Source organism: Haliotis rufescens, unplaced genomic scaffold (genome assembly GCF_023055435.1).
Source record: "Haliotis rufescens isolate VD_foot unplaced genomic scaffold, xgHalRufe1.0.p SCAF_2, whole genome shotgun sequence".
In the NCBI taxonomy this organism is placed as follows: Eukaryota; Metazoa; Mollusca; class Gastropoda; order Lepetellida; family Haliotidae; genus Haliotis; species Haliotis rufescens.
In genome coordinates, this window is record NW_025963890.1 from 38,731,022 (window position 1) to 38,788,891 (window position 57,870).

Here is a 57,870-nt window from a genome sequence, read left to right on the forward strand (position 1 = left end):
AACATAAATGTCACACAAATAACACTCGTTTAAGTACAAGCGAGTTAATTGTGTTTTCTTTCTTGGGCAGGCATTACGTCAATTTAAAAAAAAACCGTCAAGGTCGCCTAGAAAACCAGAAACGCATTTATAGATGGAGTAGCAGAGACTGAAACTCAAATACCAGTTGTTATTTAATTTCCTGTCTAAAAAATAGATCTAAGAAAATTGAGAATGTTGTAACCCTCCCACTCCAGCTCCCCTTCCACTGTAGTGATTCCGGTTCCAAGTCCCCCCTTCCCCCCGCCCCCTCCCCCTACCCTCCCGAACAGCTGTGTATGACTAAGCCCACTCCGTCCAGCTTACATAAATCTCCAAACAATAACACGACGACTGCTGCAGGAATCTGCTGCCGGTACCTCCCCGAGCTGGACGACTGTAAGCATCCCTGTGTCAGAAGTCGTCATGAGGTTGTGTGTAGTTGCTGTAGTCGTTCTGGTCCTGCTGGCTGGCGTCTGTGACGGCAGGCGGAGACGTGGGAAACGACAACGACGTGTGCAGGGGGACAGGTCGTCAAGGGAGTGGCCATCAACTCAGAACTGGAAATCTTTTCTGGACAGACTGATGGGAAGGTGAGCTTCTCTTTCCAAAATTGGGGGACAAGTACGTCATTACTTTCTTTACCTGTGGTCATTGGGTCGAGTTTTGTGTTAGGGGTGAGTTACTTTAAAATTTCAAAAACTTTAATTTCGTTGTACCCGGAATTCACTTGAACTTAAACGTTGTTGGGATTGGATTCTTTGTTTAAGTGTTATCTATTTGCTATATCCAAAGGTGAATGAAACGGTTTCAGAGAACTTCACTATTCAAATACTCCCAGTTGCATATTGCGGAGGTTTGTCTCTGCACAATAGTAAAACTAACATGATAATGTATCACTTATTCTTTAATATTATGTTTAATAAATACCCTAAATATTTCATAACATATCCTCAAATTTGCAAATAGATATCAATTGCATGCAGTGCATTTCTCGCTATAGTTAAATTTCACTTTCAATTTGACTTTCTTGTGGCAGAGAGGAACTGCTCTTTGTCACTGTGGTTGAAAGATGATATATCAGAATAAGGCTACATAACATGTGATGACATTTTGGGATACGTTGAAGACGACTACCTTACATCAGGCTTCATGAGTAAATGACCAACTATTCTATATTTCAGCCCGGCAAAAGTATTGTGATAGCTTTAACACAACATTGTACAATAGTTATTTAAAAACCCATTCAAAAGCATAAATGAATTACTGATAGAGTGGATATTCGGACATGGTAATTTTTCACGTTGCTTGTTCCTGCGAGTTAAGATTACACAAGGACATTTGCGACATGTTTACAAGAATTCTAAACGGTTTCCGGCAAGTTGTCTTCTATGACGTCCGTGCTTAGAAAAAAGGAAAGAAAATGGCCTCCAGTTTTTGCCGAGTCATATTTCCAAACTAACATGCCCGAAGTCAGTTCCGAGAGCCACTCTTCGGCTCCAGTCCTCTCTTCAGTTCTGTAACTAAATCCTTAGCAAATAAACAACTTTGTGTCGGGGCGAAATGTTAATTAACATATGTGCCATTTTAGAAGCAGGATGTTAGGGATAATTTCACGGTGGCAAATATTCTTTCATAAACAGTTCAGTGAGTGCGAACGCGTAAAATGCAATAACATCGAAAGCCAAAATGTTTTGAATCCTGGTTTTAAACTCCCTCCACTTCAGTGTCGGGAACTGAAGTAGTCAGACTAGTCATGTCGTTCAAGCAGCGTTATCTGTTTACAATGACGTCATTTCCGGTGATTAGATATAAAGCCAGCTGCTTGAAGTGAACCCCCTATAAAAACACCATAACAGGCAACTTAACTAATTTAACTGAACTTCTAATGCTTCTGTATGGATGTAACGTATTAGTTACAAGTGTGTGTAAAGTTATCTTATTCAGAATAATTCTACTGGCCATTCAAAATAAGATATTTATTACCGAATTCTAATTTCTTCGCAAAACTCATGCACGTTAACGCTATTACAGAGGTTGGGGAAGAACATGGAGCTTAGTGCAAATATTTTGACATGGCTATGATTCACGCTCCTTGCTAAAAAATCTCTGTTTCTTATACATTAATGAGGCGATTGGGTAACCAAGTTGTTAATGTGTTCACTCGTCAAGCTTGAACACCTGGGTTCGATTTCCAAAATGGTTTGAATATTTCACGCTCAATCATGATGTTCTCCCATTGCTGGAACTTTTGTAAAAGTGGCGTAAAAAATATAATCCTGGATTTAGATTATTATTGTAATAGATTAAATATTATGGGTCCTTATTTAACTACAAGTGTAGAATCCGAAATAATGCATCAATGAGTTCGAGTACTGGCTCTTGTAGTATAATTGGATGCGTAGTTCATGATAAAGCACTTCCGTGTTGCTGGTGAACTCTGACCCCTTATTACTACACATCCTGGGAGTGTTTACAAACACGTCGTGGGGTTCAGTTCCACTCTAATGTAGTTCTCTCAACTGCGCTCCATAGGACACAGATATGAAGCCACAAAGGGGGCGGTCGTGTAGCCTAGCGGTTAAAGCGTTCGCTCGTCACGCCGAAGACCCGGGTTCGATTCAAATAGGTACAATTTTGTGAAGCCCATTTCTGGTGTCCCCCGCCGTGATATTGCTGGAATATTGCTAAAAGCGGCGTAAGACCTTACTCACTCACTCCAGCTACAAACAGTCCTTTGTCAATTTCAACAAAGCCCAGATAGGTTGTATCCGAGTATTTTTCGAATTAATGTTATTTGCCCACACACAGAGCAAGACTCCATTAGTCAACGCTCCATTTTGAACTTTCTGTTCTAAACATGTAGCAATGAACTGCCGTGTGCAAAAGAAAGTATACAACCATGTTTGATGGTAGCTAAAATGAAACAAACAATTGTTATTCGATTGTGATTTATACTTGATACGAGAATCATATCTGTGTCTTCAACCTTAAGGGGGCGGTTAGGTAGCCTTGTGGTTAAAGCGTTCGCTCGTCACACCGAAGACCCGGGTTCGATTCCCGACATGGGTACAATGTGTGAAGCCTATTTCTAGTGTCCCACGTCGTGGTATTGCTGGAATATTGCTGAAAGCGGCGTAAAGCTCAACAGCACAAGTCCAGGATCGATTAATCAGAATCAAGTCTTTTAGTTCCCGCGACTGTTTTAGCCTAATAACGTTTTGATAACGTTTGTAATTTTTTGGTCAAATGTCAATTTTCAAGTGTATACTTTCTCTTGCCGGCAGTTTATTTCCAAGTGTCAAGAGGGCTTAGGTTTCAAACTTTAACACATGAAACAAATATACCTCCCGATTTGTATCGCCTTATCAGCGCGATAACCCTGATGCTTGTTGTCTGTTGGGATGTATTTCTCCGTCGCCAATGTTTCATGAATGTTATCTTTAACGTGATAACCCCCTTGTTAACTAAATATTGCGTAAATAACGCTCGTTACGAGTGGTTCGTTTTTTCCTGGTGATAAATAGTTGAGGTATCAGTCATGACCGTGGAGCGGAGTATACAGCTCGAAATATGTTAGGGATCGAAATACTCGATACCAAAGTCTCATCAGTGCGTAAAAACCTCTGGTGCAGAGTTTGCATATGTGTGTAAATTTACCTTCATTATACTACCGCACATTTAGCTCAACTTAACTTAACTTATTTAACTTTCATGATTTCAACATCTCCTCGGAAACCACAAGGTCAATGTGGCAAAAACTGAATGTATGAATGATCTAATCCATTGTCTCTAAACGGACTTTGTTCCGATTTTTAAACATGCGAGCAATATTTTTCACGCGAGCAATATTTCCAATTGCATTAATGGCATTCTATTTTTTCAAAAGGTGGGATAGGTGTAGTTAGTGTTAGGATTGGATTTGTTATAACTAGTGATTAGACTGATACAGCGACCGAAATCATAACTGTGATAAATCGCCCCACCCCCGAGCCCCACACTCACACACATATATCCCCTCAGATACACACTCATACTTATCTTCTCGCCACCCACTAAACCTCCCTCCCCATGACAACAGTGCGGGAATAGGCCCAGATCATGTGCAGGTTGTCATTCACAGTGATATCAGGGCAAGCAGGAGGAGGGGCCCAGTCATCCGAGGCACCCGATTCCCTCTGCAGAGTTCCCTCCCAAAGACAGTGTCCCAGTTTCATCAATGACACTGATCACATTGTCTCCACCTGAACTAAACATGTTCAACACACTGTGAAGCATACCCCTTTGTGCCTATAAGCATATTGCTAATATCAAATATTGCATATTGCACTTCATATGGAATTTAATCATGGGGTCTGTTCATACTTGCAAGCTTACATGAGTTCCTGTACAATGAGGTACCTACAATTCTGACTTGTGTCCCAAATCAGTGGAACACTCTCTCCACTCTCTCTCTCTCTCTCTCTCTCTCTCTCTCTCTCTCTCTCTCTCTCTCTCTCTCTCTCTCTCTCTCATAGCGGTCGTCATGAAGGCAGATAAAGGTGTTGATACCGTGTCATGTTGCAGACTGGGCACCCGGAAGTATGGTTTCGGCCTTGGCCAGGACGAGGACAGTGTCTTTAACTTCGACTTCGGCTGGAACCAACCGTCCAGAGACTGGTGGAAGGGGTGAGTGACCAACACACCCTTGGCCGGATTCAAACCCGGAATAGTTTCCGTATATACGTGTGAACAACACACGTTATTTTCGAATTGTTTCAAACATGAACATTTCGAAAATATAATGTACAGTAATACATTTTTCATTAATTTATTTTAATTTTCATTATTATGCAAAAACTAAAAATTGATAGTGTCAGTGACTGACAGGAATATACCCGCTGCGCTAGCGGTTTTAATCACCGACGTATATACACGTAACGATCCTTCCGGTTATAATCACCGACATATATAGATGTAACGTTGAGCCTGACGGTTATAACCCTCGGCATATACATGCAACGTCGAGCTTGACGGTTATAATCACCGACATATATACACGTAATGTCCAGTCTGACGGTAATAATCACCGACGTATGGACACGTAACGTCGAACCTGACGGTACTACTGACCGATATATATATTATACCCATAAGTCGAACTTTGCGGACACTCAAGACCAGCAGGTATAACCGCTATGTCGAACCACACGATACCACTGATCGACATTGATGTACCTATTAATCGAACCCAACACGTAGACTAGATGTTCGAGAATAAGATTTTATAGTTATAATTCCTTTCCATAATTCCAGCAGTTCAGAACTAATTCTTTACCACATATGCATGTGTCAAAGAATCACGTGACCCTGTTCTCTTTCAGCCCAAACGTGTGCCTCACCAAGACGGATGAGGAGACGAACACGACGGTGACAGGGGTTGGGACCATCGCCCGTCACTTTAGCTTCCACAGTCACGTATGTGACGAGACCGAGTCTGCCTATAAATGCACCATCACGTGAGTATATGACGTCACCATCACGTGGTGATAAGGCGTAATTGAATTATTGGTTTTCCAAGAGGAAGAAGAGCGTTGAAGATGACATTGATAACAATGGGCTCTTCGCGTTCAGCGTTTATTGAGTGCGATGTTGTCATTTAGTTCTGACCCCATCTTCTTCAGGTCAAAGGTCATGGACAAGCAGAGGTTGGTGACGGAAGTGTACGAGTGTTGCCGTGGATACGCGAGAAAGCAAGCTGAATTTGGCTGTCCGAGAAGTAAAGGGTTTCAGAATAAGACTAAAATAAATAATGATTTTCTTACCTCAAATCTCTTCATTATAAAGGTGGAATATGTTCTGCGAACTTTTATCATTCGAAATTTACCCCTTTCGGGCCATTCCGAGACTTTCCGAAAATGACTGGATAAACTTTCTGTAGGTCAAGGAACGATGCGAATGGACAGTGGAAGTAATTCCTTCTTTAAGGTGTTACAATGTTTCTATTTTATTAGTAATGATGATGATGATGATGATAATAATAATAATAAGAGTAATCATAACTGCCAGAATGAGACATGACATGACATCAAGGTGTTTGGGCGACTCCAAACAACCTAAGACTTCCAGTTGGCCTGAGAGGCGGTCGGGTAGTCTAGTGGTTAAAGCGTTCGCTCGTCACGCCGAAGACCCTGGTTCGATTCCCGACATGGGTACAGTGTGTGAAGCCCATTTCTGGTGTCCTCCGCCGTGATATTGCTGGAATATTGCTAAAAGCAAGCACACACTCACTCACTTACTCCAGTTGGCCTGGGGCCTGGCAATGTTGGTCTGCCACAGTAACTCGAATCACGACCATGTTGTAGAGGTGCAGCTGAGGGACCTGGTGGGCACGATCCGGAATCTGGGGCTCACTGAGTTCCTGCGTGCTGCTGACAGCGTGTCCCTCACTGAGGAGTTGAGACAGGGGAACTTCACCCTCTTCGTCCCAGAAAACAAGGCCTTCAAGGACCTGACCAGCGCTCTGCCGGAACTGAAGAAAATTATGCCGAAGGTATCTGACATGACCGTTACTCTTAATCCCAAATACGGACAGAAAGTGTTTTCATTTTTTTATTGACATACGATTTGTTTGTTTGTTGTTTAACGCCGTACTCAGCAACATTACAGCTATATGACGGCGCTCTGTAAGTAATCGAGTCTGGACCAGACAATCCAATGATTGACATCATGAACATCGATCCACGCAATTGGGAAACGATGACATGCATCAACCAAGCCGGCCATCCGATCCCGTTAGTCGCCTCTTACAAGCATAATCGCCTTTTACGGCAATCATAGGTTGCCGAAGACTTATTCTACCCCGGATCGGGTTGCATATTGACTGACACATATTGAGTGTGATGCATGTCGGGTGTGGTGCACGTGGAGATTGATGCATATTTCGTGGTGCATACCGAGAGTGCACCAACCATGCCCTCCCCCAGTGTCTCAGTTGAGGCAGGAGTTGTTTGTTTGACATCAGAATCTGTTTCAGAAATATGCCAAGGCCACCTACAGCTGGCTGCTTATTTTTGAGTTTGGCTTTCTCGTTGAGTACGAGTAAACTGCCAGACTCGTTCCCACACACAATAGGGGGTATTTAGTAGAAAGCCATAGCCCAATCAAACAAGGACAGTGCCCAGTACAGCATACACCACACAGCATTCAGCATACGACATTCATCATTCATCATTCAGCATACAGCATACATCATTCAGCACAAGGCATACATCATGCAGCATACATCATTCAGCATACAGCATACATCATTCAGCATGTATCATACAGCATACATCATTCAGCATGTATCATACAGCATACATCATTCAGCATGAAGCATACATCATTCAGCAAACAGCATACACCATTCACCATACAGCATTCAGCATACAACATACATCATTCGGTTTACAGCATACAGCATAAGGCATAAGGCATACACCACACAGCATACAACATACATCATTCAGCATTCAGCATACAGCATTCAGCATAAGGCATACACCATACAATATGCATCATTCAGGATACAGCATACACCATTCGGCATAAGGCATACATCATTCAGCATACAGCATACAGCATACAGCATTCAGCATAAGGCATACATCATTCAGCATACACCATTCAGCATACACCATTCGGCATAAGGCATACAGCATACAGCATGCATTATTCAGCATACACTATTCAGCATACATCATTCAGCACACAGCATAAAAAGCATACAGCATAAAAAAATACAGCATAAAGCAAACAACATTCAACATACAGCATTCAGCATACAGCATACAGCATTTAGCATTCAGCATAAAGCATTCAAACCTTGGTAAATTTTATTTTTTATAATCGAATGATGTCATGTCGCAGCCTCAAAATAAGGGGTAATCGGTAAGATTTCTAACGCCGCTTTAAACGATATCACAGATTGCAACGGAAGGACGCCCGAAGTGATGCAGTCGCTCACCATTCTGGTGTAACCCACGAGCACGGGTGTGGTGGTGACAAATCCGGGACTCTGGGACACACACACACACACACACACACACACACACACACACGTCATAGGATTCTTGAACACGCCAAGTCTATGCGACACTACACAGTGAATTGCAGTGCCCTAGATGACAAGGCCACACGTCCCTCCAGTGCTATCAGTGACAGTATTGATGCAATTGTGTCTCTTTTAACTTTGAAACAAAGATTCCATTTGTGACGATTCAAAAAGAAACTGTATTTTTTTAACTTAACTCGGGGAAGTGACAGTTACTTCTAACATCTCATTTTCAGTTTGAAAACAAACTTGACACGATTTATGGATAATTCTCTCACAAACCCTTAATCCAACCCCAACATCCATCTCTTGCAAGGTCGGTCCTTTGGTCTAATATGTTTAGAGTTGCGTCCCTTGGATTTGCCAGGATCCCCTTGTTGTGGGTTCAAACCCAAGATTGATTCTTGGTTTGGCAGCACCTTGGACGTGATCATGTGTTTCAAACGTCGACTTGCAGTACTGAAGTATCGTTTAAAGCAGCATTAAACCATTTCATTCGTCACGTTTCTAGGACATGCCAAATGTGGTGATGGTGTCCAAGCCAGTGTCCAACCTGGTGTTGACGGACACTCAGAACCTCCTCCTGGGCCACATGGCTTCCGGTCAATACAAGATCAGCAACCTCCAGGACGAGCAGCTCGTGGAGACCGGAAGTCCATACAAGTCCAAGGTCAGGGTCAACTTCTACGAGGGTCCACAGAGGGTAAGTGTAGCGACATGGATATGAATGTTCATGTCATACTTTGTTTACGACACGAGTGTCTAAATTCCGGTATTTCCCGAGCAAGAGCGAGAGTGTCGTAAACATGGTATGGCATGAACACGAACATAATGTATGATGTTTTGTTTATTACTGAAGAAGAATTTTAGTGTTTACCTATTAGGACAATCGCAACAGCAGCGGAACCACAATTTGTTGAATGACGTCAACAATCTTCAGCTATGAAGTGTGACGTCATTCCAACCTAAGATTTGAATGACGTCAACAATGCCGTCCGGATGACGGAAACAATACGCTGTTGTCTCGTGATGTGGTATGATCCTAGGGCACGTATAATTTTATGAACCCCGAACCCCGAACTCGACAATATGAAGCAAAGAATTACTCTCAGTGAGATTTGTTTACAATCAGTGCCAAATGGTTAATACAGTCTTGGAAGGGCCGTGTTAGGCCATGTAACCGGCAATTGCATTCAAATGGTCTCATTCAACCTGGCTGGCTGATCGTGGCAACTGTTTCACCATGCACTCAATTTTTTTACCGTTTTAATGAGGGGCACAAGTTTCCCAGTCCTAGATGGCGGCGCAGTTCACTGTAGAGTTGCGCCCCTTGGACATGCCAGGATCCGCTGGCCATTGGTCCGAATTCCAGAAAAACGAACTTTGTTTAATCAGCACTATAACCATGCTCGGTGTCTTCACCGTTAACTTGGCACTATGTTTCTCCCACAATGAACTGTTGTATGAAATTATCTCACTTGACACGAATCTACTCATGCGAAGAGTAGTGTCGGTGGATCTGTAAGCACGAGTGGACAAACCGTCTGTGGTCTGTGAAACTTATAATTTAGGATTCGAATCCCGGTTCGCCCCGATTATGTTTCTAGGTTTGTCAGCACCATGCCCTTGTCGTGGGTTTCACCGAAGTGGTAAACGTCTAAGACCTGCATCACTTCGGGCTTTCCTCCCACAATGTTATATTTTATGTACTCCACACAGCTGATGACGGCTAACTGTGTCCGAGTCAAGACTGCCGACATCGTGGCCACCAACGGCGTCGTTCACAAGATAGAGTCGCTACTGCAGCCTGTCACTGGTACCATCGTCGACATCATTAGCAAGTCGCCACAGTTCGGCATCCTTAAGACCGGTCAGTGTATGGTTGTGGTGGCCAAGCTTTCATGTCAAGTCATATGTATAGGATAAAACACGCCTCCGAGGTTTAGGTTGAAAATGTTTAACTGCGAGCGAGGGAAAAAAAACCAGGGAGGCGTGTTATAACCAACTTATGAACCGTCTAAATCCAAGAAATACCTGCAAAAATAAGAAAACATCAACATACCTTATAGTGAAACAATACAGTGTATCGCGGCATTAAAGCGTGCGAGAGAGAGAGAAAAAACACGTGCAGCATGGACTAGCTGGAGTCATGGCATGATAAATTTAAAAACTGCTTATGACCTGCCTCGGCATTCGTGACCAACTCGTGTTAGCGACTCGTGCCCCTCTCATGGCCATTTTTGCGACCGGGTTCCGTCTTAGCGCAAACGGGCATACCTAAAACAATTGTCAACTCGTTGCGTAATGGTTCACATATCTTTCCCCATATATCATATATATTTCAGATGTAATTTAAAGCACATCGGGACGTGCGTAATTTTAAAGTATGAATGAACACATTTAACTGTGTCTTGGGTATATTTTTAGAAGCAAGACATATGTAAAATGAAAAATTATTTCTGAGGGATTCTTTGACGAAGAACTTGAAATCATACACGCATTCTGATTGGTTTGTCGTATTTTCGCACATTACATTCATCGACGGGGGGGACGAGTCTTCTTGCAGGTTACGGAAAGGGGCGAGTAGTGACGAATGCTGCCTCGGTAGCTCAGTAGGAAAACAGTTGGTAACAAAACTTACGATATGTGAGGTTGCAGATTCTATTCACGTCATGGAATTTTCTTGTAGATTAAATTTGTGATTTTTAACCAATCATCAAAAAGTGATCACATAAAGAGACAAGTTCATAAAACGTTAATTGTAAAACCTAGATGTTACAATTGAAATGTAAAACCTTAAAGCAGGTTTAGAAGTGATCTATTTCAAAACCAAGGCTTGGAAGACAATCGCTTCAAAGCCGGGATTGGAAGATAAGCGGGTTACTAGGCGTACCCGAGGATGTCAAGAACCTAATGAAATATAGGGTAATACGGTGATAGATTTGTAAAACTAATTCAACACCACTACTACAGTAAACTACGGTTATAACGAACTCAAAGGGGCCACTAATTTTAGTTCGTTTTAACCGTAGTTCGGTATAAGCACATATACAGCATATATACATCAAATGGCCGGGACTAAAAATAAGTTCGATATATCGGTCAGTTCGTTATAAGCGTGTTCGTTATAACCGTAGTTTACTGTACTTTGATGAAATAATTACAGTAACCGTGCCTTAAGGGTGAATAGTTATGAGAATTGTAGAACAAAAAGTTGTGACACGTTTATTCCGTAACCACGGACACTGGTTGCCAGGACGTCTAAAGGCGCCTCCATTATCTCAGCAGAGTTGCGTCCCTTAGGCATGACATCATCTTGTAAGTCCAGAAATGATCCACTGTTCATTTCAGCTCTAGCCCGTGCAAACCTGGTCCATATGTTCCGAGACGAGGGCCAGTTCACACTGTTCGCCCCTACAGACGCCGCCTTCAAGAAGATGTCTCCTCAGCTCCTGGAGAAGCTGTTGGCTGGAGAACAAGAGTGTCTGCAGAGTGAGTGGCCATCTGTACTAGTGAGTCTCCTGGAAGAAGGAGACTATGTGTTTTAGATCACTGCTTCAAGGCATACAATGATTTCTCTGAAAGGAGAAGAGAAACAGTTTTTTTGGACCCGCAACACATGTACAGGTCAGCCAGTAAACACTTACTATTTTTGTAAAAGCTGAAGGAAAAAATGGGTTTTTTTTGGAACAAATTGTTTTTGTGAAAACGCTCTCAGGCTCCCCTTTCCAGAATAACAAATGGTCAGCTACCTATCCTTGAACCCATTATATACATGATGAGGAGGGGGTATGGGTGGCCCAGTCGTCTGTGGCTGTGCAGAGTTGCGTCCCTTGGGCACGCCAGAAACCTATGATTGTGGGTTCGAATCCCGGTTCTCCCTCATTATGATTCTAGGTTTGTCAGCACCATACCCGTGCTCGTGGGTATCACCGAAGTGATAAACGTCTGAGACCTGCTTCACTTTCCTCCCACATTAAGCTGACACGCCGTGATAAAACTGGAATACTATTAAAAACGGCGTTAAACCCAGATCACTCACTCACTCATAAAGAGGAAGTACCATTATGTGACCTTGCTGAGATGTATGTCATGTACGCGACGGCGTGGATCCCTCGTACTCATGCTATCAGCGGGTTTGCCTGGTCCAGATTCGACCGTTGTGATATAGATCTGAGCTCAGTATCGTCTGTGAAGTCTTCCTGTACACGTAGCTCTGATCCAGTTCACTGACATGACGTTTTCCATGAATACATCACATCCAAGACCATTTCCTGTAACACTTTGTTTGAGATTTTTTGACATGCTATATTGTCAGGCCCTTTCTTTATACAATCTCATTAAAATCAGATCTAAGTTCTCGCTGCCGCTCAACAAAGATCTAAGGACATCCCATTACGAAGATCTGATTTTAATGAGATTGTTCCTTCATATCACATAGAATAGGGCACGGGGGTCCCAGTCGTCTTAAACGCCGCAATTCTTGTATCCTTGTACACAATGAGACCCGTGTTTCAGCTGCTTGTAAATAATGAGACTTGTCTTTCATATCCTTGTAAATAATGAGACTTGTCTTTCATATCATTGTAAATAATGAGACTTGTCTTTCATATCATTGTACACAATGAGACCCGTGTTTCAGCTGCTTGTAAATAATGAGACTTGTCACGTACGCGACGGCAAAGAAGCTCAACAAAGATCTAAGGACATCCCATTACGAAGATCTGATTTTAATGAGATTGTTCCTTCATATCACATAGAATAGGGCACGGGGGTCCCAGTCGTCTGTAACGCCGCCATTCACCATGCAGAGTTGTGTACCGTAGGCTCGCCAGGATCTTGGGACAAGGTTTGTCAGAATCATCCCTGTGTGTGTTGGTTTCACCAAAGTGATAAAGGTGAAATACCTGCATCAGTTCGGGTGTTTCTCCCACATCAAGCTGACACGCCCTGATCTGAGTGAAATTGTGTTCATAGCAGCGCTAAACCGACCCCACTCCCTCACTCCTCACATAGCTTGCTGTTATTGCCGATTTTCTGCTTTGCAGAGGTGCTGAAGAACCATGTTTTACCCAATGTCATCTGCTCTGCGGTCATCCAAGGGCACGCCAAGTCTTACAACCTCCTCAACGCCTACATCAACCTCACCCGCGACGACAACGACAAGGTGTTTGTCGACAAGGCGCAGATTGTTCAGAAGGACCTGATGGCAACGAACGGCGTCATCCACCTGATTGATGATGTCCTCGTACCCGACGAAGGTAGCCACAACACAAACCGTCGATTCAAACAGCCATTTCCATTAAGTCTCTATGGCCCATTTGGATCGGGTTTGACAGTTCAAAATCAAGAGTAACTGTGTGACATTAATCAAATTTTATCCCCAAAAACTAATGTCCCCGAAATCTTTTGAAAAACAATTATTTCAAATTAAATTATTGTAAGGTATTTTTCTTGGGGAAGGAATCAGGCTCAGAGTTTTAAATGAAAAATTATTTGGTTTTGTAACTGTCGCTGAAAATATCTAATTTCGATACAAAATCCCATCCAAGGCGTAGTAGAATATGACCGCCGTTGGTATTCCAACTACATGGAGAAGTTATTTCCACGGCCCATGAAGATCCGGGGTAGAATAGGTCTTCAGCAGCCCATGCTCGCCGTAAAAGGCGACTATGCTTGTCGTAAGAGGCGACTATGCTTGTCGTAAGAGGCGACTAACGGGATCGGGTGATCAGACTCGCTGACTTGGTTGATGCATGTCATCGATCCCAATTGCGTGGATCGATGCTCATAATGTCAATCACTGGGTTGTCTGTTCGAGACTCGATTACTTACAGACCGCTGTCATATATTTTGAATATTGCTGAGCGTGCCGTTAAACAACAAACAACCAAAACACTGTCACACACATTAGTGATGGTATTCACACTGTATGACTGGCTTCGTCGTCTGTTGCACCAGAACCTCGATCCTCATTATATATTGTGTTAGGATCAGAACCGTAAACCTTGATATCAAGCACATGTTACATTCTGCAGGTTAAGGTATTCTGAAATCTTTATATCTAACCACACACCGTCCTTTTCAGCCCTGCGGATAACGGACATTGTTGAGAAGCACGGAGCAACCCTCATCCTTGGCCTTCTGAAAGAGGCTAAAATGATGAATGACCTTCAGAAGGCCAGCAATGTCACCTTCTTTGTCCCCTCCAACAAGGCTATCCAGGTAACCTGTGTTTCAGCTGCTTGTACACAATGAGACCTGTGTTTCAGCTGCTTGTAAATAATGAGACCTGTCTTTCATATCCTTGTAAATAATGAGACCTGTGTTTCAGCTGCTTGTAAATAATGAGACCTGTCTTTCAGCTGCTTGTACACAATGAGACCTGTCTTTCAGCTGCTTGTACACAATGAGACCTGTCTTTCAGCTGCTTGTACACAATGAGACCTGTCTTTCAGCTGCTTGTACACAATGAGACCTGTCTTTCAGCTGCTTGTACACAATGAGACCTGTGTTTCAGCTGCTTGTAAATAATGATACCTGTCTTTCATATCCTTGTAAATAATGAGACCTGTGTTTCAGCTGCTTGTAAATAATGAGACCTGTGTTTCAGCTGCTTGTACACAATGAGACCAGTCTTTCAGTTGCCTGTACACAATGAGACCTGTGTTTCAGCTGCTTGTACACAATGAGACATGTGTTTCAGCTGCTTGTACACAATGAGACCTGTCTTTCAGCTGCTTGTACACAATGAGACCTGTCTTTCAGCTGCTTGTACACAATGAGACCTGTCTTTCAGCTGCTTGTACACAATGAGACATGTGTTTCAGCTGCTTGTACACAATGAGACCTGTCTTTCAGCTGCTTGTAAATAATTAGACCTGTGTTTCAGCTGCTGGTAGATAATGAAACTTGTCTTTCATATCCTTGTCAATAATGAGACTTGTGTTTCAGCTGCTGGTAGATAATGAAAGTTGTCTTTCATATCCTTGTAAATAATGAGACTTGTGTTTCAGCTGCTGGTAGATAATGAAACTTGTCTTTCATATCCTTGTAAATACAGTAAACTACGTTTATAACAAACACGCTTATAACGAACTGACGGATATAACAAACTTACTTTGTCCGACTATTTGCTGTAGTTATGCTGTATATATGCTTATAACGAATTACGGTTATAACGAACTAGAATAAGAGGTCCCTTAGAGTTCGTTATAACCGTAGTTTACTGTAATGAGACCTATCTTTCAGCTGCTTGCATACAATGAAACTTGTTTATATATTTCAGGCCCTCCCGGAGGAGACTGTCAGCGCCCTCAGGGCCGACCCCGCCCACATGAGACAGCTTCTTCAGTACCACATCGTCCCTGAACGCGTCTCCTTCAACGCCCTCTACAACAACTTCCTCCTCGACACCTCCAACTCCGACAAGAAGATCAGGATCAACGAATACTCCTCGGTATGCCATGGTGCACGTTAGATATATTCACATTCAGACTGACTTACATGTAAGAGGGTGTAAGAACCTTTGTGTTTGAAGTACCCATCTTCCCGAGGCAATGGAGGTAACTGACTATAAAAGTTTCCACCCTTGCCGAACTAGGCTGGAATTTTCAGGCTCGATCGTAGCGCCACCAGTGGCTATTACGAGTTATGTCCCTTCTACTGACCAATCAGATTCCACCTCTCACATCACATGTAATTGCTTCAAACAAAATGGTGGCGCCCAGTCCAGACGACGTGATCGACAATCAACATCTATGTTGTAATAAAACGGACCTTACCTCACGAAGAGCATCAAATCACTTGAGCACCTTGATGAAAAACATAAAAAGATTTGCAAAACATCTATCCAACCCCCAGTTGGCGGTACACCTGTTTTGTAAATCCTTCAGTCGACCGAAATCATGTTGAAATCCATGTTGTTTACGAACCGGCTGTCTAGTTCTTTACGCAATTGGGATGCGCTAGACTCGTTAGTTCAGCCAAAATGTAACTCAGGGATTCCAGTCAGGTTCTGCAGGGGTTGAAACTGTTTTTTATAGTCAGTTAACTCCCTTGCCTAGGGAAGATGGAAGTACCCTGCAAAGAAACTTCACGCAAACGTGGTCCTTATCATTGAGTGTGCATGAAGTTGGCTTTACTGGTACATGTATGTATTATTGAGACAGCTAAATGATGTCCATAGTAGGTCACGAAGAGTTGCGTCCCTTGGGTACGCCATTAACCTATGATTGTGTGTTCGAATCTCGGTTCGCTCCGATTATTTTTCTAGGTTCGTCAGCACCATGGATTTCGTGGGTTTCACCAAAGTGGTAAACGTCTGAGACCTGCATCACTTCGGACTCTCCTCCAACATCAAGGGGGCCCAGTCGTCTAAGGCGCCGCGATTTGCTGTGCAGAGTTGCGTCCCTTGGGCACGCCAGAAACCTATGATTGTGGGTTCGAATCCCGGTTCGCCCCAATTATGTTTCTAGGTTTGTCAGCACCATACCCGTGCTCGTGGGTTTCACCGAAGTTGTAAACGTCTTAGACCTGCATGACTTCGGGCTTTCCTCCCACATTAAGCTGACACGCCGTGATATAACTGGAATAATGTTAAAAGCGGCGTTAAACCCAACTCAGTCAGTCAGTCAGTCCAACACAAGCTGACACGCAGTGAAATAACTGAGCTACTGGATAACGTCTCAATGGTCTGCAAAGCAAAAACTATTTCATTCTAGCGATAGCACTTAGCAAATATTGCTTGATGTCACCAAGCGATATCTCCTGTGGGTGCAAGTTTTGCATGATAAATAGACTGTGCAGACAAATTAAAACATTGAAAACCTTTTCATATTTCAGTTCCCGTTCGGAACCGACTGGCAGCAGACTGCCCAATGTTCTCCTGTGTCAACAAAGAACGTGGAGTCGTGTAATGGCGTCATCAACATTATCGACAAGGTGGGCCGTCAAGTGTGCGTTTGGAGATGCTGCTGGCACTGTCTACCCACAATGCATTTGGGGATGTCATACACAGCGGGTTACTCATCTTCCCGAGGCAAGAGAGTTAACTGACTTTAAAAGTCCAGTTCCCACCCTTGCCGAACTAGGCTGGAATTCCTGGGCTCGATCGTAGCGCCACCAGTTGTTATTACGAGTTATGACCCTTCTAAGCCTCTCCTATGGACCATTCAAAGTCCACCTCTCGTTTTACTTGCATTTGCTTCAAACAAAATGGCGGCGCCCAGTCGAGACGATCTGTTCAAACCTCAAGATCTATATTGTGATAAAACGGGTCTTACATCACGAAGTGCATCAAATCACGTGATCACTTTCATTAAAAACATAAAAAGATTTGTAAAATATCTGTTTACAACGAGTTGGCGGTCCGAAATCTGCACAGTTTACGAACCGGATTTCGATTTCGGTGCGAGATTTTGATTGGACTATGCATAGACTCGTTAGTCCAGCCAAAATGTAACTCCTTTATACCAGCCTAGTTCGGCAAGGGTGGAAACTGGACTTTGATAGTCAGTTAACTCGCTTGCCTCGGGAAGATGCGGGTTACTAAGAAAACGTACAACTTTATGACATCTTTGAGAGGCATTTAGTAGTTATAGTACTAACTAAGAATAAGATATATGGATGAACAACTTCTTTATTACAACTAAGAGCGACGTTTCGGTGTTGGTTCTTACACTCTTATAAAGTTTGATTGCTTGATAACGGTGTTATCACCTACATCGAAACGTCGCTCCTAATTGTAATGAGGAAGTTGTTCATCCATATATCTTGTCCTTACTTAGTACAACTTTATGGATAACAACTTCTCGTTTATTGCACGTATATTGTAGATTCGTACACCCTTGTTAAGCTGTAGTGATTACAAGTGAAGAGAAGTATATGTGATAAGCAGCAGATTAAGTCTCAGCACAGTGTCAGAATCTACATCGAAACCTAGCTATATGCAATAAACCAGAAGTTGTTATCAATAAAGTTGCACGTTCCTATATGCTCACCAACTTCTAGATTGATCAAACCATGGGTTATGTTACCATAGGCGTGTTGCTTAATGAACAGTGAGTGAGTATGGTTTTACGCCGCTTTAGCAATAGTCCAGCAATATCACGACGGGGACACCAGAAACGGGCTTCACACATTGTACCTATATGGGGAATCGAACCCGGGTCTTCGGCGTGACAAGCTAACGCTTTAACCACTAGGTTACCCCACCAACCTCAATAAACTGTGAGGCATGGCAGCGGGATCCTTGTCAGGACAAGTCGTGTCCCTAGAAATATTAGCTACATCACAGAATACCGGTTACCTTCCGCCATATTGATAAACGTGTAACGTGTAAGTTTTTTCGCCAGAATTAGCCGCCTCGCTAAAATAACAACTTGAAACAAGTGCTACCGTATGTAAATGGTATTATACTTTCCAAAGATAATGAAAATACTACGCGTTCGTTGAAAAATGTTCATGTCCAATTTTCGATACCCTTGAATTGCTTCGGTATTCAATCATATTAAACCTTACAAATACAAGCGGGGTATATTTCTGCTTATTTTGAATTTGATCGATTTTATATTTGAAAATGGTCAGTAGCCTCAAACAATGATGGCGGATGGGTATCCAGTATTCTGAAGGTGTACCGAAAAATTGAAAGGCACATTTCAAAATCCTTCCTTTGTTGGCAGAAAAGGAAGAATTTGAACTATATTATGAGAGACGCACCTTTGACGTGCGAGAGTATACCTGATTTCATAAAACTTACGTTACCATTATTTATTAGTTTCTGTTGAAACCTCAAGCCTATTTGCAGTGTTATAAGATTCTTGACCTGTCAGCACAGTCGTACCCGTAGGTTTCATTTATCAGAGGTCAGTGGCCAGTGCCAAGACCTGACATCCTCGAGTATCCAGTGTATGGTATGTCCATTCTGTTATGATACATACCCTTGATCAGGTGGTCAGGCTCGCTGACTTGGTTGATGCATGTCGTCGATCCCAATTGCCAGGATCGATGATCATGATATTAATCACTGGATTGTCTGGTCCAGACTCGATTATTTACAGACCGCCGTCATATAGCTGGAATATTGCTGAGTGCGGCATTAAACAACAAACCAACCAACGGATCCTTGCGCCAAATAGCTTCGTTTCGGAAGAGACGTCACCACCACCATCGCCCCTATGTCTATCCAAGCACAAACGTTCAATCAATCAATCAATTTTATCTCGTAATTCAGGCCACATGGCCCATAGATTAATAACATTTTAGGTCACATGTCCAGAGTGTTACATATCTGTCGATCTCATTTTAAATAATTTTCATCAATATAAAGCTATCAAGCGTAGTACATTAATATCACATGATTTCAATCCATTTGCAAACGTGATATTACCTTTATAATATTTCTGTAATGAGGTAAAAAGCACAGACTTCCTCTCGCTCGAAAGAGTAATTTCATTGGTCAGCTATTTTCATTCTCATGCTATTCAAATTGAGCTCCAATCAAAGCTATGGTAGCGAATGAGTGCAGGGTAGTTATCCTTGGAGTATGGAGATATAATGTACTGGATATTCGAAGATGGTACTTTGCGCTTTAATCCCAAATCACCCATAACTGCAATTATATGACTAAAATATTGTTTATAAATCATGAAAATTCAGCGTTTTCCCCATTACCCCCAGGTGATGATCCCGCCTACCGGCAACGTGATTGACGTCCTGGCGCTAGACTCGCGCTTCTCCCAGCTCGTGGGCCTCATCAAGAAGGCGGGCCTGGCTGACCAACTCCAGGGTGACGGGCCTTTCACCGTGTTTGCCCCGACCAATGAAGTGAGGGACAACATCATACGTCGTTTTTAAAAAATATGTGTTCACTCCGCTATTTCTTTTTGGATATTAATATCCGGGAAAATTTGTTTATGATGTCATGACGCAAGATCAGGAAGTTTCATTCATTGGAGTTTGCATCCAAAAGTTTATCCCATTATCTTAATGATTACCCAGGGACATTGTCTCAGTGTCTCACGTGACACGACCAACATCGACACCTAGACTTCACTGAGTGAGTGAGTGAGTATGGTTTTACGCCGCTTTTAGCAATATTCCAGCTTTATCAAGGCGGTGGACACCAGAAATTGGCTTCACACATTGTACCCATGTCGGGAATCGAACCCGGGTCTTCGGCGTGACGAGCGAACGCTTTAACCAATGGGCTACCCGACCGCCCAGACTTCACTGAGAATCTTTAAAGGAGTTGTTTCTGTCAGTATAGATTAAAATTCACCCCAGCTGACAATGATGGTGGTTCTATTGTCAGATCACTTTGGTTTTTAGAAGCTCATGCTGTTAGTAATTTCACTCAAGCACTTGTTTCATTAGTAATTTAAAACATTCTAAGGTACTCAACTTTTCTCAAGGTGTATATAATAGTCAAGTGAGAAACAAATTTTACCTTATATCGAAAATTACAGAACCAGAATCAGATAGCACAGTTCCTCAACCCATACATGACATATATATATAATATATAATGATATGAGTGAAAGCAACCCTTTGGCTGAGATAGTCGTGATCCCCATACTTTAACACAATGAGTGAGTGAGTATGGTTTTACGCCGCTTTTTGCAATATTCCAGCAATATCACGGCGGAGGACACCAGAAATGGGCTTCACACATTGTACCCATGTCGGGAATCGAACACGAGCGAACGCTTTAACCACTAGGCTACCCGACCGCCCCTTAAACACAATGACTCATGATAGTAGAGGCGGGAAAATCCACTGTGGGTCTTAGGAACTGGTCATTTATGAGTGGGGCGGGGTGGGGCGGGGCGGGGCGGTGTGATTGGTCTTAGAACTGTATATTTTGCTGATGGCCCTCATATTATGTAACATTTTTTCATGTTCCCCACCCCCAATACTTTACCAGCTCCTTATCTGATTGCTTCAACATCAATGTCTCACTGTCCCCAGGCCTTCAAGGCTCTCGGCAAGGACGCTGTGAAGACGTTGCGGAATAACACCGGGGAGTTGAGGTCGGTTCTGAAGAACCACCTGGCCAATGGTAGGTAGCACTGAATATAAAAAAAACCTACTTATTTATTCAGGGAAGGAAAGAAATCTGTTTTTATACAAACAGTTGGGTCAATGACATAAATGACCAGTGAGTGAATGTTGTTTTACGTTACGTCATCACTACATCACGGGGTTCTGTAAACGGGTCAAGGCTGGGAGAGGCATATCAATAGATCACGTGTGTTTGTAGAATACTGTAATCAATAATTCAGAATCAGGGCACCATGTCACATGATCAGCCATGCTATCACAAATCGTTACTATCCTGTTTTCTCAATCGACATTTAACAGGTACTGGGGATCTCTTTTAACCCGGGATTTTAAGGTATGAGTAAGTGAGTGAGTTTTACGCCGCTTTAAGCAATATTCCAGCAATATCACGGCGGGGGTCACCAGAAATGGGCTTCACACATTGTACCCATGTCGGGATTCGAACCCGGGTCTTCGGCGTGACGATCGAACGCTTTAACCACCAGGCTACCCGACCGCCCCTTTAAGGTATGAAACAGTATCATATCCTGGTTCGAATGGCCTTAGCATCACACGAAGGTTTCAGGGGAAAAGGATGGGGTTCTTGTCGTCATCAATAGAACAGTGGCATGCAGTCTAGATACGAGATCCTAGTGTATTAGTGATGAGGTGAGGTGAAATGGGGATTAATGTCGCTTCCAAGATTATTGCACTTTATAGCGACTTGCATGCGCGCGTGTGTGTGTGTGTGTGTGTGTGTGTGTGTGTGTGTGTGTGTGTGTGTGTGTGTGTGTGTGTGTGTGTGTGTGTGGCTACTAGTCAGTCCTGATGTCGATTTTATAGTGCTAGCCCACTGAGATACCATGCCGCAGTAAACATGAATACCCCACTCAGGCACCGTATTCTGACTCCGAGCCGACCTTGTTTTATCCCCTAAATGCCGCCAGACAGGGTAACAACAAGTACCATCTTTTAACGTCTTTTGGTATGACGTGGCCGGGGATCTAACCCCGGACCTTCCGCTCTCTGGGCGGACGCTCTACCACTAGACCACGGAGGCGGTTGAGTAATAGTATGAACGACACATTGATTGCAATATAAAACGTATCACCTCTTTCCCCACCAGATGCCCTGTGCTGTGCAAGCATCTTCAAGAACGGCTGGTACGGAAGTCCGAGACTCAGGACTGTTGGGGGCGAGGTGTTCCGCCTTGAGCGACGCAGCGATGACTACATCAGGATAGGCTCCGCCATGATCACCGAGTGCGACCACACCGGCAGGAACGGTGTTGTCCACGTCATCGACCGCGTGCTCGTGGAGGGGGAGAGACAGCAAATGCTTGCGAGGCTGCTCGGGAGGGGCCGTGGGGACCGGAGGAGGGACCGCAGATGGCGGCGACACTTCTCGCCCTAGGAGCACCAACCGACCATCAGCAGCAGACGATCTGGTAACCATGACGACAAGAACCGAATCCAAAGCCAAATTACTGAGACTTCAACTGCAAGATCAGTTTGTCTGTCAGCTATGTTCGGTTTGATGATGTTGAGGGAATGTTTGTCTTAACCTTTGGGTGGAAATTTACTTCATTGTCCTCCCATCTGTTTCTTGCATACTGACATGTCTTCCACCGCCATGTGTTCTACAGCTAGGTGATTTACTGCAAGGTGTTTTACCACCAGGTGTTCTACAACCATGTGTTCTACCGCCATATGTTCTACACCTAGGTGTTCTCCTGCGAGGTGTTTACCACCAGGTGTTCCACAGCTAGGTGTTCTACTGCCATGTCTTCCACCGCCATGTGTTATACACATAGGTGTTCTCCTGCAAGGTGCTCTACCACCAGGTGTTCTACCGCCATGTGTTCTACACCTAGGTGTTCTACCTCTGTGATGTGTCAGGTGTTCTGTCTTTGTTAAACTGCGATCTGCTCTTTTCACATAGAAGATGATCGCCTACATAGGTTAAGGTCGTTGACAGGAATTTCACTCCGTCACAACCTATCCCGGGAGACCAGGCTGGCCACAGTTCTGTTCAGGTTCCGGTTCCGGGTTGGATTCAGGTCAAATTCATTCAACATTGACCTTAATTGTAGATGAATCAATTCATTATCACCCTCACCAAACAAAAGCAATGTCTGAGTTTCACACACGGCATGCATGATGAGTAGACGGTGACTGTAACAAGGCCATGGAGTATAGTCCCTCCTTCACCAGCGTTCTGTACATAACCTGGTGTCTCTGTGCATGGCAATGTTTACCCCATACATGTATTTCATACACCTTCGACTGGACAGGGCTCCACCCAGATACTCACATTTATAATCTTTCTAATAAAATATGCAATTTATACATCGTTTGATCCATTTATGACACTGTGTGTGTGAGTGGTCGAGTGAGTGTGTGAGTGAGTGGGTGGGTGATCGAGTGAGTGTGTGAGTGAGTGGGTGGGTGATCGAGTGAAGGAGTGAGTGGGTGAGTGATCGAGTGAGTGTGAGTGATCGAGTGAGTGATCGAGTGAGTGAGTGGGTGATCGAGTGAGAGGTTGGGTGATCGAGTGAGTGGGTGGGTGATCAAGTTGGTGGGTGATCCAGTGGGTGGGTGATTGAGTAAGTGGTTGAGTGATCTAATGAGTGGGTGATCGAGTAAGAGGGTGAGTGAGTGGGTGGGTGGGTGGGTGATCGAGTGGGTGGGTGATTGATTACGTGTGTGGGTGATTGAGTGAGTGGGTGATCGAGTCAGTGGGTGGGTGATTGAGAGAGTGGGTGATCAAGTGAGTGGGAGGGTGATTGAGTGAGTGGGTGGGTGATCGAGTGAGTGGGTGGGTGATCGAGTGAGTGGGTGGGTGATCAAGTGAGTGGGAGGGTGATTAAGTGAGTGGGAGGGTGATTAAGTAAGTGGGTGAGTGATCAAGTAAGTGGGTGAGTGGGTGGGTGATCGAGTGAGTGGGTGGGTGATCAAGTGAGTGGGAGGGTGATTAAGTGAGTGGGAGGGTGATTAAGTAAGTGGGTGAGTGATCAAGTAAGTGGGTGAGTGGGTGGGTGATCGAGTGAGTGGGTGGGTGATCAAGTGAGTGGGTGGGTGATTGAGTGAGTGGGAGGATGATTAAGTGAGTGGGAGGGTGATTAAGTAAGTGGGTGAGTGATCAAGTAAGTGGGTGAGTGGGTGGGTGATCGAGTGAGTGGGTGGGTGATCAAGTGAGTGGGTGGGTGATTGAGTGAGTGGGAGGATGATTAAGTGAGTGGGAGGGTGATTAAGTAAGTGGGTGAGTGATCAAGTAAGTGGGTGAGTGGGTGGGTGATCGAGTGAGTGGGTGGGTGATCAAGTGAGTGGGAGGGTGATTAAGTGAGTGGGAGGGTGATTAAGTAAGTGGGTGAGTGATCGAGTAAGTGGGTGAGTGGGTGGGTGATCGAGTGAGAGTGGGTTATCAAGCTGGTGACTGATCGAGTGAGTGGGTGGATGATCAAGTGAGTGGGAGGGAGATTGAGTAAGTGGATGAGTGATCGAGTGAGTGGGTGATCAAGTAAGTGGATGAGTGATTGAATGAGTGAGTGGGTGATCGAATAAGTGGGTGGGTGATCAAGTGAGTGGGAGGGTGATTCAGTAAGTGGGTGGGTGATTGAGTGAATGGGTGATCGAGTTATTGGGCGAGTGTTGGCGTGAGTGGTTGAGAGGATGATCGAATGAGTGAATGACAGGACAGGTGGGTTGGTGATCGAGTGAGTGGGTGGGTGATCGAGTGAGTAGGTGGATGATCGAGTGTGTAAATGGGTGGTGATCGATTGAGTGAGGGGGTGATTGAGTGAGTGGGTGATAGAGTGATTGAGTGAATGGGTGATCGAGTTATTGGGGGGGGTGATGGCATGAGTGGTTAAGAGGATGATCGAATGAGTAGGTGGATGATCGAGTGTGTGAGTGACAGGGTGAGTGGATGGGTGATCGAGTGAGTGAGTAGATGTATGATCGAGTGAGTGAGTAGGTGGTGATCGATTGAGTGAGAGGGTGATTGAGTGAGTGGGTGATCGAGTGAGTGGGTGATTGAGTGAGTGGGTGGGTGATTAAGTGAGTAACTCAGCAATATTCCAGCTATATGACGGCGGTCTGAAAGTAATTCAGTCTGGACCAGACAATCCAGTGGTTGACATCATGAGCATCGATCCACACAATTTAGATGCAATGGCATGCATCAACCAAGTCAGCGAGCCTGACCACCTGATCCCGTTAGTCGCCTCTTATTTTACAGCAAGCATGGGTGGCTGAAGACCTAATATACCCTGGATCTTCACGGGTCACGAGCCGACACATACATGGTTATCTCCCTGTCTTCATCACATCAGCTCTAACTCTAACGGGGTCTTCATCACATCAGCACTAACTCTAACGGGGTCTTCATCACATCAGCTCTAACTCTAACGGGGTCTTCATCACATCAGCTCTAACTCTAACGGGGTCCTGTTCCCCCAAGTGTCCATCCCGACTCCTTCAACAACATGAAACATGTGAATTGAGTAATTGGTTTTATTTTCGTAGTCCGTGTCAAGGTAAAGACACCAGTTGGTGCACAGTCATAAATAAATAACCTATAACAATGGTAATATTCAATATACTATGAGAGTCTGATAATGATTTCCTCATTCCATAGTATCAGACAATTAGCAAGAATAACAAAACATAACATTCACAAGATGAAAGGGAGACCTAATTGAACCTGTCAGCACCCCCTATCAGAGGGAGTTAGTGAGTGAATTGGGTTTAATGCCATATATCACAGAGAAAGTGGACGGAAATGCTGAGTAGAATCGATTGTAATATTTGGCAAAGGGCTGTCTAACATGGACGACTATGTGGTACTGCAAGAGTGAGTGAGCTGTGTTTTACGCCCTCTGTAAGCAATAGCCCAGGTCTTTGGAATGATGTTTGTTTGTTTGTTTGTTCTTTAATGCCACACTCAGCAATATTCCAGCTATGTGATGGTGGTCTGAAAATAATCGAGTCTGGACCAGACAATCCAGTGATTGACATCATGAACATCGATCCACGCAATTGGGATACGATGACATGCATCAACCAAGTCAGCGAGTCTGACCACCCGATCCCGTTTGTCGCCATTTTACGGTGTGTTGTGTTGTATGCCCTCTGTAAGCAAGAGTCCAGCCTATCACAGCGAAGGGCACCAGAAAGGGCTTCACACATTGTACTCAAAAATCGGTCTTTGGAATGATGTTTGTTTGTTTGTTTGTTCTTTAATGCCACACTCAGCAATATTCCAGCTATATGACAGCGGTCTGTATATAATCGAGTCTGGACCTGACAATTCAATGATTGACATCATGAGCATCGATCCACACAATTGGGATACAAAAACATGCATCAACCAAGTCATCGAGCCTGCCCACCCAACGGCATGCTGAGTGAAACTAAACACCACAAGGCTACCCCACAACCTAAACATCCGTTTACAAGATGAACCTAGAAAAGCAAGGCATACAGATACCACAAATACAGGCACACTAAACAATAGTAAGTGAATATGGTTTTACGCAGCTTTTAGCAATATTCCAGTAATATCATGGCGGGGGACACCAGAAAAGGGCTTCACACATTGTACCCATGTCGGGAATCGAACCCGGGTCTTTGGCATGACGAGCAAACGCTTTAACTCAGGGACATGCTCAAAGCGCTTTGATTACCCCGGTCACTGGGTCAGTGTACAATCAAGAATCATTCTCTTCTCCCTGGGGAGTATTCAACCCAAGCTGCCTGTTAAGAAGGTTTACAACCACATTGTCATCTCATCCTACCGGGTACCCATTCACTGCTGGGTGAACAGAGTAGTCTTAATAGATAAGTATTGTGTATCCCGCTTTATTCTGTCCAATAAAAAAAAGCTGATAAACATTGATAACAACCATTATTAAACTGTTGGCAAGTGACATAATAAATAAAACACATACAATCAAATGTTTATATTTTAGCATGAAACTTTTCTCAAAACAATTTTTGTCAGAATAATTAACAAAAACATATCTCTACTGTCGATAGCATGAACAGTTAAAGCATATCAACAATAATTAGAAATGTCCCCTTCCATCGACAGGGACTGAAGTTTCTGAATTAAAAAACACAAAATACATGCTGTGAGTAAAATGATGACAATCCCTCTCAGTAGAGTGAGTGAGTGAGTGGATTTGGTTTAACACCGCTTTTAACAGTATTCCAGTTATATCACAGCGTGACAGCTTAATGTGTGAGGAAAGCCCAATGATACGCTGGTCTCAGACATTTACCACTTTGGTGAAACCCACAAGCACGGGTATGGGGCTGACAAACCTAGAAACATAATCGGGGCGAACCAGGATTCACACCCACAATCATAGGTTTCTGGCGTGCCCAAGGGACGCAACTCTGCACTGCGCATCGCGGGGCCTTGGACGACTGGGCCACTCGTCGCTCTCAGTAGAAGCAGGTAACATTGACTCAACACTTGATACACAAAGGCATATTTCTCCCAGTCACTGGGGTCACAAGAGAACAAGTCATATACAAGATTAGTCACATATTCCAGATAACTGCTTCCTGGCTCACAAGGAGTGATTGAGTACATGGATACTGGTCGGAATATACTGTACAGGGAATGACTACCGTGTGGTCCTGCTTAATCTAATACTGAGGAAGATCATGGATGAAGGAGAAGGAAGGGGAGGGGTATGTTCTCCCCATGATTTTACCGATTTAACGGGTAAGATCCTTTCACGAGGCTTCCAGAGGATATTGAAGTCTTATTAATTGAAATGAAACCAAATTCAAATTTTAACCACTGGGTATTTCAAAATTTTGTTCTGAAGTCCTGAAGTGAAGAAAAACCCACAAGGATGAGGAACTAACAGGTTGGAAAACTGAGGTGCCTGTAAGGAAAGGAGCATATCGCCTTCCCACCCTTCTTTCACATCTGCCAGTGTAAAAGTATCTTCATCCTTTGTGTGAAGCTGTGAATGAACTCTTTACACATCTTCCAGTCTGTCCTGGTCCCGGGCCAGCTCGTTGTAAGCACACTTCAACACCTGTACACAGAAAGCAGCCATTTACACACCATCAGGACATACAAATTAGTGTCTCTGACCTCCACACCACCAGAACATACAGATTAGTGTCCCTCACCTCCACACAACCAGGACATACAGATTAGTGTCTCTCATCTAAACACCTTCAGGACATAGAGATTAGTGTCTCTCGCCTCCACACCACCAGAACATACAGATTAGTGTCTCTCATCTAAACACCTTCAGGACATACAGATTAGTGTCTCTCATCTTCACACCTTCAGGACATACAGATTAGTGTCTCTCGCCTCCACACAACCAGGACATACAGATTAGTGTCTCTCACCTCCACATCACCAGGACATACAGATTAGTGTCTCTCACCTCCACACCAACAGGACATCAAGATTAGTTTCTCTCACCTCCACACAACCAGGACATACAGATTAGTGTCTCTCACCTCCAGACCTTCAGGACATACAGATTAGTGTCTCTCATCTCCACACCTTCAGGACATACAGATTAGTGTCTCTCACCTCCACACAACCAGGACATACCGATTAGTGTCTCTCATCTCCACACAACCAGGACATACAGATTAGTGTCTCTCACCTCCACACCTTCAGGACATATCGATTAGTGTCTCTCATCTCAACACCTTCAAGACATATCGATTAGTGTCTCTCATCTCAACACCCTCAGGACATACAGGTTAGTGTCTTTCACCTCCATACATTCAGGACAAACTGATTAGTGTCTCTCACCTCCACACCTTCAGGACATACCGATTAGCGTCTCTCACCTCCACACATTCAGGACATACCGATTAGTGTCTCTCATCTCCACACCTTCAGGACATACAGATTAGTGTCTCTCACCTCCACACCACCAGAACATACAGATTATTGCCTCTCGCCTCCACACCAACAGAACATACAGATTAGTGTCTCTCACCTCCACACAACCAGGACATACTCATTAGAGTCTCTCACCTCAACACCTTCAGGACATACAGATTAGTGTCTCTCATCTCCACGCCTTCAGGACATACAGATTAGTGTCTCTCGCCTCCACAGCTTCAGGACATACAGATTAGTGTCTCTAACATCCACACAACCAGGACATACAGATTAGTGTCTCTCACCTCCACACCTTCAGGACATATCGATTAGTGTCTCTCATCTCAACACCTTCAAGACATATCGATTAGTGTCTCTCATCTCAACACCCTCAAGACATACAGGTTAGTGTCTTTCACCTCCACACATTCAGGACAAACCGATTAGTGTCTCTCACCTCCACACCTTCAGGACATACAGATTAGTGTCTCTTGCCTCCACACCACCAGAACATACAGATTAGTGTCTCTCATCTAAACAACTTCAGGACATACAGATTAGTGTCTCTCATCTCCACACCTTGAGGACATACAGATTAGTGTCCCCACCTCCACACCTTCAGGACATACAGGTTAGTGTCTCTAACCTCCACACCACCAGGACATACAGATTAGTGTCTCTAACCTCCACACCTTCAGGACATACAGATTAGTGTCTCTCATCTCCACACCTTGAGGACATACAGATTAGTGTCCCCACCTCCACACCTTCAGGACATACAGATTAGTGTCTCTCATCTCCACACCTTGAGGACATACAGATTAGTGTCTCTAACCTCCACACCTTCAGGACATACAGATTAGTGTCTCTCATCTCCACACCTTGAGGACATACAGATTAGTGTCCCCACCTCCACATCTTCAGGACATACAGATTAGTGTCTCTCATATCCATGCTTGAGGATAAAACAGATATGTTGTCTGTATCATTTCATGAATCTTCCAGATTTTCTCCAAGTTATTGTGATCCTGAACTGAGAACATTGAGCTATATCCGCACTGCAACCGTTGTTGTATGAGTGCTGAGAGCAGAAAGGGTGACGTACTTCCAAGCAGGACAGAACAAAGGAACAGACTGGGTTACATCCCTACTTTCACTTCCTTCCCATCTTTTGTTTCAGAGCTTGATAACATACTTTCACATCCTTTTGAATGGCCAGATAATTACTGACCTGTGGGACAGGAGAAACGCAAACAAATACAGGTGGCATCATAACTAACCTTATATATCCACAACGTACCTTTTGTATACACAGTGTATCTTACAGATACACAATGTACCTTTTGTATACACAATGTACCCTACATATACACAATGTACCTTATGTATACACAATGTACCTTACATATACACAATGTACCTTATGTATACACAATGTACCTTACATATACACAATGTACCTCACATAACAATGTCCCTTAAATATACACAATGTACCCTACATATACACAATGTACCTTACATATACACAATGTCCCTTACATATACACAATGTACCTTACATATACACAATGTCCCTTACATATACACAATGTCCCTTACATATACACAATGTCCCTTACATATACACAATGTCCCTTACATATACACAATGTACCCTACATATACACAATGTCCCTTACATATTCACAATGTCCCTTACTTATACACAATGTCCCTTACATATACACAATGTCCCTTACATATACACAATGTACCCGACATATACACAATGTCCCTTACATATTCACAATGTCCCTTACTTATACACAATGTCCCTTACATATACACAATGTACCTTACATATACACAATGTCCCTTACATATACACAATGTCCCTTACATATACACAATGTACCCTACATATACACAATGTCCCTTACATATACACAATGTACCTTACATATACACAATGTACCCTACATATACACAATGTCCCTTACATATGCACAATGTACCCTACATATACACAATGTCCCTTACATATACACAATGTCCCTTACATATACACAATGTACCTTACATATACACAATGTCCCTTACATATACACAATGTACCCGACATATACACAATGTCCCTTACATATACACAATGTCCCTTACATATACACAATGTACCTTACTTATACACAATGTACCTTACATATGCACAATGTCCCTTACATATACACAATGTCCCTTACATATACACAATGTCCCTTACATATACACAATGTCCCTTACATATACACAATGTCCCTTACATGTACACAATGTCCCTTACATATACACAATGTCCCTTACATATACACAATGTACCCTACATATACACAATGTCCCTTACATATACATACACAACTTTGAGGCCTGCATGGCAGTGTAATTTGTGCGTGAACATTGTCATGTCCATCGCCATGACCAGGAACGCATGCTGTGTCGTGACCCCCGTTAGGTGTGTGTGACAATGATGTTTCGAGGGAGTGGTCCCCGCAGGATGCAGGTGTTGGCAACAAGGAAGAAATAATAAGGGGAAACAAGTATGTGTGTACCAGCAGGCAAACGGATCACAGACATCTCAATGTTTTCCTGGCAGATGTTTATAATTCTAAACTGATCGACTTGTCATCTAGTCACTGCTTCCCTCTCCCCCTCATTAACTCCCCACCTCCTTCACTCATTCTCTCCTTCCCACCGTCATTCATCCATTCTCCTTCCATCCTTCACTCCTTCCCTCTCACCCTCCCTCATTCATTCTCTACCTCCCCATTCAATCCCTCACTCACTCACTCATTATGTACCTCCCTCATTCCCTATACCCCTTCCTCATTCATTCCTCCCTCCCTAATTCACTCCTTACCACACTCAATCATTCCTCTCTCCCTAATTCATTCCTCTCTCTCCCTCATTCATTCCTCTCTCTTCCTCATTCATTCCTCCCTCTCCCTCATTCATTCCTCTCCCTCATTCCTCTCTCTCCCTCATTCATTCCTCTCTCCCTCATTCATTCCTCTCTCTCCCTCATTCATTCCTCCCTCTCCCTCATTCATTCCTCCCTCTCCCTCATTCATTCTCTCTCTCCCTCATTCCTTCCTCTCTCTCCCTCATTCATTCCTCTCTCTCCCTCATTCATTCCTCTCTCTCCCTCATTCATTCCTCTCTCTCCCTCATTCATTCCTCCCTCTCCCTCATTCATTCCTCCCTCTCCCTCATTCATTCTCTCTCTCCCTCATTCCTTCCTCTCTCTCCCTCATTCATTCCTCTCTCTCCCTCATTCCTCTCTCTCCCTCATTCATTCCTCTCTCCCTCATTCATTCCTCTCTCTCCCTCATTCATTCCTCCCTCTCCCTCATTCATTCTTTCTCTCCCTCATTCCTTCCTCTCTCTCCCTCATTCATTCCTCTCTCTCCCTCATTCATTCCTCTCTCTCCCTCATTCATTCCTCTCTCCCTCATTCATTCCTCTCTCTTCCTCATTCATTCCTCCCTCTCCCTCATTCATTCCTCCCTCTCCCTCATTCATTTCTCTCTCCCTCATTCATTCCTCTCTCCCTCATTCATTCCTCCCTCTCCCTCATTCATTCCTCTCTCCCTCATTCATTCCTCCCTCTCCCTCATTCATTCCTCCCTCTCCCTCATTCATTCTCTCTCTCCCTCATTCCTTCCTCTCTCTCCCTCATTCATTCCTCCCTCTCCCTCATTCATTCCTCTCTCCCTCATTCATTCCTCTCTCTCCCTCATTCATTCCTCTCTCCCTCATTCATTCCTCCCTCTCCCTCATTCATTCCTCTCTCCCTCATTCATTCCTCTCTCTCCCTCATTCATTCCTCCCTCTCCCTCATTCATTCCTCCCTCTCCCTCATTCATTCTCTCTCTCCCTCATTCCTTCCTCTCTCTCCCTCATTCATTCCTCTCTCTCCCTCATTCATTCCTCTCTCTCCCTCATTCATTCCTCCCTCTCCCTCATTCATTCCTCTCTCTCCCTCACTCATTCCTCCCTCTCCCTCATTCATTCCTCTCTCTCCCTCATTCATTCCTCCCTCTCCCTCATTCATTCCTCTCTCTCCCTCATTCATTCCTCTCTCTCCCTCATTCATTCCTCCCTCTCCCTCATTCATTGCCCCCTCCCAAATTCATTCCTCCCTCTCCCTCATTCATTCCTCCCTCTCCCTCATTCATTGCAGCCTAGTTCAGCAAGGCTGGAAACTGGACATTTACATCAGGTGAACTCTCTTGCCTCTGGAAGATGTTCCTTCCCTTTCCTCCTCCATAATTTTCTACCCCCCTACCTCACTCTTATATACCTTCCCTTCCTCTTTTATTCCCTCCTTCCCACCACTCACTCCTTCATTCTCTCCTTCACTCTCTCCCTTCCATCCTTCCATGCCTTCCCTCTACCTCCATCATTACTCCTTTGTATATCACTCCTTCATTCTCTCCCTCCTGCATTCTCTTCTTCCTTCACTCACTCCTTCATTCTCTCTTTTGCATTATCTTCTTACTTCACTCACTCCTTCATTCTCTTTCATTCTCTCCCTCCTGCATTATCTTCGTCCTTCACTCACTCCTTCATTCTCTCCTTCCCCTACTCACTCCTTCATTCTCTCCCTACTTCCTTCCTGCCCTCTCTCTCCCTCTGTCACTCCTTCATTTCTCACCTCATCTGTGTTCTTCACATCTGTGTAATCTTCCTTGCTCCTGTGCTCTGGTCGGGGACTTCTGTGGGTGTACTGTTAAATAATAACAAGGAGTGTCAGTAGGGTCACAATACTTGTCATTGATGAGCATCTTCCCATAGCAAGGGAGTTAACTGACTATCAAAGTCCAGTTTCCACCCTTGCCGAACTAGGCTGGTATAAAGGAGTTACATTTTGGCTGGACTGACAAGTCTATACATAGTTCAGTCAAAATCGTGCAAACAAAGTCGAAATCCTGTTAGTAAACTGTCATGCAGATTTCGGTCGATTGAAGGATTTGCAAAGCATGTGCACCGCCAACTCATTGTCAACAGATATTTTCCCAGTTTTTCATGTTTTTAATCAAGGTCTTCACAAGATTTCATGCACTTCGTGATGTCACAATATAGATCTAGATTATCGATCAAAATGTCTTGACTGGGCGCCGCCATTTTGTTTGAAACAAATGCCAGTTATACGAAAGGTGGAATCTGATTGTTCCATAGGAGAGGCGTAGAAGGGACACAACTCGTAATAACCACTGGTGGTGCTACAATCGAGCTGAGGAATTCCAGCCTAGTTCGGCAAGGGTGGAAGCTGGACTTTTATAGTCAATAAACTCCCTTGCCTCGTGAAGATGTTGATGAGTGGTTAGGAATGAACTATTGTAAATAGCGGTCAGACTGTTCAAGTGAGAAACTATCTACACAAACAGAGAGCATTGTATTGTTTTAAAGCTGTTCATTTCCAAATAGACTGTGATCAATACACAGGCATGGGTTCAAAACATCACAGTAACTTAAAAGATTCAGTCAACATACTCCTTCCCATGGCTTCTCATTGCCAGACCGGAAATTCAATGACCGTCGATCAAAACTGCTTGCTTCTGTAGAACTCAAGGTGTCCATGTATCTGAAAATTATTGTTAAAAATTTAGAACATTTATTCAAATGTTCATTTAACCATTTATCCACGGTATCAATTTCTGTTTTATCATACAAATTAAATGTCACAATACAATATTATGAGTCATGGTGTTTTTAGTTGCCATAAACCGCCTCATATTAATTAAGTTAGCAGAAAAATATGCCTTGCCCAATATTTTTCTGCTAACCTAATATGACACTGTATACGGCAACTAAAGACACCATAACAAATTTATTATGCCGAAAGGTTTACACTCTCTGGTATCCATATCGCACGTGTCATGTCAAAATGAAAACCTGACACTTACAACCGTATGTTAAGGGTCAAAGGGAGACTACTCTTCAAACCTTAAAGGCCAAACCTTGTTTACAATTTTAACTATAATCTTTATCAATAAAATCACGAACATGATCTAAAAAACAGATTAATGTCCTTGCACATCACAATTAATGATAGTTATACACAACACAGTGTCAAATAACGAATTTCGGTACCAGAATTTTCATGTGAAGTATGTGAGTTGGGGGTTGGAAAATCCAAGATTGGATCATATTAGGTCAGTAACAACCATCTTGGATTTTTACTGACGGCATACGGGCTCATGTGGGATCAGTAGTTCTGCTCACTGATTGGTCAGTCTCACTTTGAGGCATAATAAGACACCGTATACTGCAACTAAAGACACCATAACAAATTTATTATGCTGAAAAGTTTACACTATTTGGTATCTTTGTTGCACATGTCATGTCAAAATGAAAACGTGACACTTACAACTGGTATTAAACGACAGGACCAGTAAATATGTTTCGGATACAACGCTTTAATGTAAACATAAATATTAACAATGGAATATATAATGCACAAAATGCAAACGTTTAAAATATTGTAGCAAAATTGGATAGAATTATCATAAAAATGCCCGCATGTTAACAGAAATCTGCGGGCAACAGTAACTTGTCCGCTATTCCCTAACAACGGGCTGCTGTCTATTCTATTGCTATGTGACCTCATTGCCATCATGTTTCTTGTTGGTGACGTCATCTTATATTATGTTCTATGACATTACTATTTGTAACTCAGTGACGTCCGTTCAGACGACCAGTCCTTGATTTAGCCCCTTGATGCCAAGCGCCAGGCAGGGTAACAAGAAGTACAATCTTTTAACGTCTTTTGGTATGACGCGGCCAGGGGATCAAACCCCAGACCTTCCACTCTGACGGTTTGGACTTGTGGAATTGTGATGTCATATCAGTTCATTGTCACAATTGATTGTTCATGACCTCATCCATTGTACATGACCTCATCCATTGTAACCTCATCCATTGTACATGACCTCATCCATTGTTCATGACCTCATCCATTGTTCATGACCTCGTCCATTGTACATGACCTCATCCATTGTACATGACCTCATCCATTGTTCATGACCTCATCCACTGTAACCTCATCCATTGTACATGACCTCATCCACTGTTCATGACCTCATTCATTGTTCATGACCTCATCCATTGTTCATGACCTCGTCCACTGTACATGACCTCATCCATTGTAACCTCATCCATTGTACAGGACCTGACAGGAGACTACTTTGACTAACATCTAGTCTCTGAAATGATCATATTTTACAGGAAAAAAAACTAAATTATTTTAATAAAATATAATAAAAGGAGCGCAGAGGCTATCCTCATTTTCAGATGCGGCAGTAATCTTGACTTGCTCACTATAATAGACTTGCAAGGGTTGTATTGAATATATATGTTTCAGGGTCTGCATGAAAGACAAAAGACAACTGTGACCTCATTCAAACAATAACTGAAAAGTCAGTAGTCTTTATGTAACCAATCGTACCTGAGACAAACGTCGAGGTCAGCTCTCATCTTGTACTCAAACTCCCGGTACTCATCCTGCAGGGACCTGGGGACAGTACATTGCTCATACAACACTTAACTGACCACAGAATTCCCTTATCTTGCAAGACAAATATAAACTTTCCATTAGCAAAATTAAGACAATTATTGCACAATCACATAGATTCTACACATTGACAAAATATTTTAAAAATTCTAATAATGGACAAATTGGACCTCCAATAATGTAAGATGTATTGTTTTGACAATAAACGTTATAGAACCTCATAAAGATATTTTAGTCTTAATTACTACATATATGATGAAAGCTCAACTACTTAGCAAAGTACCTGCACTAGATTCAGTGTATCAAACACATCGGTTTTCATTACAACTGAATAAGCATTATAGACAAAACAATGGATCTTCAAAAAAAACAAATGTTTGATATGAATTTTTAATTTAAAAAGCTAGACATATTTACATTATCCCCAAAAGACAGTTTAATAGCAAGTGTTCCATCTTGAAGTAAGCCTGGTGTCCAGTTCGACATCAACTTCCTGTCTGTCTGTGTGTACTTCCTGGCTGTCTGTGTGTACTTACTGTATCCTGTGTTGAAGGAAGTTGACATTTTCCTCCATGGCTCCCCTGGCTCCGCGCATCCGCTCCTCGAAAGCCTGTTTTGCTGCATCTTTGAGTGTGATGATGTTGTCCGTGTGACGGCGATGCTCCACCTGCAGCAGTAGCAACATCACCATTGATCCATCCATTGATACGGAATTGTTTGTTACGAAAGTACAACATAAAAATAAAATTAAGAAATTTACAATTTGAAAAGTCAAAAAAGAAATGTACCATCAAAATAAACGTTATGAAGTCATGGAGAAACATTACAAAAATAACAACCAAGTTTTTGTCTGTGCTGCTATTTTAAACTTAAATCGAACTACTGTAACACTCTAAGTGTGAATCTATGTGATGTGTTGTTAAAAGAATAAGCGTGGTATGTTTGTAAGCCCGCTGTCAACAGTATTTCAGTTTTGTCATGATTATTATGGGAGGAAAGCGTAAAGTGATTCAGGTCTTCACCATGTTTACCATTTCAGTGAAACTCAAGAGCACCAAATGCTGACAAACGTGTTGGCAATTTGGGGATTCAAACCCAAGAGCATCAGATTCTGGCACAACTAAGGGAAGTAACTATGTACAGCAAGTGTCAAAAGAAAAGCAACAACATTCCACAAGTCGTCTGGTCACAAACAAATCAATCCTAAATGTTTCATGAACATATCATAAAGTAAAACAAGATTATTTCTAATTTAATGGGTTCTCAAGAAACCAAAGAAATGAATTAGCATGGGTAATGGTAAGAAATATCAACTGTAATAAATTAATATATATAGATAATAGTATGTTCCAAAACAAGGTCTAAAACGCCATTATGAATATGTACATCTTTTCTTAAAATGAGTAAACTATGTTATGAGGTCAGTGCGAACATATATTTCAGGATAAAAGAATAGTTTGGGTTTTAAACCATTGACATATCTATACAAAACAGCATCTTAAATCTGCTTAAAGAAAATCAAGTTGTCTAAACCGACTGAAAGTATTATTCAGAAAAACAGATCTACATCATCAACACTTCACTTGTCTGTATACACTACGTTCCTCCATCATCCAGGAATACACATGGCCGCGGTGCAGAGAATGCTAGGTCTGGTTTAAAGAGGGGGAACCAGCGAGAGGTGACACTGATACACACTCAGACAACATCAGCAATATGTCTCGTACAACACAATCCTTACAGCCTCTATTTTACATATTGCTTCAATATCAGGCAACGGTAGCATTTGGACCAATGTCATGCACAGAGTCATGGTCATTTGAGTGAGTGAGTGAGTATGGTTTTACGCTGCTTTTAGCAATATTCCAGCAATATCACGGCGGGGGACACCAGAAATGGGCTTCACACATTGTACCCATGTCAGGAATCGAACCTGGGTCTTCGGCGTGACGAGGGAACGCTTTAACCACTAGGCTACCCGACCGTCCCTCATGGTCATTTAAATTCTATGTGTTATACACAGGTTAATTACATTAGCTGACTGAGAAAAGACATGTCACGATTACACCACATATCGGCTGTCGGTATTCACAAGTGATGGAGTAATGTGGTACATACAAACTGTTAAAGTATCAATATCTGAAACATGAATTATCTCTAATCTAACTACAGACACAGTACAAGCTCTAAACTGTAGTATGTGTAAGCTATGGTGTGAGTGACTATATATTTGAGCTGAACTTGCCAATGGCCGGACTTGAGTACGTAGTTTAGGTGACGGTGTTGGGTCGTCCTACAGTAACATGCATGACACGCATCATTGAAAAAAACATTTCAACGTAGAATAGGATAAAAAATTTTTTAAAATTCTGACAATCGGTCCGATTGTAGTTCTAGATAGATCAATGCTTAAATGTAGCTGGAATATAATGTTGGGTCATCATCTGTTGAGAATACCTAGGTACAAATCACAAACCACAGGAAAATAAGAACACATTTTATCATACCTCCATGTCAGAATGATGAGATCTGATTGATCCACGTAATCTTGATAAAATACTTTATCATATCTCCATGTCAGAATGATGAGATCTGATTGATCCACGTAATCTTGATAAAATACTTTATCATACCTCCATGTCAGAATGATGAGATCTGATTGATCCACGTAATCTTGATAAAATACTTTATCATACCTCCATGTCAGAATGATGAGATCTGATTGATCCATGTAATCTTGATAAAATACTTTATCATACCTCCATGTCAGAATGATGAGATCAGATAAGTCCATGTGATCTTGATAAAATACTGTGTAACCTGCCTTGGAGGGTAATAAATCCCTTATACCCCGCAATGAGCAAGTCAGGCTGCACATGGATTTCTGAGAGAAAAAATCCCTTATATCCCGCTTCAAAGCAAAAAGCCGCATGCTTTTTCCAAGTCATTGAAAGTCACGTGACAAAAAGCAAGCTAACCTCAGCTCAATCGAACATCTGTTTTAATTTGTTTGAATTATTTTACAATGGCATATTAAAACATGTCGGTAAGATAAATTTGTCCTAGCAGGATCACTCGGGGAACATGGGTGTTCAAGGCGTCCCTCATTAGGTTTTATACCACTCGTCTCCAGCTTTTGGTATAAAACCTAATGCGGGGCTCATAAAACCACTTATTATGCCTCAAAGTGAGATTGACCAATCAGAGAGCAGAACTACTGACCCCACATGAGCCTGTATACCGTTAGTAAAAATCCAAGATGGTTGTTGTGTTTCCAAAGAAAAGCCTGCAATCTTATAATCTTTACTGATATATAAATACTGTGACATGGTCAAACTGATAATAGTAATGATAATAAGGACATCATGCATTGGTCAAGACAATTTAAGGGTTCAAATATCAGAATTTCAATAATTCGGCCATGAACCTTTGACCGACCACTCCCGGCCAGACTGATGCTGTATAGGTAGTGAGTGTGGTTTTATGCCGCTTTTAGCAATATTCCAACAATATCAAGGTGGGGGACACCAGAAATGGGCTTCACACATTGTACCCATGTCAAGAATCGAACCCTGGTCTTCGGCGTGACAAGCGAATGTTTTAACCACTAGGCTACCCAACCGCCCCTTGATGCTGTATAACGTATATTGGAGACAAAAAGAAACTTTCAAACATTCTTTCCCTTTCAAACTGCTGTTCATGTCTCATATGGAATGAAAACCAGTCATTTCACTATGACAAGGGAAAACACTAAATGTGTTGGTTTGAGTGAGTGAGTGAGGATCGTTTTACGCCGCTTTTAGCAATATTACAGCAATATCACGGCAGGGGACACCAGAAATGGGCTTCACACATTGTACCCATGTCAGGAATCAAACCCTGGTATTCGGCGTGACAAGCGAACGTTTTAACCACTAGGCTACCCAACCGCCCCTTGATGCTGTATAACGTATATTGGAGACAAAAAGAAACTTTTAAACATTCTTTCCCTTTCAAACTGCTGTTCATGTCTCATGTGGAATGAAAACCAGTCATTTCACCATGACAAGGGAAAACACTAAATGTGTTGGTTTGAGTGAGTGAGTGAGTATCGTTTTACGCCGCTTTTAGCAATATTCCAGCAATATCAAGGCGGGGGACACCAGAAATGGGCTTCACACATTGTACCCATGATGGGAATCGAACTCCGGTCTCCCGCGTGATGAGCGAACGCTTTAACCACTAGGCTACCCGACCGCCCCTGTGCTGGTTTGAATTTGAATTTACTTTTGTTTAAGATATAATTCAAGAAAAAAAAAATGTATGGATTATGGGGTCGATTGTAAACACCAGTACATTTAAAAAAAGAGGAGTTTTGAGTTAGAAGCTTGAGTGAAATCACAATTTGATGATGGCACCAGAAACCATATATCCCACCCCAAACAACCTGTTACTACTCTCAGGACAATAGCTACGTACACCTATCCTTGGCAAGGGTCGAACGGTGATGTTGTCGAGGGTCATGACGTTGGCGGCTCGGATGATATCCGTCTGGTAGTTGTGCTCTCGATCTATTGGGTTACCCTGAAACATACGACCTCAACTTGTTAAATGTTTCTTTCATTATCATCTGGGGGATAGCACAGTGTCACAGAATGGGAAGATTCAACAGTGAGGGAAGATATAATGAGTTCTTTTGTATTTGTACATGTAAACTGAGCACTGGTCGGACTCACATGTAAATTGAGGACCACTAACATATAAACTGAGACCAAGTCTGACTCACATGTAAACTGAGCACTGATCTGACTCACATGTAAACTAAGCAATGGTCTGACTCACATGTAAACTAAGCAATGGTCTGACTCACATGTAAACAGAGAACCACTAACATGTAAACTGAGAACAAGTCTGACTCACATGTAAACTGAACACTGATCTGACTCACATGTAAACTGAGCACTGGTCTCACTCACATGTAAACTAAGCACTGGTCTGACTCACATGTAAACTAAGCATTGGTCTGACTCACATGTAAACTAAGCAATGGTCTGACTCACATGTAAACTGAGAACCACTAACATGTAAACTGAGAACAAGTCTGACTCACATGTAAACTGAACACTGATCTGACTCACATGTAAACTGAGCACTGGTCACACTCACATGTAAACTAAGCACTGGTCTGACTCACGTGTAAACTAAGCATTGGTCTGACTCACATGTAAACTAAGCACTGGTCTGACTCACATGTAAACTAAGCACTGGTCAGACACACATGTAAACTCAGAACAAGTCAGACTCACATGTAAACGGAGAACAAGTCAGACTCACATGTAAACGGAGAACAAGTCAGACTCACATGTAAACGGTGAACAAGTCTGACTCACATGTAAATAAAGAACAAGTCAGACTCACATGTAAACTGAGCACCTGCAACCACGTCATCTTCTCAAGGACCGCAGTGACTGTGTCCAGCTCCTTGAGATTGTTCTCGGCGGCGTTGAGCATCCGTAGATGAAGACAGCTGGTGATTGGTACTATACTCACCTGGCGGGAGATTGCAATATACGCCTAGCTTAATTCACAAGAGATTTTGCCACAACTGGTAATTATTTTCTGCCGGTACATATGGCCAGCATTTAAAAAAGTACATACACATACCATGGCTTATTCATTCTCATACTATGCAGGGGGATGAGGTATCTAAGTGGTTAAAGCATTAGCTCTGTCCGTTAACAATACATCGAACATTTTTACTTTCTGAAACTTACAGCAAGCTTCTTTCTGGAATCAAGTGAAACCATGACAGTAGTGAAGACATCAGAAACAGAGAAAGTGGGATGTTTTTTATTTGTTGTTTAACACCTCACTCAGCAATATATTCCAGCTACATGATGGCGGTCTGTAAATAATCGAGGCTGGACCAGACAATCCAGTGACTGACATTATGAGCATCGATCTACGTAATTGGGATACGATGATATGCATCAACCAAGTCAGCAAGCCTGACCACCCGATCCCGTTAGTCACCTCTTATGACAAGCATAGGTGCCTTTTACGGCAAGTAAGGGCTGCTGAAGACCTATTCTACCCCGGATCTTCACTGGCCGTTTGTGACAGTGGAAATAATTGCTCCATGTAGTTGGAATAGTTAGTTCAGTTCACATCATCTTCCAATCTCATTAAAATCAGATCTTAGTTCTCGCTATCGCTAAACAAAGATCTGAGGACATCCATTACGGGTCAGGTCAGAATGACCTTTCATCCAACAAACAAAGCGTCGCTTACCAGATCATGAAAGTGACGGTCGGAATGTGTTGTCTATTCATGCAACCTCAAAAACATTAACATGGTGTATTCCGAACGACAGTTACGGCCCGTACGATTGATTCCGTCAAAATTATCGTCTATCTCCCGCTTCCGTAGGATAAACATTTGAATGGAGGGGACGTTGCACAGTACGTGGGAAGCACTGCCATACAATCTCAACCATATATTAGACATTCCAGAATGTTCATTTGTTCAGTTTTCAAATATTAATCGAGAACTTTGTCAACAAATTTTTTAAGCGTAGTCTGAAATTGAAGTCACCAGGTTGAAACGAGTGTCGTAAAGCTCGAGAAAGCTGCTTTCTGATGGGCTGATATCAACTTCTTGTTTGTCATTTCAGTGGTCGGTCAAAGTTTGCGAAAGGTCATTCCGACGTGACCCGTAATGGGATATTCTCAGATCTTTGTTTAGCGGCAGGAAGAACTCAGATCTGATTTTAATGAGATTGTATCATCTTCATATTTACCAACTGATTTCTCTGAACGTTGAGCTCCTCCAGCTTGGGTAAAGACGAGAGTCCCTCCAGACTCCCCAGCTACAAGATGAGCAGAGATGAGGATGTACTTGGTTACAGGACACTGTACTTTAGGACTGAGACTTAAGATCCAAGTTACGCACTTTAATAGTGCTTAGGTGGATGTTTTATACAAGGAGATGTAGTTAAAAATTCATATGCTGTATTTGAGGTATAAGCACTCTGCTCCAATAAGCACCCCTTGACCAATTTTCAGACCATTCTGAATGTAATCTTTATAAGCATCCCTACAAAGACTAAAAATGTACATGACAGTCCAAATTTTATTGTATATTTATTTCTCGCCTATTGGAGATACCACTTTTTTAATAAGCTGGTATTTCACATTGTTTAGTACCAAAGCGCGTATATTGAAAACTCTCAACATCCCTGGGCTTTTTCAATGACATTGCGTGTACAGATGACAGATCACAGAGAGGAGCTTATGCACACTTGATGACCCCAGCTATCTTGTTGCTAGGCTGGCGTCACATGGCATTGTTTCGCAAATTATGTCATAGGGTATTGAGACGTGTTTGTAAACTTTGTGGTGCAGGGCCCCATTCCACAAAGCAATAGTAGAGCAACAACAGTCGTAAGTCTGGGTCAAAGTATGGGAGTTACAATAACCTGAGCACTACAATTGCTACGTGGAATGGGTCCTCACACCACAAAGTTTACGAACATGTCACAATGAATTCTAAAGGAAGGCCATTGAATGGTATTAAAAAAATACATGTCAACTTGTAACGTATTTGAAGTATACTACTCAAAAGAAGTTAAGGATCAACTGATTCTTTCATATTACTATAGTTAATCTCTCATGTCATGACAGATTAACTTTACCATTATGAAAGAATTGGGTGATCCTTAACTTCTTTTGAGTAGTATATTATTCTGTTAAACTCATTTGGATTATGCGGTGGATCACGTAGATGTCTGTCTATTTACACACGACATTGAAATTTTTAAAAGTTATAAATATAATACTCAATTTGCTCCCATGTAATACCAATTTTATGAAATAGTTCTTGTTTCTGACACTCAGACTCTCAGAAGCGAACTATCCATAAGTTTAGTATTCTACATACTATAGAATAATATTAGATTATAATACAGGAATAGCAGCGCTGAAGGGGTATATAATCCCCTGGTAACATTTAATATTTATTGAAAACATTGTGGTCTCACTGAGATGTAACTCATGTATGGTTGTATTAACAACCCCCCTTCACACTCACTCCTCCCTTCCCCCCCCCCCCCCCCCCCACACCCCAGGTGTTTATTACGGCAATTACGGTAGTGTACACTTTACTACACATTGGCATTTAGGATAACTAACTTACTTTATTACTGCTGAGGTTTAGGATCCGTAGGTTGATGAGACTTGGCATGCTGGAAATGTCTCGAATTTCATTCATACTCAAATTGAGTTCAACGATAGACGAACTGGTTGTCAGACCATCGATGTGACGCAATGCATTGTGGGCCACATTAAGGCTGAACAGATGATGTAATACCTCAATGCCCTGAAAGCTGAATAAATACACATGCTTGACAATTTGACATCATGTTTAGCAGCTGAAGACTGTATACAGTATTCGACGTAATAAGCGCCCACAGCAATATATTGGCAAGTGAACAATCCCAATTAGCATCACTTCCAGCCCCTATTCACATATAATACACACTCGTGTGTTATATGCACCCTTTATTATTGGCAATTAAATTCTGGAAATTAATTGCCGAATATAAACATTTCAGGCTGTCAGCATAAACCACGAAATTTATCTTTTAACTCTGTTTTTTTCACCAAAATAATATTCTAATAAGAGCCCCCTATTTCTAGTTTTGAGAGCGCCCTGGGTATCGAATACGGTAACGCAATTTGTTCGTATGGTTCATATCATCTTCAATACTTCACAGAGTTTGTACATGCTACGATCCTCCATCCCCCTGAATACATTCCTCCACGATGTAGAGAAGTAGTTATATGTGTCTGTCAGTAGTCAGTTAAAGCAATAAAGCTGTTTAAAACTCTCAGACATCCTATTTCATGCTTGAACTTCGTGTGAACCACGGCCTGATATTGAAGCCGGTGGCAACAAGCGCTATGAGAAATATTGCCATTTGTGTGATTTAATGGGAGCATTGTAGGGCTGTGACGAGTCCAAATTTACTACCCGGGCACCCGCCCCCCTATTACCCTACCCTACCCGGGTACCCACTGTAGGTCTCAAGAGATGTCTCAAAATTTCTGAAAGGGAACTTTATTAGCATAGCCCTGGCCAAACAGATACATGTTAAACAATCTGGTCATGCATAGACTGAAGTTGAATTAAGTTATATCTTTATTCAACCATATGAAAAGTCAGGAGGAATGGGTGCGTAGACTAAAAGAAAAGTGAACATTAGTGACCTCGTATATCACGTGACTAACCACTTGTATAGGGTCCGGGTAGTCCTGTGGGTAATGGGTACTCGAGTTACCCGTCCTAGCCCTAGAACACTTGCTTGTTTTCCTCTTGCTGGAGTGAGTGAGTGAGTGAGTGAGTGAGTTTGGTTTTACGCCGCTTTTAGCAATATTCCAGCAATATCACGGCGGGGGACACCAGAAATGGGCTTCACACATTGTACTCATGTCGGGATTCGAACCTGGGTCTTTGGCGTGACAGGCGAACACTTTAACCACTAGGCTACCCGACCGCCCCCCCGCCCCTCTTGCTGGAAGTCGGCCAGGTCAAGATTTGTTGGTTAAAAATGGCGGATACACGAAGCGGCCATTTGTCTTCACAGGTAAAGGAGGCGTGTAGTGTTCACAAACGTGTGAAGTATTATATTGACGAGGCTCAAAAGAAGAATCGGCTTGACTAGAGAAAGCTAAATAGTGTAAGTATTGGAAAGAAAATAGCTCGGGGCAGACACTTCATCAATAATACAAATAGCAGAACAAAATGAAATAATTTCTACTCAAATTCAACTTATTGGGCACTGAGTTGCTACATGTGATCAAACACACAAGAAACACTTGCTCACAGACCACAGATCAATGGTCAAGTTCATTTGGACCCTACAAGTAAACACTTTGGGCTGGTTGACCTTGATTGTACCAAATGTTGGGGGTATTGGAAATACAGGGGGTAGTTTCTATGGTTACGGTGGGCAAGTTTCCCTCATCATGACATCTTCCCGAAACCAGGGAGTTAACTGACTATAAAAGTCCAGTTTCCAACTTTGCCAACTAGACTGGAATTTCTGGGCTCGACTAAGCGCCACCAGTGGCTATTATAAGTTGTATCCCTTCTATGTCCTTCCTATTGACCAATCAGATTCCACCTCTCATATGACTTGCATTTGCTTCAAATAAAATGCTGTCACCCAGTGACGACTGTCTCATCCATAATCAACATCATATTTATCATCCAAAACTGGCTCCCACAGGAGATATTGCTTGGATGAGATCAAGCGATTTATTACTTGCCCGTGAAGAGATCACCCGTTTAATAAACATACAGCTGTATTACACATTGTGTAATACCAAAACTCGTGCTTATGTACTCTCGGAACACGTTTCACGAACAAATATTGAAAGCTCTCAACATCCCTTGGCTTATTCAACAACATTGCGTGTGGAGATGATAGATCACTGAGAGGAGCTTATGCACACTGGATGACCCCAGCAACCTTGTTGCTAGGCTGACGTCACATGGCATTGTTTCGCCGAAGGATCTTGCAACAAAATTCCACAAATTACGTCATCGGGTATTGTGACGTGATTGTAAACTTTGAGGTGCAAGGCCCCGTTCCACAAGGCGATCGTACGGTAGCGCGACGACAGTCGTTGGTCTAAGTTAAAGTATATGAGTTGCGATAACCTTAACGATAGGATAATTTTGTGGAACGGACGCCTGGATTCTAAAGGTGGACCGTTTGATGGTATTAAAATCATACGTTTCAACTTTTGACGTATTTGAAGTATAACTGTGTTAAACTCAGTTGGATTATGCCGTGGATCCTGTAGGTGTCAGCCTATTCACACTCAACAGTATAATTCTAAAAACGTTATAAATGGCCAGTAATAAATAAAATACTAAACTCGCTCCCGTGTAAAACCAATTTTATGAAACTCGTGAATAGTTATGGTATCTGACTATTCACTCGTTCCATAAAATTGGTATTACACGGGAGCTCGTTTAGTATTCTATATATCTACACTGTAGATATCGCTGCAATGAAATTACATCACAATGCTTTGCAGACCATTGTGACGTCACTGGTTACCATGACGTCACAATCAAATGACATCACTAATGGCTCTGCTTCTGAAGCCGTTTGCAGTACTTTTTACACTGAAGACACTGCTAATTACTGAAAATTGAAAAAGTTGAAAGAATGATGTTGGATGATAAATAAAATCTCACCCTCGAGTCCTTTGATATAAAATATATCTCGGAATTTTTCCACTTTTATCAACTCGTGTTGATATATTTGATATCAAAAGACACTCGGGTGAGATTCTCTATATTGTTATAAAACGGGTCTTACTTTGCAGAGTGCATCAAATCACGTGAGTACCCTTGAGTATAAACTTGAAAAGATTTGGAAAACATCAGATTATGCTAAGTTAACGGTACACTTGTTTTGCAAATCCTGCAATCAACCGAAATCTGTTTACGAAACGGCAGTTTACAAACCGGATGTCGATTTCATTACGCAATTCTGATAGGACTATATATTTAGTCCAGCCAAAATATAACTCCATAATTCCAGCCCAGTTTGGCAAGGGTGAAAAGTGGACTTTTATAGTGAGTTATCTCCCTTGCCTTGGGAAGATGTCATTTTGAGTGTGGACACTTAAAATCACCCATCCCATAATTATAGAGCAGATGAACCACTATTGCTATAGTCTACCACAGCTACATCACTACTGCCAGTGAAACTGTGTACCACATCCACACAACAAAACTCCAATGTCAAGCCAGACATTCAAAGGGAGATAACTGTGTACAACCAAAAGTTCTCATTTCAGAAATGATGCAACCAAACGTACAACAGGTATGCATGCAACCATGGAACTGCATGGAAATAAAATCTGTGAGACACATTATCTTTGTCATTAAATCAAAAGGTTTATATTCCTAAAAAAAATATGAAATTAACTCCAAATCACTGATAGTTTTCAATTTCTTATTTTGGTCATACAATGTTGTCATACAGTGTTGTCATACAGTGTGGTCATACAATGTTGTCACACAGTGTGGTCATACAATGTTGTCATACAGTATGGGCATACAGAATGGTCATACAATGTTGTCATACAGAATGGTCATACAATGTTGTCATACAGTGTGGTCATACAATGTTGTCATACAATGTGGTCATAAAGTGTTGTCATACAATGTTGTCATAAAGTATGGTCATACAATGTTGTCATACAGTATTGTCTTACAATGTTGTCATAAAGTGTGGTCATACAATGTTGTCATACAATGTGGTCATACAATGTTGTCATACAATGTTGTCATACAATGTGGTCATACAGTGTTGTCATACAATGTTGTCATACAATGTTGTCATACAATGGTGTCATACAGTGTTGTCATACAATGTTGTCATACAGTGTTGTCATACCATGATGCCATAAAGTGTGGTCATACAATGTTGTCATACAGTGTTCTCATACAATGTTGTCATACAGTGTTCTCATACAATGGTGTCATACAGTGTTGTCTTACAATATTGTCTTACAGTGTGGTCATACAATGTGGTCATACATTGTTGTCATACAGTGCTGCTATACAGTGTGGTCATACAAAGTTGTGTTACAGTGTTCTCATACAAAATTGTCATACATTGTCTCATACAATGTTGTCATACGGTATTGTCTTACAATGTTGTCTTACAGTGTTGTCATACAGTGCGGTCATACAATGTGGTCATACAATGTTGTCATACAATGTGGTCATGCAATGTTGTCATACAGTGTGGTCATACAATGTTGTCATACAATGTTGTCATACAATGTGGTCATACAGTGTGGTCATACAATGTTGTCATGCAATATTGTCGTACTTGTCATACGGTATGGTCATACAATGTTGTCATACAATGTGGTCATACAATGTTGTCATACAGAGTGGTCATACAGTGTTGTCATAAGGTGTTGTCATACCGTGTGTCATACAGTGTGGTCATACAATGTTGTCTCAGTAACCAAGGCAATCCACAAAACAAGACATTAAATTGGTAAATGGATTCATAACAAGTAACATCTTTCCTTATCATCATGGTTCAAATGTTAAGTCTGAGACAAGTATACTTCAAGAAGGACTAGTGACATTTCCTTGAGGAAATCATAGATCTGGCAACGCCTGAGCAGATAATTGGTGAAGACTTGTGAAAACATAAATAGATTTTACACCCTGTTCAGTGGTAAACAAACCCCTCCCAACAAAGGCCACCTACCTCTTGAGTTTGTTGAGCGAGGCGTCCAACTCTCTAAGGTTACGGAAGGGGAGGAGGCCATCGTGAGGAAGGAAGGCCAGCTCGTTGAGGCTAACATCCAGACGCAGGATGCGCTCCGGTGCGTCAAGGACAGACGGTTGCCTCAGCATGTAGCCTTCTCTGAAATTAAGAATGAGCACTTAGAACCTGTTGATATAAATGTCCCTAATGGTAAACTGGGTCAGTGTTTAAATTCTTCACACTTCAGTTTATAATTTTTGCATAAGTCCACTGTTACCGTATTCAATGTAATAAGCACCCAGGGCGCTCTCAAAATGAGAAATAGGAGGCTCTTATTAGAATATTATTTTGGAGAAAATAAAACAGAGTTGAAAGATAAATTTCATGGTTTATGCTGACAGCCTGATATGTTTATATACGACAGATATATCTTTCCAGAATTTAATTGCCCATAACACATTAGTGCGTTTTATACGCGAATAAATAGGTTTTGTGTACATTGATCAATCGGAAGGAGTGCTAATTGGGATTGTTCACTAGCCAGTATATTAGCAAATATCGCCATGGGCGCTTATTACATCGAAAATGGTAATAAATATGACATTTCACACATACCGTAACTGAATTCAAAAGATCTCTTTTGAAACGATACATCAAGGGAGTGAGTGAGTTGGGTTCAAAGCATAATGTACAACAGCAACATGTATTTTTCATTATCTATTTCTTTTACTTCGCATTATTTAACACAAGAACATGGATGAATAAATGAGAAAAAGGAATGGTTAAATGCTGATGGAAAAGTATTTCAGTTATATCTCTCTGTGTCAGTTATATGCCAGCAGAAAGCCCAAAGAGAAACAGATTCTATGTATTAGTGACTGTTGGTCTGTCAGTACAGCACATGAGTAGATCACAGTGTGAAATGTATTTTAGCGGGATGCTTTGGGTAACAAGTCGTCGTGGGATGATACACAGATGCATCGGTGGATCGCGATGTTTTACTTCTCGAATCAAATATTGATCACAATCGCACACAAAGTAAAAGGTATCGATTCTAACCTTAAATGTAATTTTTAATAAATGTTACACCAAATACTAATTACTAGTTATTAAAAACGTAAATATTTTTATCCACTGCGCATAATACTTGACACTGCCAACTGTAAATTGTTAGTGTGCCAGGTATTTGGCCATCCTGTCTATGTAAACGATGGCTTACACACCACAGAATAAAGCACATGCAAGTATCGTGATACGTATCTGATCGAACAGTTGATGTACAGTCCCAGCCCCAGTAACAAGGCATGAGAGTTATGTCCCTTAGGTCATGGAAGCGGAAGAATATAATGAAGCATGGTCCACGCTACTATGTCTTCAATCGTTTATCGTCCAGTGTGACACAGCCCATCGGCTGCTGAAAACATTACAGTACCATACCCCTGCGTGTGGGTTTCACGTGTATTACTTATATAAAAACATCTAATGTTGGCTCCTCCCACAACTGACAGTCTGTAGTACAACTCACATAAAGTTTGAGGCAGTGATAAAGCAAATGTGACCACGTCTTTCAGAGAGAACCAGAACATACTGTTTTGCTGGTTGTTTTTTTATTGTTAAGCATTGTGAGAAGTTGCTAATTGGAGAATTGACTTAAAAACAAGTACTGCTTTCTGCTGGTTTATCAGTATATTGATCACAGGCTTAAGTATACCATATTCGACGTAATTAACGCCTAGGGCGCTCTCAAAATTAGAAATAGGCAGCTCTTATTAGAATATTATTTTGGTGAAAAAAACAGAGTTGAAAGTTAAATTTTGTGGTTAATGCTGACAGCCTGAAATGTTTATGTACGACGGATATATTTTTCCAGAATTTAATTGCCCATAATTAAGGGTGCATATAACACACTAGTGGGTATTCTACGCGAATAAATAAGTCTTGATCAATCAGAAGGGGTGCTAATTGGGATTGTTCACTAGCCAATATATTAGCAAATATCGCCATGGGCACGGGATGCTTATTTCGTTGAATACTGTACATGATATACCAAGCTGAAACCAAAGATGTATACGTCTTTGCTGAAACATATTGATGCCATTGTGAAGAGTTACCTTTCCTTGCCCCACTCAAAGCTGTAGACGAGTGACTTCACTTGACACATCTTTAAGTCAAGTTGGTACAGTGTGCGACTAGTTGATGCTTTCCACCCATCTGGGAGTGTTGTCAGCCGTGAGATGCGGCGTTCCACAAACTCAGGTGTTAAATACGTCCCCATTATTCTCAGAGGAATCTGACAGGTCTCTTCACTAATATTGCTGTAGCTCCTTACATTCTCCTCGAATGATGAGTGTCACTTGGGAGAGCGTGTATCCTCCATCTTGAACATCTGAAACATAGTTGTAGAACCTATATACAGTGATCCCTCGCTACAACGCTACCTTTGGGGTCCAAATAATTGATGAGTGTTATAGATGATCAGCGGTTTAATGAAGGTCGAGTCATAGGTGGTAGATGACCAACAAAACAGTATACATGCTCTGCCCACCTAACACCATCTACGTTTCACGTTTCAGAGTTTAAAAAAGAATTAGAATAGAAGTTGTTTATGATTCATAGTGTAAAAAAATGATTTATCCAGTAATTATATGCGCTTTAAAAAAACACATTGTATCCCTTCAGCGAATTCAGGCGAATAAACAGGTATAACAAACTTGGTCAATAAAAGTATTAAATTTTACATAAAACATTACTAGACATGATGATTTACCATTAAAATTGTATTTCCTGCTCTCCAAGGCATTGTTTTATACGCAGAGATTAAGATTACCGTGTGTATTTTCTTGTAAACTTAGCCGGAAATAGCAATCAGCTGTGCACATGTTTCCTCCCAATCTACCGGTGATTCAGTTATAAAGAACCCAATGATACATTGTATTTCCACAAAAGGCCATAAAATACTATTTATCAGATTTTCATCTGAAACTTATATAATTTTACAGTCTGTAACTATAGATGGAGAAAAACACTACATGTCTTTCCTTCTTTACTTGATGAAAACACCACAAAGATCGACATAAGCAAACATTCGGCAGGGACAGGTAACTCGGGTACTCGGGTCGGGTTGGTACTGAGTAGGACCTGGGTACCCACAGAACTACCTGGACCCATGGTTAGTCACGTGATATATTGTTTAATGGCAAAATTTCCTAGAACTCCATGGTTACACTACAAGCCACTAATGGTCGCATTTCTTTCTGACTATGAACACATTCCTTCTGACTTTATGCAGGTGAATAAAGATAAACTTCAGTGTATGCATGACCAGATTGTTTTATATGAGTATCTGAATACATTTTGCCAGGGCTCTGGTCAAACTATTCGCAATACAGCAGGTACCCGGGTAGGGAGGGGTAATAGGGGGATGGGTACAAACCATCTTCCCGAGGCAACAGAGTTAACTGACTATAAAAGTCCAGTTTCCACCCTTGCCGAACTAGGCTGGTATTATGGAGTTACATTTTGGCTGGACTAACGAGTCTATGCATAGTCCAATCAAAATCGTGCACCGAAATCGAAATCTGGTTCGTAAACTGTTGTGCAGATTTCGGTCGATTGCAGGATTTGCAAAGCATGTGCACCGCCAACTCGTTGTCAACAGATATTTTTCAAGTCTTTTCATCAAGGTGCTCACGTGATTTGATGCACTTCGAGATGTAAGACCCGTTTTATCACAATATAGATCTTGACTATCGATCAGATAGTCCTGACTGGGCGCCACCATTTTGGGTGAAGCAAATGCAAGTGATACGAGAGGTGGAATCTGATTGGTCCATAGGAGAGGCTTAGAGGGGACATAAATGGTAATAGCCACTGGTGGCGCTACGATCGAGCCCAGTAATTCCAGCCTAGTTTGGCAAGGGTGGAAACTGGACTTTTAAAGTCAGTTAACTCTCTTGCCTCGGGAATATGGGTACAAACTTGTCTCTGGACATCACTTTCATTGGTATGTAGCTTTCACTTTGTTTACCTAAACTTCCTTGAGTGAAAGAATTGCTACTAGTCTCCACCTCCTGACTTGCAGCCTAAGTTACAGGGCTATGGCTGTATATTCCTCTGACAATTATTTAAAACAACAGTAGACAGATACAAAGTCTATATAAACACCCAGATTCATTTGGCAATCCCCAAATAAAAATACCAACATTCTTGAACATGTTTAATCCATTAAAATATTTTTACAGACAATCGCTTCACTTTTTTCATTCAATCCTTTTCTAAATTGTACTAGTCTAAAGGGGTTAAGGTCTCAGATCTACTGAAATGTATTCTGAAGTAGGGCTGGGACGGGTACCTCGGGTACTCGGGCCGGGTGGGTACTGAGTAGGACCTGGGTACCGAAAGAACTACCCGGACCCCTGCTTAGTCACGTGATATATTGTTTCATGACAAAAGTTCACTATAACTACATGGTTACACAAATCACTTATGTTCGCATTTCTTCATGACGATCATCGCATTCCTATGGAGTTATATACCTTCAGTGTATACATGACCAGAATGTTTCGTACGTGTATCTAAATACATTTTGCTCAGGCTACTGTCAAACTTTTTGCAATCGGACATTTTGTAACTTTTTGTAACATCGGATACCCGGGTTGGGTTTGGTAACAGGGGTGTGGGTACCCTGGTAGTAAATTTGGAGTCGTCCCAGCCCTATTCTGAAGTATGTAAAAGTCCCGAAAAAATTCTTGCAGTATTAGAAACACCTTGAGGCATGGTATTCACAGCAATCTGTAGCTACAGACAAATAAAAATATACATAAGATACATGAATGTTAAAAACTTTCATTGGATGTGCAGGTGTTTCTTATCATGTCTGGTTATTAATTACAGTTCCTTTGTGTTTCTATCAAGCCGACATCATTGGTTTGTGTACAATGTATCACAATTTTGTGAATAAGAGTGTTCAATGTAACCGTCCGTTTATTTCAAATGAGTGAAGCAAATCTAGCCTGCATCCTCTACGTGTCTTACCACTCGCTGTTTCTAAGGAAGCCTTTTCGAAGGGGAACAACTCCACTTCAACTTCCGTATTTCAAACTCCGTACAGGGCGAAGCGAACCCTATTTTGAACTGGAGAACTTTCAGTCACCATACTGCCATATTTATCAAATAAATTGTTTTGTCTTGGCAAGTTTGGGAGCATATTTGTAAAACATTTGTAAAAAGTGTCAAAAGGATTTCAAATATTAGAATAGGTGAAATCGGATTTAACATCGCTTTCACTTATTTAGCCCGCACGTGTTTGGGTGTTAGTACTGAAGAAATCACGAATATATAATGAAAATGTATTTTGGGCCTGAATAAGTTAATATATGTAAATATTGGAAAATACCGTCAAAATTCAGTTTAGGTCATTTAGCCCAAGCTGACTCATGACACAATTAAAGCGTCGTTGATATTTTGGAGGTTCTCACATCTGAAAAATACAAGATAAATTCGAAACGCACAGTAACATGCTCTCCTCGCTAGTGACAACTGCCCTTGTATGGAAACACGAGAACAGGGGTTAAACTGTTCCAATAAAAAATAATACGCGTCTAACGTCAACTCCATCCTGCCCACGGCATTCCTGCGCCATACGCATCACGTGGTCTTCTGCATTTTGCCAAACTTCTCATGCCATCACGAAAATGATGCGTATGTAATATATTTTTACATCATATAACTTACAAATCAGCTCAACTGGATTAAAATCGCACTGTCGGACATGATATCGTAATTATGTAACACCGTGATCATGCAAGGCTGTCTGTCTTATTCTGTATTTGAGTTCTGATTTTCTCCATGAATTGCACCTTTGTCTCAGACAATGAATATTGCGAGTTGAAGGGTATTCTTGCGTTGTGGCTTTCAAACTGCTTCTAGTTGGGGTTATAGGTTCTCGAACGTTTTTTTACCTACTGTCGGGAATGCTAGGGAAATGCGAATCAAAGGGCTATGAAAATAGCATAGACCGCAACGCAAATCTACCTAATCTAACTTCTTTAACTGGCATTTAGAAGTTAGTGTGATGAAGTAAGACAAGTTCTATGGATGAACAACTTCTTTATTACAATTAGTGCGACGTTTCTGTGTAGATCCTAAGGTGTTAGGATCTATACCGAAACGTCGCACTAATTGTAATAAAGAAGTTGTTCATCCATAGAACTTGTCTTACTTCTACCTAATCTAGCCTAATCACTGTGATTAGCCTACATGGTACTTTTACAGGTATAATGATGGTAAACTTAGAACTTATTCCTGTTGTCATGCATGTATGAAAAGGCCTAAAGCCTGAGGTAATTCCGTAACACTTGTCCCGAGGTGATGACCTCACACCGGCCCGTGCATTTTCACAGGAGCAAAGACCCGTGAAGATCCGGGGTAGAATAGGCCTTCAAAAACCCATGCTTGCCGTAAAAGGCAAGGCGACTTACGGGATCGGGCGGTCAGGCTCGCTGATTTGGTTGATGCATGTCATCTTATCCAAACTGCGTGGATCGATGCTCATGACATAAATCACTGGCTTGTCTGATCCAGACTCGATTTACAGACATCATATACATGTAGCTTGAATATTGAGTGCGGCGTTAAACAACATACAAAAAAACAACTAACACCTGTCCCAAGGTGATGACCTGACACCGGCCGTGTATTTTCCCAGGTGCAAATGTCACCTGCGTTGGGGATGTTCTCAAAATGGTGCTGTTATTGTACTTTTTTTAGGATGTGCGTTGACGGAATAGCAATTAAGATATGTACTGCATAACATTTTTTTTGCTTTGAAAAGTTATGGAAGAGTTAAAAGCTACGAAACGAGTTTTTTGGTTTTTTTAATCGAGGCATTTTTGTTGCCCTACAGATGATTTCTTTAGCTAGAATCTCATAGCTAATGACGTATCTGAATCTGTACTATCACCCAACGGTATGATAACTGGTGCAACAAGGCTTACATCTACGCCGCCATCTTGGCGGTACTGACGTTCTGTTTCAAGAACGTTGTCTTCAGCCTTTTGCCTTACCTCTGGTGCAATTCTAGCAAAGCCTGCGTTGATCAACTTCCTCTTTTACGTGAGTTTGAATGTTATGTTATATTATGTCTTGCCACGAAACCTTTACAGTTAGCCCAGATGAGCTCAGTTGGGTTAAGCTCACAATGTCCGACTGGCGTAAGTAAGACAACGTGACCGTGTTGTGACGCTAGGACATGTCTTGTACTTTGAGTTGCACTTTCGTTTCAGATGGTCTGAAGTCGACATTGCAAGATGTCAGATATCCATGCATGGTCGCCTTCAGACTACTCATGGTTGGCGCGACAGAATATGGTTGACGGACGTTATTATAACTGGCGTTATCCATGACAATGACGCAGGGGTGTTTTGATTGGGCAGTAGCTGATGTCCCAACCAGTCTTTGAACACATCACCATTCAGTTCCTTATGATAATCACCAGTTTTATTTTTCGCCTCGAAAATCATCTTCCCGAGGCAAGAGAGTTAACTGACTTTAAAAGTCCAGTGGAAACTGAACTTTTGTAGTCAGTTGAATCTCTTGCCTCGGGAAGATGCTCGAAAACTACCTCACATCCATCAATAAGCCCTAGATCACGGGTTTCGGCGTGCAAAACAATGACACGATTACCCGATGACACAATGGGTGCTTTTCGTCCATTTGACGGTAGCCACATGTAGACAGTGGAATGATTCTTATTCACCGAAATTTCATCAAGGTAAATGATCTGGAAGCCCTGACTCTGATAGTAATAAATGGTGCAGATATTGTGACCTCAGGATGTAATATATCTCCCTGAAAAGTGCTCGGTCATCGCCAGAGGCAGTGTATCGAAATCCCATAACGTGGAGAACAATAATTAATGTAGTCCGGGAAACATTGTGTCTTTAATTTCCTCCCGAATTCTACTACAACTCGGGAGTACCGTTTGCTCATACAGCTTGTACACTGTACGCTTAATCACCCCTGTATCAAAGCTGTATGATA

General features: G+C 42.0%; 2 protein-coding genes across 3 annotated transcripts; one reads left to right on the top strand and one right to left on the bottom strand.

Annotated features, from left to right (window-relative positions):
• Window positions 1–331: 331 nt before the first annotated feature.
• Window positions 332–23,479, top strand: LOC124114798 (transforming growth factor-beta-induced protein ig-h3-like). The gene is made up of 15 exons (XM_046475556.2): window positions 332–611; window positions 4,585–4,686; window positions 5,382–5,516; window positions 5,682–5,776; window positions 6,363–6,550; window positions 8,604–8,795; window positions 9,812–9,962; window positions 11,444–11,584; window positions 13,141–13,353; window positions 14,181–14,317; window positions 15,381–15,551; window positions 16,937–17,035; window positions 19,772–19,918; window positions 21,062–21,152; window positions 22,260–23,479. The coding sequence occupies exons 1-15, from the start codon at window positions 445–447 to the stop codon at window positions 22,544–22,546; spliced, it is 2,316 nt and encodes a 771-aa protein (XP_046331512.2). The 5' UTR covers window positions 332–444; the 3' UTR covers window positions 22,547–23,479.
• Window positions 23,480–27,452: 3,973 nt separating this feature from the next.
• On the bottom strand, window positions 27,453–54,910 carry LOC124114800 (leucine-rich repeat and coiled-coil domain-containing protein 1-like). Of its 2 annotated transcripts, XM_048399941.1 has the most exons (13): window positions 54,865–54,910; window positions 51,942–52,216; window positions 49,831–49,989; window positions 44,712–44,901; window positions 43,318–43,386; window positions 41,937–42,068; window positions 40,998–41,102; window positions 38,785–38,832; window positions 37,076–37,206; window positions 36,474–36,539; window positions 34,520–34,610; window positions 33,681–33,752; window positions 27,453–28,190 (listed from the first exon to the last, which is right to left on the bottom strand). In XM_048399941.1, the coding sequence occupies exons 2-13, from the start codon at window positions 52,103–52,105 to the stop codon at window positions 28,131–28,133; spliced, it is 1,287 nt and encodes a 428-aa protein (XP_048255898.1). In that variant the 5' UTR covers window positions 52,106–52,216; window positions 54,865–54,910; the 3' UTR covers window positions 27,453–28,130. The 2 variants fall into 2 exon arrangements, with proteins under 2 accessions (XP_048255898.1, XP_046331514.2); XM_046475558.2 differs by lacking the exon at window positions 38,785–38,832.
• Window positions 54,911–57,870: the final 2,960 nt, after the last annotated feature.

What these genes read in the sequence shown, in the direction of transcription:
- LOC124114800 (XM_048399941.1), bottom strand. Translation starts at nt 52,105, where the DNA reads ATGGGGACGTATTTAACACCTGAGTTTGTGGAACGCCGCATCTCACGG. An exon ending in TAAACCTCAGCAGTAATAAA is followed by an intron (nt 43,387 to 44,711) that starts GTAAGTTAGTTA and finishes CTCATCTTGTAG; the next exon opens with CTGGGGAGTCTGGAGGGACT. An exon ending in ATGAGAAGCCATGGGAAGGA is followed by an intron (nt 33,753 to 34,519) that starts GTATGTTGACTG and finishes ATTATTTAACAG; the next exon opens with TACACCCACAGAAGTCCCCG.
- LOC124114798 (XM_046475556.2), top strand. Translation starts at nt 445, where the DNA reads ATGAGGTTGTGTGTAGTTGCTGTAGTCGTTCTGGTCCTGCTGGCTGGC. An exon ending in CTGGACAGACTGATGGGAAG is followed by an intron (nt 612 to 4,584) that starts GTGAGCTTCTCT and finishes GTCATGTTGCAG; the next exon opens with ACTGGGCACCCGGAAGTATG. An exon ending in TGTCCTCGTACCCGACGAAG is followed by an intron (nt 13,354 to 14,180) that starts GTAGCCACAACA and finishes CGTCCTTTTCAG; the next exon opens with CCCTGCGGATAACGGACATT.